The sequence below is a fragment of the Silene latifolia genome, chromosome 9 (genome assembly GCF_048544455.1).
Source record: "Silene latifolia isolate original U9 population chromosome 9, ASM4854445v1, whole genome shotgun sequence".
NCBI classification, from domain to species: Eukaryota; Viridiplantae; Streptophyta; class Magnoliopsida; order Caryophyllales; family Caryophyllaceae; genus Silene; species Silene latifolia.
The window spans coordinates 2517512-2589600 of NC_133534.1; the positions used below are offsets into that span (position 1 = coordinate 2517512).

Here is a 72089-nt window from a genome sequence, read left to right on the forward strand (position 1 = left end):
ATTAGGGGAAAACGCCTCTAATTAGCCTACTACCCCCCCTCCTGGGCTCATAGTAGGATACTAGTCATCCCAATCTACCTCCCGACCGAGCTCGTAAGTCGGATTCCCCAATACAACACTCAAATACTCGAGAACACGCGCTATTCTCCAAGTACCCAAGTATTGGTCAAGGACATTAAGTCTACGATAGATCCCGGTCATCCCAACCCTTCTCCCAAAGGTAAACTTCAAACCGGTAATTAAAAGGCACCTCCCCGAGTTCTCCCTCCCGGGTTCAACTCGAGTCGGCAAATGGACCAAAATGGGTAGTCAAGTCTTGACCTAATCAATTCCCGTTGATGAACAAGGGTCAAGACTCAACTATGGCCCAATTAGAGCATTAACAAATCAATTCCTTTAACTAACCCTAAGTCCCAAACCAATCCCCCTATACAACCAACCAAGTAGAATTAATTAAACAAATTACTCATGTTGGGGTCCAATCGCACCCTAATGAAGGGACTACTCACTACTCGTGTTAATTAAAACTAGACAATTGATAAACATTGAAACTTTAAAATTAAACATAGTGAAGTTGGAGTTTCTACTAATTAACATGCAATTAACAAAGTAAAGATAATGGAGTACTAATTAAACTAAATTCTAACATCAACTAAGCATAAAAGAGGAACTTTATGAAGAACCAAACAAATATTCAACCTTTGAACTAACTACTATGTAAACAAATGACAAAAAGGAAAGAAAGCGAAAGGAAAATAAGTAAGAACAATGAACAAAAAGGATGGAAGAAAGCTTAAATCTTTGTAATTAATGAAGAATTGGTCACAAATTACAAAGAGGAAATGTATTTCTCTTACTAAAATGTTGTTGTATGAAGGTAGATAAAGTAAATCTATGGAGTTTATGCTTATATAGTAGGTTACAAAACACGTAAAACGAATAAAACAAAGTCGTTTAAGCTAGTAGAAGATGCTCGCAAAACTAGAGTTGAACAATGTTGAGATGAGCAAGGCACGGTTGGGAAGGCACAGTCACACCTTCCCTGATGACGGTGCGCACCAGTGACATGAGGAAGGCACGGTGAGATTGGCACGGTTCCTTATTCCCTCAATGAGATGCGCACTTTGCTTCCAAGATCCACGTTAGACTTTGTTTTTCTGCATTTTGGGTCTTTATTCCTTCATTTGTTGGGTCACGGGTCATGTGGTTTGCTTGTAGGCCTCTCCTAAGTTGGTGTAATGTTGGCTAGGCCTCCATACTTCCTTCAAAGGCAACCAAAACAAGTAAAACCGAACCAAATACCTAACTGGCGGGTTTTGAGCATTAAGTGCGAGTAAAACATGAATATGCACATAATATGCATACAAGCGAGCTATAAGTGAAGGGTTTTAGGCATGGGAAGCACGTAAATAACGTAGTTATCATGAATCTTAGGCCTTATTGTGTGAATCACTTTTAAAACTTATTCCTATGTCCACCTAATAATCGTGTATTTCTCTTTTTCTTATTTTGTTAAACTTGGGCCTTGTTTGCGTAAATCATATTGCTTATACCGTGAAATTTTAGAGTGACTTCAGACCGATTCACCTATTTGACATAAAAGTGTATAAGCAATCTTTCAACCATCTATATGTTGAAAGGTATTCAGATTTTCCCCAAGTGTATAAACTACATGTACCAGTTTAGCAAAATGTCATTTTATTAAAAGTTTATTCTACACCTATTTGACATAGTTAAGTCTATCAAATTAAACAATTGGAGAAATACGTATATATAATAGAGAGTGAGTGATACCTTAAGCAGCGCCAACGGAAAACTAACAAATAAGAGAGGGCTCACCAAAACCAAAAACGTTATGCGAATATGAGGTAAATCTTTCCCACAAACTTGCTCAACAATTAACATAGTTAGGGGATTGAATTTTACAATCCAATAAAGCTACAACATTGAGGTTATAAACCAAATTGAAATTTATATCATGTTCATAAAATGGCAATTTTACATATACTTTACCAAAGCATTAAGGTTAAATTAAGTTTTAAGTATAGGGAGCAAATCATTTTCTAGACCAAGAAAATATAGTACTTAAAGTGTACCTTTCAGCGATTTTAAACCGGAAATATGAGCTTCAGACTCTATCAAGACTTAGTTTAAGACCTGGATAGACTTAGTCTAAAATCCCAATGATAAGGAGGTGAAGAGGTGATTGTAGTGGAAGAGTTAAAGACGAAGATAGTTACACTACTTCTTTTCCATGTAGTAATTTTATAGTAAATGAAGGATTTTCATATTTATTGTTTTTATTTATTGGATGAAGGCTATGTATCTAGATTTCTAATAAGGTGAATATCATGACTCTCGTAAGGGCATTAGCAATAGATGAATCTTTAAGAGATTTTTTCTCATGCCACATTAGATAATATACAAACAATTTTTACCTACAAACCTTCTACCAACAACAAATAAACCTCTTCAAAGTTCATATCATGGCCAACTAAACTTTTTCTTTTCTCACATTCTCTATCCACAAACATGTATAGTAATTTATAACCCCTCTCATCTATAAATTTCAACACTTACATCAACAATAGAAGGTAAGTGCATGCAACAGTCATATATTACTACAGTTAATTAAGGGGGTGTTTGGTTGGATGGATTGGAATGGATTCAAGCCATTCCAATGTTTGGTTGGAGCATTTTGGAATGGAGTTAGATACCTGATGGATTCTAACTCCATTCCAACCCCTTGGAATCTCATATCCATCTTTCTCCCCAAGGTTCCAACTCCATTCCACCCAACACATTATTATTCTCATTCCCGGATTGAACCAAACAACTTTAAACATGTATGGGGTTCTAACTCCATACCTCCTTTGAGTTAGAATCCATTCCATTCCATACTTAATGTTTGAACCAAACGCCCCCTAAGAGTTAGAGGTTGTATAGGCTATATTTCTGGTTCAACTCACAATTAAGCCTAAAGGAGAAATTTCCGGTGGGGAAAATATTCCGATAAACAAACTCTTGTTTCAAACAGACACTTTTCGTCTTATTTTTCAGACGGGCATATGTGACAATTTTATAATTAAATGTAACCACAATGGTATAGGCAGCGTTACAACTTATGCTAACTGGTTTTTCAATAGTGGTTACATTTAATTGTAAAATGGTTACAAAATCCCGTCTTATTATTTCAGACCAAAAAGGCCCGTCTAAAACAAGATACACTAATTCCGATATTGGGGTGCTTTCTCAATTGGTCCCACTCAATTTGGGTTTATGATTGGGGGATCGTAGTTCACTGGCCACTTTGTTAACCATTTTTGTGTCGATACTCATTATCTCCTACTCATTTCGCCTTCTAATTTAATTCACTAACTCGATTAATGCATATATTAAGAATTTATTCCTTTTTTGGTTTCTTAAATACAACCCAGTGGGTTGTATGTAAGCATTAAATAGCTTCTAATTTGGGTATTAATTTAGAAATTAAGAACTAAATTACACATTAACCAATACAATTAATGCATATATTAAGAATTTATTTCCTTTTTTGGCTTCTTAAATACAATCCTCTGGGTTGTATTTATCATTACCCTAATCTTAATTACCTTTCTCTGGTTATAAATTATAATACTCCTATTTGTGATTACGATGCAAAACGAGTTGAAGTTAAAGCAATAGAGCCAAAGCCATTATGTTGATTTAAAGCTTCAAGGTTAGCGTCTACAATCTTAGGTCAGGTTTGGTTATGTCCAACCATTTGTTGATTATTGTTTCTTTATTTTTGGTCATTGCATTCCTGGTGATTATTTCTTAATTTAATTACGTAAAAGAACGAATACGATTAGATGGGAACAATGGATGAATTAAAATTATGGGAATTAAGACATATTCTCCAAGGTCGTTCTTATATTATCCATGCACACGTTAATGTTTGTGCGGGATCATTTGATAAAAGATCAAGATGCATAAGGACATAGCCATGATATCACCTGTTTGAGGTGTAGAAGAAAGAGTAAAGAGTAATAAGGGTATTGCATTATCTATCCTTTGTTTTGAATATGTTGTTTTGCCAGGTGGCGGAAAGGTTTGAACTTAGGGGCGAAAAAAAATTTTAGGAAAAAAACGACTAATTTCATAAGGCACCCCGAAAAAATTTCAAAAAATTTAACTAAAAACTTCGAAAATTTCATCCGCCAGGGGGGTGACCGCACCTGCTAGCTCCCCCTAGCTCCACCACTGGGCACTGGTTCTTGCCTATTTCTATTTTAGGAAGGGCATTCGACTCTATTTATGATCAAAGTTTATTTCGTATTCCTGCCATTCATTCACTTTCATAATCGACATGGCACATGGGTTATGACGAAGACGGGATCACATGTAACGATCTCATTAGGAAACTCCTATTTCATAGATTTAGGTAAGCCCCCTTGCCGGACTCTTGTAGTTGGTCTTCTAAAAAAAAGAGGGATATGTGGGTTTAGCTTGGCTTGTTTAGTAATAAACTAGCTCGGTGTTGTCTTAAGCTGCCTAACTTAGTTATGTGTAAGGTACTCCCTTGTCTTAAGCTGCCAAGCGACCATGTATAGTTTTTGCATGTAAATAAACACTGACCAATCTCGTTTAATGGCCTCCTTTTAGTATTATGTTATCAATAGTGTACGCTTTTGAAAAAATGCCAACGACGGTGTCGTTGCATACTTGCATGGCCGTGGGATCATAGCCATCGCCAATGCGTGTAATTTAAATGATGTTTTGCGAAGAAACACCAAAGAATGTGGTATTTTAGGGGTTCTACTAACTTCGACTTTTCTCTTTTACGCCGTTATGTCAATTTAGATTTTTTGTTGTCAGTAATTATCTTAAGTTTATTTTCGATTCTCATATGGTTTACTTGCTTAGAAAATTAAAATTCAGTTTTTGTTTGTGTTGTAGCTAGTCTCTTACTTTTATTTAAGGGTTTACATTTGTTTTTACTGCGATTTTTCTTTTTTTGAGAAAAAACCCGAAGGTTAACTTATATTAATAACGAATCAAAACGGATAGCATCGGATGCAATCGGAGGTAGTTGGTCCGACCACACACACCTACCAAAGACTCGAGGCTCCACGTGCGCAAGAGCGTGTGCCACAGAATTATTAATCCTACGCGTAAACGACCATATGACAGTATTCAAATTACAACAAAGAGCTAAAATATCGTCTAAGACTTGGTGGAAGATGCTCCGTCCTTTTTTCTTCATCTTCAGTGCCTCGATGACATGAATGCAATCACTCTCGATGAGAACATTTGCGTGCCCTCTATTCTTCGCTTCCTCTAGCCCATCATGAACAGCCACTGCCTCTGCAATATGAGGTTCCCACGTTTGTTGTCTCATCCACGACAGACCTCATAACACCCGTCCCTCCTCATGCATTATGTTAAGCAAATTAGCCAAAATATATATATATAAAGAATCTATTTCTATTAAACATGAAAAAACAGAAATACATAAATAATCTATTGAATAGAAGGGAGTATTAAAGTTTATCAGGTTTGGTTATAAAATAGGCATTTGTAGTGTTGGCTTTATCCATTTCATACTTTCATTGCCTTTGTATGACCTAATATGACATGGATACCATCTAAATAGTTTCGACAAATTTTGCTTAATGTTTCTTTATTTAGCACTATTTTAAAAAGAAAAATCTCTTTCTCTCTCGAGAGCTTTGGCTAAAAGCTCACGAGTATGGAAATGAGTTCATTTTGTTCAAACCTGGGTACAAGCTCGAATTTTATTTCATGATCACAAGTTGGGAAAGGCCAAGATCTTGGTTAACTCGGCTTCTTATAACCCCTAGTCATGCTAAACTTCTATATATAGCTCGAAATTTTTTCAAATGCTCGGATAAATGTCGTTAAATGAATTTTAAGACGTGGTATGATGTAGGGTGTGGTCAAACATTCAGGTAGGCCCGACTACCTGAGAGTGGGCCCAAAACCAGCCCGGTGCAAGAGGGGGTCAACACGGGTCGGACCGGGCCCGCGAAGGTGAATTTGGAACCGTCCCGGACCGGGTCGAGGGCGGGTTTTGGCGGATGGGTTGGGTGGTTAAGTTAATTTCGAACTAATATCAAATTATGGTGGGTTTAGGGCGGTCCAGGTTAGATTTGTTGGGCCATGTCCGTACTAAATTATTATGGGTCGGACATGGATTTAAGTCTTTAACGTGTCACACAAACCGGATTAAAATGGATCCGCGGGGCTGGATTGGGCGGTCCGAAAGTTTGACCACCCCTTGACTCCTTGAGGTTCCTGCTCTCCTAGAGTCCTTGGGCACAAAAATTTCAGTTGGGTGCATGAAAGTATGAAACGGTCACTTTGGACTGGGGATCGTACTTCAACCATCATAAATTTATTCCCGCGCTTTTTTTTAAAATCGTGAGATTTCTTCCCCAATTTCTAGCTAACCTAATTTCTGGTACGTTTTTTTAATCTTTAGTTTTAACTTTTGTTAAATTCAACAACGGGCCTGGGCCGCACCCAAACGGAGGAGAAAGAGTCCACAACGTAGGCCTAAGAGGGTTTCACTCTAAAACCAATTGGCATAGAGGGAGTAGCCCCTTGCCTCAGGCCCACTTTTTTGAGCAACTAACTTTGGCACATAACCATGGGCTCTGATACCATAATAAACACGAGATGGAGTGCACCGCTACGCGGTGGAGAGAAGTCTAACTCATGCCAAAAACGCTCTTTCTTATCTCCCAAAACCAATTGGCTAGGCCTTATAAGATAGACAATCTCTCTCTTTTTCACGGATGTGGTACTCACAAGTGGATTTATACTCCAACAACTTTCATTCTTATGCATAATAAGGTAAATTCTGTGTTTGATTTGTATTTTTGTTATTGATTTTGGTTTAGATTGAGATTGGGGGTTAGGGTTAGGGTTAGGGTTAGGGTTAGGCTTTTGTGAATTTTTGTTGATTTATATGTTTGATTGGATGATTTTTAGGGTTTAATGAGCTGATAATGTTGATTGTTGAATAATATGGTGATGAGGATCAATTATGAAAGTTTATGTGCGAAAATTTTGAGTTTGATTTGTTAGTTTTATGATTAATTTTGTTTGAATTGAGATTGGGGGTTAGGGTTAGGGTTGGGATTTTGTGGATTCGTGTTCGTGTTTATGTTTGATTTAGGATTTAATGAGCTGATGTTCGAGAATTATGAATTATGTAGTTTATATACGAGAATCGTAATGATTAATGAGCTGATAGTTTAGAATGTTATTCAGTGTGAATAATTCGAATGTTCAATTTTATGATCATCTAAGCTTGAATGCTTGATTTCTATTTCATTGAAATTCTTGCTATATTTTCCCGTAAGCTCAATGGATAAGCTTCTTAGGCTGTGGCAGAACCGCAGAACCAGGATTTGTATTTAGTGGCGGGAAAATTTTAGGGGCGGACTAGGAATGTAATAAGTTAAATTTTAAGTCTGCACACTTGATATGGTTTCATTAATTAAATTGATAAGCCTCCTGATTCTGCAATGTTGATGATTTCATTTTGCAGGTCACAGGACGCGAATATCTGAAAGATGTTTGCTCAGAAACCTGAAATGAGGGTGCCAAAGGATACTCCACTCGTATCAAGTCCCATTTCCAGCGTAAATAAGTTTGCTAATGATGATAATTTTGTTAGCAAGGTCATGATGCAGCAAAATGAAGTTGAATGTAGCGCCCAAGATGTGGTGAATTGCGAAGAAACCCAGAAGGCAGACTGGGGCTTGACGGTGGAGAAATCCAGCGACCGTGAGCAACCTTTGAGCGCTAATCAGATTGCAGCAAAGGCTATGCAACTGCGATTGAAAGGCAAACATGAGGAGGCCGATCGACTATTGGTGAGATATTTTCGCTCTCTTATCTTTTCTTATACAGCATCTGTCTTTTCTTATATAGCATCTGCTACTTAGCCGCCTGTCCCTAAGAGAATCCCCAAAGAAATTTTGTAGACTGTTGTATTTATCTTCCCAAACAAGATGCACCCAAACTTATATGATTTATACTGCTACTATCCTGATTAGGCCGTAAATTTTGAGTGTTTGATGTTCCTTGATGAGAAAAGTATAAGCGATTATTTTGGGACACGCCAAATAGCCGAGGAAGCTTTTGCATTGATTATTATTTAGTTTAAAGGTAGCAGAAGGACCTCATCTGGGTGTTAATGCTTTAGTAAAACTTTACCGGAATTATATAAACATAGACATAGGTATCATCATATCATTGCTTTTCAATATTTTCACTAACTTGAGCTTTCTTCTCCAGAAAGAAGCCGAAAACATTAAAGTCAACCAAAATGCGTGTGAGAGAATGGCAAAGCTTAGAAATGACGTCAGTTCTAGCAGGTATTTTCGCAATTTTCTACTCTCTATTCTCTGCTTTTACTTATTTACCATCCCCATTCTAATGGAATGTGGTGCCTGAACGCCTTGTGGTGATTGTAGTCATCCTCAAATTGTAATAAGTCATACTGCCTGTTCATGAACAGGTTGACATGTGTGACGTTCCCTCGCCCCTGAGCATACTCCTCATGATCACTACATTATTGTTTAATCTTTCAGATATGCTGCACAAGATAAAAGTTTGCAGCAAAAGGGGAAGGAAGATGATAGTGACATTCACTTGGCTCAAGCTATAATGAAGAATAAGCATTATAGTATGTCTACTCAAGCTGATGACGAATACGAGTATGATGGAGAATCATGCAAGAAGAAGAGGAAACAAGGTGATGGGAAGACTCCGGGGAAGAGCATAGTTACCCAGCAGGATCGATGTCATTTCTGTTTTGAGAACCGTCAGCGATCTGAACATCTCGTTGTCGCTATAGCTAACTTGACTTACCTCATGCTACCACAATTCACACCAGTTGCCCCTGGCCATTGCTGTATAGTGACAATGCAGGTAACTCTCTATATTACTTTCTTATGTTAGATTTTCCTTTTACTTGGGTTATTATTCTCTGGGCAGTAAGCCAGCCACTTTCCTATGGGACAATCTCAGCATGAAACCGGATTGCTTCTATTCTGACTTGATTTTTATAATTAGGACTACCATTTATAAGTCTAAGATAAGTCACAAGACTCACAACTTAAATATGTTCCATCATCGTAGATCAGGTTTCAAAATAAAACTACATGTATGAGACATTTTATCGGACTTTTACAGTTATATGTCCTCTATGACAATTTGTGTACTTGGTCTTTGGGTATCTCTCAATCTCATTACTAAGAACTTGGCAGCCTCAAATGTCCACTATTCTTTCTCAAATTTGTGAGGTCGCTTACACAAACTCGAGAAATCGTCCTTGTCATTTACAAACACTTTTGTTCCCAGACCCTGAAATCCCGAAAACTATACACTTCAATTTGAGCCGTTCGTGAGGCCGTACCGGTTTGTGTTTCTTTTTCTCCCGGTTTTCCAACCACGTGTTAGGGGTTGATTCAGTAGTTACCCCATTTGATTTCAGCCCCAAATAACAGGTATTAAAACATTTTTAACGAATTTCTGATTTCCGCCCAAGACTGATTTATCGCGCACCGACAACCTCAAATAGTGAGAAGTGGCAATGTGGTATCATTTGGTCCTCTTTAAGTACTGTGTTTCTGATACCTTAATTGTTTAAAAATAGCTATTGCCTATTTGACTAAGACTTTTAACGTCATCTTATGTTCATATCAACAGCATGAACTGGCGACTAGAATGGTGGATGATTACGTTTGGGAAGAACTTCGCAACTTCAAGAAATGCCTCATTATGATGTTTGCAAAGCAAGGCAAAGAAATGATATTTTTAGAAACAGTTCTGAGGTTGTCCCAACAACGCCGCCACTGTTTGATTGAATGCATTCCTTTGCCACAGGATATTGCAAAAGACGGACCTCTGTATTTTAAAAAGGTCAGTTTTCTGCTATTACTGGAATTGTATTCTATGAATAGTTGATCTTAGTTCTCACTTCTCTCTCAGTGGCTAAATCATTGGGGGAGTTAGCCTGTAAATGAAATATTCCATGCCAATTAGTTTTTTGCAAGACGGTTTCATGCAGTATATACCTATAAACCCCACTAACTCAATACCCTTCGGAGGAGTGTCGTATAAGCCCGTCTCATGGTTATATTTGATGGAAAATGAGCTAGCTCCACTGGGTGGTACGGAGTCTCGAGTTTCAGTACCCTCCCTCACATACATGTAGGGTATCATTGTCTTGGTTTAGTAAGACCGTCTCTTAATTATATTCTGCTGAAGCTCAATTCTTGAAAGATTTTCATACTGCTTATTCTTTCTGATATCTTTAATTTTGGTTAAAAAACCATATTTTTTATCCAACCCATATTTCTCCTGTGATTTTTTCTCAATCATGCCATATTTTTATTCATCCAGGCAATTGACGAGGCAGAATCAGAATGGAGCCAGCACAATGCCAAGAAACTAATCGACACAAGCCAGAAGGGACTGCGTGTTTCAATCCCCAAAGACTTCCCTTATTTCCATGTCGAGTTTGGACTGGACAAGGGATTTGTCCATGTGATCGACGATGAAACACAATTCAAGAGTAGTTTTGGTCTCGATGTTATTAGGGGCATGCTTCCGTCACTAGCTGAAGATATGTATCGTCGCAGGAGGTATGAATCAACGGAGATTCAAAAACAAACAGTTGCCGAGTTTTCTAAGGATTGGGGACCGTTTGATTGGACGAATCAACTCAGACCGAGTTCAACAAGTCCTGTAATTTGAGGCTTACCCAGTAAGTAGCCACATTTTGTTTCATACTCCCTCCCAGTCACTATAATGTTCCCTCTTTCCCAAAACGGATTATTCAAGTAATGTTCCCCTTTCTATTTTTAGAAACTTTTACTCTTATTTTATTCATTTCTCTCTCCTATCACCAAACCCCACACAACTCTTTTACTCCTATTTTATTACTTTCCTTTATGTTTTGGCCCCACAATTCTTTATTTAACTACTAATAATTCATCCCTCTCTCCTACCACTAATCCCACACAACTCTTTTACTAATATTTTAATACTTTTCCTTAAGTATCGTGTCCATATCAAAGGGGAACATTATAACGACTGGGAGGGAGTATCTTGTTAAGCTGTAAATAATATTCCTATTGTTGAATCATTGAAGAAAGTTCATTTGTATAACTTTCTTGTTTGAGAGTATTCATGTTAAACTGTTAGGCTATGGAGTCATGGGACCGAGACATGCGCTTTGGAAATTCATCGACGTGACTAGATTGTAATTTTAAGTTTAACCATGTCACTCAAATCCCTCGAATTGAAGTTATAATTATTGTCAACGAATAATTTATCGGCTAACTTAATTGACATTTGTTCTTGACTTCTCGACGAATTTGTTGAGAGGTCGACTTGTATTATTGCCTTATTGGGGAGTTGTGATGTCTCAATCTCATATGAGAGAGTGGCCAGTGTGAGTTGCAGACTTGCAGTGCCCACATTTTTTGTTTCTTGAGTGTCATCTTTTAGTATTTGTATTATTTTTACGGCTGCCAAAAAAAAAAAATCGTTTAGTATTTGTTGTGCTACCAAAAATGTCATAAAGTGATTTCTATTTTTCTAGGGAAGCAACATTGAAATCTTACCATAATCTGTTAGTTTTTCGCATGAAATACGTTTAATACTCGTATCCCTTTACTTGTAAGTTATAACCGTTGATATGCACCGGTATAACTTAAGAGATGTTAAAGAGACCAATGAATAATTCGATACTCCATATATCAAATATATTAAGATGATTTATAATTCCACGCACTTTTATCGGTCTTTATGCATTACTTCGTATTTTCTCCAATTCTATTCTCGAAAAATTTCCATACTAATGGTATTTTAAGTTGCTGCTTTTAAAATTACTCTAAATATGTGCCCTAAGAGGATCTGTTAGAAAAATCGTTTTTACATCGTAAACCGTAACTTTCTCATCTTATACACGAATACCAATGCCCAATAATCACTGATTTCTTGAGTCAATGCATGAGGCTCTAGAAAAAGAAGATCGAATAGGTCAATGCATTCATCAATTCATGTGGTATATAGTATGTGATTCATTATGATATTTTTGAGGAGGTATCTTTAAGACAAATATATTCGTTTTAATATTAAATGGGATAAATAATCCCGCTAACATAGATGTGACAAGTTTTTTATTAATGTCAATCACTGCATTCTGTTTTTGTTCTATCTATTTTAGCTGACCCATTTTAATTTTAAAATGAATATCTACGTCTTAATCACAAAGCTGGGGATATCTTTCAAGTAGTATGAAGTTCATTCATTGTTGTGGCTTTTGATGGGTCAAACTTTAGTGTACGAATTAATGCTAGTAAGCTGAAAAGATGTTGTAATGACATACTGGTGTAGATTTATTTCATCATTTTTTGCAATAGCTTAAATGATGAAAAGGTGCATTTAATTCATCACAACTGTAATTTAATGTCCCCTTCATTTAATTAATTTTATACTATACCTAATTTCATCATAAGATTTTATTAATATTAGCCAATCATGTGTACTACAAAGGAAATTTTGTAATTTTTATGACACATTCATTTACTATATCAATTTTTATTTTTTTAGGTGAAAATTTACTATATCAAATTTTCTACTTATTAAAATACATTTATAAAGGTTTAATAAACATTAGGAGGGTCTATGTCTTGTCCACCCTAAACCGGCTTTTCGGAGGGTCTATGGCTTGCCGGGTCTGAGTCTAGTCTAATTCTTTTTGGTTTTAGCGAGTCAAGTGGCGGGTCAGGCTAGGGATCTTGGACCTAAATCCGGCTTGGATGTCTGTGCGCATATCAGGTTTCAAGCGAGCCAGCTCTGTTTTGCTTTCGACGACCTGAAAGGCGGGTTGGTCTCAGTCACTCTCATTCCCGTGCAATTGACCACATCTACTCAAACATATCCAAATATATCTGATGGGGCATATTCTGCACCGCTGACCAAGTCAACACACTGAGCAAGGTCAAAGATATCCACAGCAAGTCAACGACTTAGATAGCCTAGCCGATGCATCCCATCGGCCTGCCACCTTGGTCTCGGCGTGACAACTTTGCCAAATAGGGACACACATCCGCGTACTCATATCCAAGACCCCTCGGCGGCGAGTCAATATTGTCCGCCGGCTGCCATAGGTCCCTCGGCCGAGGGGTAGATCGGTCTTTCCACTGCTTAGCCAGCCACTTGGCCACTTGGCCACTTGGCCACTACGTGACAAAAGGTGAAAGTCTATAAATACTCCTCAACCTTCATTGAGGAGAGCATCTCACAATTATAACCTAAATACACTATTCATCTGGTAATATCTCCCTTATCTCTCTACAATACGCATCTAGCCAAGTAACACAGCTTAATCCTTTAAGTTTACTGACTTGAGCGTCGGAGTGAGTACGCTTGCACACACCCAAGCCCTCGGTTCGTTCATTGTTGCAGGAGAGGCCGAGTGGGACGATAGGAGCAAGAAGGATTCAGCTCAAGACATTATTCAACAAGTCAAGGGTGGTAACTAATAACTGCTCCGGAAATTATACCCGGAACAATTGGCGCCGTCTGTGGGAAATATTCATGGCAAACTGACGGCCAACTGGGAAGGTCCCTACAAAGTGATCGAAGAAATAAGGCCGGGTACATACCGGCTGACAGACATGGGAGGTGTGCCTCTGATGAGCCATTGGAACACCGATAACTTGAGAAAATACTTTGTGTAGCGGCGGAGGTGTCCGAACACATTGTGGACACCCCAACGCACGATGATAACAAGCAAGTGAATCGCCCAAGTTCTCCATCAATGTCTGTCCCCTCCACGGTTTGCCACTAGACAGAAACTCGAAGGGAAAAATCGCTCGAGCCGCAACCCCGATTACCTCGGCCAAAACCGAGAGCGACGGGGAACACGTCGGCCGATACGCTAAAAAGAAACGTATACTCGGTCAATTGAGACGCCAATCTAGCGGTCAATGTGCCTACACGATTGCGATTGCTATCGAAGCCGCAACCCCGATTACCTCGGCCAAAACCGAGAGCGACGGGAACACGCGGCCGATACGCTAAAAAGAAACGTATACTCAGTGCAATTGAGACGCCAATCTAGCGGTCAATGTGCCTACACGCGATTGCGATTGCTATCGAAGCCGCAACCCCGATTACCTCGGCCAAAACCGAGAGCGACGGGGAACACGTCGGCCGATACGCTGAAAAGAAACGTATACTCGGTGCAATTGAGACGCCAATCTAGCGGTCAATGTGCCTACACGATTGCGATTGCTATCGAAGCCGCAACCCCGATTACCTCGGCCAAAACCGAGAGCGACGGGGAACACGTCGGCCGATACGCTAAAAAGAAATGTATACTCGGTCACAATTGAGACGCCAATCTAGCGGTCAATGTGCCTACACGATTCGCGATTGCTATCGAAGCCGCAACCCCGATTACCTCGGCCAAAACCGAGAGCGACGGGGAACACGTCGGCCGATACGCTAAAAAGAAACGTATACACAGTGCAATTGAGACGCCAATCTAGCGGTCAATATGTCTACACGGTTAAGACGTACATTCAAATCGCCTCAGTCAATGACACAAGAAGACAAGTAAAGGATCGTAATCGAGTCCGCCAAGCCGAGGACCAAAAAGATAAAACCTTGTTAAAATGACTGCAAGAAGAGTACAAACGACGGCCGTCCCCATAAGGATTGCCTAAACTCTACCTACCGAGCTTTACAAAAAGCAAGGAAACGAAAAAACAAAAGGTACAGACTTGGAAATTGAAGCGCCAAAAGGATGGCAGGGAGAGAAGGCTCAATAATTGGCCCCCGAACAGCTAAAGCTATCCGAGATGCCGGGTGAGTCCGGTGACGACCGCCCGTCTCCCTATGCTCGATGCTCCCCTGCGTCGCAGTACAAGCATCATCGGTGGCGGCTTTGTTGAAGGCGAGCATCTTCAAGCAACTTCAGCCTCTCATCCTCCTTCACTTTCGCATCATAAGCCGCCTTAGCCTCAGCTATCTGAGCCGCCTTCGCCGCCTCAGCCTTCTCCGTAGCCGCGGTCTCCTCGGCTTGACCATTTCATCCAAAAGAGTATCAAATTTATCCCATGGAAAGGAGCCCTCGGGGACGAGTCTTCTTATCGCCTCCCCTGTCGCCTTCTCGGCCTGGTCCCGAACGGACGCACATTTTAGGAAGGACCTCATCCTGAAGCATTTCAATATCCTTCTCTTTCGAGCAAGGATAGCTGCGTGCCCCGAGCACCTCTCCGCTTGCTTCGAAACCGATCCTCCCACTCGTCCCTCTTGGCAACCACAGAGTCGTAGGCGCCCTTGTACCTGTCCCGTTCCTCCATCATCTTAGCCGTGGCGCCATCAGATCCTCAACTTTGGCCCTCTCGGCCCTCGGCGCTTCTCGGCTTCTTCCGCACGCCCCTCGGCGGCACGGAGATCCGGCTTAGCCTTCCCGGCTTCCCCCCTCGCAGCAAGAAGATCAAACTTGAGCTTTGCAATCGGCCCAGGGAGTTGGGCCGTGGTCTTTTCTTGCTCCATGATGAGGGAAGCGACAGCGGTCCATCTCCCCAACTTCTTGTATATTTCCTCACCCTCCGCCACGAGTTTGGTAGGGGTAAGCTTCTGGGGTGAGGAGTCCACGGTGACACTTTGGTCACCCGTTTTCTCAACCGCCTTCTCGTGCTTCCCGCTTGCCGTTCGGCGAGGACGGCGGTCTCCGACGATGGAACGCAAAAAGTTCTGAGAGCATCCATGTCACCGTGCATTGACACGTCGAAAGCTGTCACCAGGAATGCCCAACGAGCCGGCTAAATCCGAACCACAAGTTAAATCCGCACCGTTCGAACCCTCTTAGGCAAGGGTCAAGCGAAGGTGCTCCTCCACGGCAACGGTGGAAGCGGACGGTGGGTCTTTCCTCTTCTTCGGAGAAGGGACCTTAGCAACGGTCACCTCCCCCTCAGAAATGTTGATCACCTCCACACGATCCTTTTCGATCACCGGGGTCGAAGAGGGAGTTGCCATTGATGCAGCCGCCGACTTGGACGTCGCCTTCTTTGGTCTTCTCGGCACGTTGCCAAGAACCCGTGCTTGTGCCGTCTCTCTCGATCCAACGCCTTTGTCTGTCTTTCCATGACTTCGTTAGGAGACAGTCGGCGATCACGTGCTTCAGCCGTAGGATGGCGGGTGAGAACCTTTCCGTCCTTATCAAGCCCAAGCCTCTCCAAGTCCTTCTCTGACAGATCCTGACCAAATCGATCTGCAAGGAATCAAACAAGAGTTATATGAAAGAAGTAAGAAAGCTCCAAACAGGAACATAACAAGTAGAGGTGGGCCTCACACCGACCCTACTCACCACTACGGCCGAGGGCGGTATGAGGCCGACGCGGCGAGCATCTCGTCTGAAGAATAATGCTGGTGGGGCGCCCATCCCTCCTCGGATCAAATAGCCGCATTGCCCGCTTCTCATCCGCCGTAAGGGGGACAAAAGAAGCGTCCATCTTAACCTTGCTACCCCGGGAGACGTACTTCTTATACTCTTCCCGGGTCTCACACCGCAAATGAACGGGGCCCTGGAAAGACCTCGGCAACAGGTAGTCCTCCGGCACTGGACGTACACCCATCGCCCCCGCCAATCTTTGCGGGAAGTAAGCTTGTTTACGGAGACATATCCGGGGCTCCGTCCGGACGCTGTACCACCCCACCTTTCGGGAGATCGACGGCCGAAGACTATGAAGTCGGCGGAATAGGTTGACCGTAGGGACCTCCCCTTTAAAAAGGCAGAGCCACACAAAGCCGATTATCGTCCTCATGGCCAACGGATGTAGTTGGGCCACGGCAAGGTTCATAGCTCTGATGATGGCCACAACATGCTCATTTAAAGGAAACCGGAGCCCGTACTCCAAATGCTTAAGGTACACGCCGATATGGCCCGGGGGAGGGCAACAGACCACTCGACCCTCCTCCGGGACAACAATTTTATACCCCTCACCGAAGGAGAAATGATCTCCGAACAGGGTCCCTCCGGAACTACTAGCGAATTTATTCGTCCAAACACGGTCGAGGCCGGTCGTGCGAGCCTCGCCATGACTTCGAACAGTCATCCTCCCACCATCGACGGAGCCCCATCACGGTGATCAACATCATCCTCATCCTCCAACTCCCCCAGGAGGGGCAGGTCATCTACGGGAGAAGGAGGCCTAGGACCCCCTAACCTTAGCGGGATGGCCTCTAAAATCTCCTCCTCGTCAAGACGCGACGGGGAACCCCGGCTTGCGGAAGTGCTAACCCCGACATCGGCGACATGTTCACAACAAATTACTAGCAAAGAAAAGAAAAATTCGTTTGTTTACCTTAAAAGGAAAAAGTGCTAGCCGGATCAAAGACTCTGAAGATTGGAAGAAAGAGGAAGCCCTTGAGTTTAGCAAGATGAAATTTTGAAGAAAATTTGAGAAAATGAAATTAGTGACCAAAATCGCGGAAAAACTGCCCTATTTATAGGGAAAAAGCCCATAATAAAGGGCCAATCAAAGCACAGCCCATGAAGCAACAGCCAATCAACGAGCAAACACGTGTCGAGCATGCAACCACGGAATGTCAATCGTCGCAACAGTTAAACGTCAATCAATGCAACAGTGACCAAGCGTCTTCAACACGTCCGTTCACATCCCTTCAACTATTCATTTTCCTCAACAAATTCCTAGGTATCCGGTCTCCGCCGCCACCGATCAACCAAGCTAGGAAGCACGGGCCGGGGCAATCAAAATCAACCTAAGACTCTCGGCCTTGGTCACGGCCAGCGTCACATTCTTTTCCACATCGAGTGCCCTTTACGCATCCATGTGGAGGGGGGATATGGTATACGGCACGGCCTAGCAAGAGCCACGCCGATGCACAAGAAGAAGCCGATCTGAAAAATTTCTAAAAATCACTTGTGCAGAATACATGCTCAACGTACATCGGAGCCCATACCACGGCATAGACTACGCTGGGGGCAAATTGATGGGGCATATTCGCACCAATGACCAAGTCAACACACCGAGCAAGGTCAAAGATATCCACAACAAGTCAACGACTTAGATAGCCTAGCCGATGCATCCCATCGGCTGCCACACGGGTCTCGGCGTGACAACCTGCCCGGACACACATCCGCGTACTCATATCCAAGACCCCTCGGCGGCGAGTCAATATTGTCCGCTAGGCACATATAGGTCCCTCGGCGAGGGTAGATCGATCTTTCCACTGCTAGCCACTTGGCCACTTGGCCACTACGTGACAAAAGGTGAAAGTCTATAAATACTCCTCAACCTTCATTGAGGAGAGCATCTCACAATTATAACCTAAATACACTATTCATCCTGTAATATCTCCTTATCTCTCTACAATACGCATCTAGCCAAGTAACACGGCTTAATCCTTTAAGTTTCGACTTGAGCGTCGGAGTGAGTACGCTGGCACACCCAAGCCCTCGATTCGTTCATTGTTGCGGGAGAGGCCGAGTGGGACGATAGGAGCGAAGGATTCAAATTTCAAGACATTATTCAACAAGTCAAGGGTGGTAACTAATAACTGCTCCGGAAATTATACCCGGAACAATATCTAAAATACACACTTGTCATTCAAATATATCTAATCGGTATTAACAATATCAACTCTGATATTCAGACTGAACCTTATCCGTTAATACTTAATACCCTCTACTTATCATGAGACTTACCAGACGAAGATATATACTAAATTTAGGGCCCGTCGAAGTCCGGTATACGTCAAGAATACACTTCATTGGATGTTAACGTCTGTATAGAAAGATCCAATTATGGAAGCCATTCGTGTGGTGATGCAGTAATCTTGTAGCCCTAGTTTTGTAGAGTTGTAGGCGTCACTTTGTTATTTAACTTATTATTATTATAATGGCCCATGTTTTTTGGCTTTTAAACAAAGTTTTGCAACAGCTTTTTGCTCAGTCTCACTATAATGATTGTTGTATGTAGCATGTTGTTTGTATAGATACCCCTGTATTTTTGTCTCATTTTACTATTTTTGATTGCGAGAATGTTTGTATTGTCACTGCTTGATCCGGTAATATTTTGTCCGTCTTAATTTATATTTAATTAATGGATAATGATAAATACTCCCTCCTATTCATTCATTTTGTCCCCCTTCTATTTTGCACAAGAATTAAGAAAATGATTTTGGACCACACAAAACACTCTATTCCACTCTACCCCACATGTAATTAAATTTAGACCACACAAAAGTTACCAAAAAAGGAAAGAGGGACAAAAATCCGACTAGCTTCGATAAGGAAAGAGGGACAAAATGAATGAATAGGAGGGAGTATAACCCATTGAGTTGTATTTAAATAATTAAAAGAGGAAATAAATAGTTAACTTATGCATTAATTACATTGATTTATGTGTAATTTACTCTCTAATTAATATACATTTTTACAAAGAACTAGTAGAAATAAGACAAATAATTGAGACGATGTCGCGATAGATAGAGCGAGCTAGCAAGTAGTATTCCCTGCATATAAAAACATACATAGATTATAATCGTAAGTTTTATATTAGAAAAAAAAAAGATAAATATCAATCATAATTCCAGCACTAAATAACATAGTGCAATATTAATTACCTTGGTCTTTATATAAAAACATGCATGGATTATGATAATAAGTTTTATGGGTTTTTCTAACCTATGCCCACCGGGCATAGGGTAAGAAAGCCAAAAAAAGAAAGAATTTAATGATATCTTTATGGGAAATTGTAATATACAATTACTTTTATTTTTTTTCCCAAGAAAAATATTTAAATATTTCTATTTTTGCTTTCTTAACCTATGCCCAGTGGGCATAGGATAGAAAACCCGAAGTTTTATATATTAGAAAAAAAGATAAATTATCAATCGGAATTCATAGTACTGCGTTGTGCAATGTTACCTTGGCTTCTAAAGCAAGGTTATCTATCGTCCTTTTTTTTTTCTATTGCGAGTATGAAACCTTTTTTCATGTCAAGATGGGAAGTGGTAAATGAAAGCCTATAAAAATGGCTACCATTCTTTGTTAGTGTACTTGTCATGATTTTGGAGATACTTTCAAGTTTCAAACATATTGATATAAATAGTTAGACAATGTCTTAACGCAAGAGCGATGATGAGAAGTTGAACGACTTATTTTAGAGAATGACATGAACTTCAAAATAGCAAGTCATATGAAATCTGGCTTGACTTCTTCACCAAAAGGTCATGAACTACAAAATATAATCAATTATCGGGTAACAACCAAGTCAAACCCTCCCTTAAACTTAATGTTCGATTGTAACCCCATTCGCTCTAACCTTAATCTACCGACATTTATATAAATTAAATAACTTAAAATAATTTGATGCTCGTAAATATCTTAGTTCAAAACAATATACAAACGTAGGAGTATACGTCGTAAAAAGATATGAACCTAATATATATACTCTTAAGTCTTAATCACAATATAATAATATCATAACACATGCTCATGTCATAATTTCAACTAATGTGTCTTAATCAATAATATGTCAATGTGTCTTATTTAAGATGATAATATCATTTTAAACTTAAAACAATCAAATATGGTATACGAGACAAAAAATGATGTATAAGAAATAATAAAAAAAATTATCCTTTATATACAAGTAGGGATATATTTAACTCATTTTAATCTTTAGACAGATACTCCCGTCTTAAGAGAAGAGAGATTTACCCTCTTATATGGGTAAAACGTAGACCTGGCAAAAGTAGTCCGACCCGAAAAAATTGACCGGAGACCCGAAGTGTCCTGAAAACCCGAATTGACCCGACCCGACCATGACCCGTGCTTTCTTGACTTTACTGACCCGGCCCGAAAATGACTCGATCCGAAACCACCAAACCCAAAAATGACCCAACAAAATATTACTCTAATTGAATCGAAAAGACTTGAAACGGCTATTTCTCTATTTTTCATTGACCCGAAACAATCCGACCCGTTTGATCCGTATCAGACCCGACCAAGAAACCCGAAACAGACCCTTCTCTACCCGAATTAACCCGAAATCAATGAGAGATTCGAATTAACCCGACTCGAACTCAACCCGTTGTCCGCTTTGCCCGGTCTAGTAAAACGTAAGAGACATGAATACAAGATGTACGAAAAATTCAGGTTGCAGGTCATCAACTTGATTACTTGAATAAGCAAACCAAATGCATACGCAACAATAAAATCAAAGAAAACAACACAAAGAAACTCCCAAGAGTAAAAACCAAGACAAATGTAACAAGACAAGAAATAACATGATCATTATTAGCATCCACATTTTTTTCAGTGAAATCTCTGAAACCAACACCAACAACTCAGTGCCAATAATCAATATCCCACTCAGACTCAATCCCTAATATCCACACTTTTTTTTTTTTTTTTAAGTCGGGTTATTTCGAATATTTACATATTGAGATGATATAGGTTTTGGCCGAATTAGGATTCATGTATTGTAGATTTGTAGTGTTATTTTGATTTGAGTGTATTATTGTTGAGCTGTGGTGCGGTTAGGGAAGGTTAGTACAGTAGGTGGATTATACATCTGATATATTACCTTCAGTTTATTAGTTTTTGAGCATTATAACAAAAATTTTGAGTTTTGTTTTAAAAATTCTAAGTTTTACTATAAAATTTCTAAGTTTATTCATTTAAACATTAAACTCTAGAAAATTACAATAAACTCAAAAACATTACATATAAATTTAGTAAAATTTGAGTTTTGAAGGAAAAAAATTAAAATCTAACTTAAAAATTTTAATAAGCTCAAAGAAAATATACATATGCTCAAAAACAAATAAAGTTTGAGGTAATAAGGTCAAAAAATATACATATATGCTCAAAACAAAAAGGTTGGAGGTAGTACATCCGATGTATGTTCCTTTTTCTCGAAGTTAGTAGGGACACGACACTCTTCTTCGTTAAAGGGTAAAATTTTCGATCATTCAAATTTTCACTTTTTTGAGATTCTGCTCCCTGAGTTTAAATCATTACGTCTGCTACTATTATCGAGTTACTTTTGTATATGTACATACACAAGTTTCTTCTTGGAGTCAACAACATTTTGGCTCAACCGAATTGAATGCTTATGTTATCAAGGCATAATATAAAATTATAAATAAAATAAAATTAATCTCAAGTTTAAATTCGAGTTAAACACATCAAGGTATCGGATCGTGTGAATTTGTTTAAATATAGTTTGAGAATAACTATTTACCTTCTCTTCTACCTTGTCCTCTCATAACTGATTAAAATATCATATATTTTGCTCTCTCCACTTGCCTTCCGACCTCACACAATATATACTAATTTAATCTATATATTTTGAGAGTTGAAAAATAGAAGGTTGAAAGAAGAAGGTGATAACCGCCTTCGTATAGTTTATATACTCAATATGTGTCAATTATTTATGCACATTTCTATTCTTATGAAACTATTTTAGATAGACAAATGATTGAATAGAGAAAATATCGAGTCTAATTATTCACGCCGGTTCATCAAGTTATAGGTAATTCATGTTGGGTTATCTGTCGAGTAATATATTACTCAATCTGTTTCAATTATTTAATTTTTTTAAAATTATTTTAGATAAATAAATGATTGAATCGAGAAAATATCGAGTCTAATTATTCGTGTTGGGTCATCAGTCGAGTAATATTATAGGTCTATAGAGGGCCACCCCTCACCAACCCACCACCCACACGGTTTTGTGAAAATATTAGCCACGTGTCATCATATAGTTCACACTATTATACGCATTTGTTTACGGCATTAAGCACCTTGACTTGACCCAATCGAAAGCACATTTTATTTCGTCTTTGAAAATAGTAGCAAGTGTCTTGTAAGAATATCTCACCGATTCAAGCCGGGTAGGATTATTAGTCGGTAAAATCTCCTTAAATTTTAAAGACTACTATATTTTTAGGGCTTGAATCCATGACTTTTGATTGAGGTACAACAACCCTTATCAGTTGATCTAATTACTCATTTTTAAAAATTAAAGTGACATATTTCAAATCATTCACAAAAACTCAAGAGAAACGGTCTCTCAATAGCGTTATTGAGAGACCTCTCACATGATGGAGCGATGGACCCACTGAATTTCTTTTTTCCTTATTATGTCTCCCACTAAATTTGTGAAAGACGGTTTCTCATAAGACCTACTGTCATTTGATGGTTCTCATTTCAATTAGTCTTCATATTAATTTCCGGTTCATTGTTGATAATTGTTCTATTATTTTGATTGTTGATTTGTGTTTTGTATAATGTATTCGTCCATTTTGATCATTTATGTACGCTTGTTTCGATGCAAAGACTAAGGATAAATGATAGTTTATATATACTTTTAACATCAGGAAAATTACGTACATAACTAAAACGAAAACCTTAATAAATGAGCGAGACACTTAGTAAGTAAAAGAATTATAAAACTGTCTTATAAAAAGATTAACGTTATTAAAATCGAACCGTCTTATTTCAGTCGGCCTTACACAAATATAATATAAAACAAATTTCGTGAAGTAATAGGAGTACTTTTTAATATCCATACTCCATATAGCATGTTATATGAGTACAATTTTAATGTATAATCGTTTCACAAAAGACTAGATACGCGATAAAAAGTATCTATTCGAATTCCAAAGTCAACTTACACCCAAATACTAATGTGAAAATATACACTAGTAGTAGTATAAAATTTGTTCATTAATAAGTTTGTTAGATCTTTTCACATGATACACCTTAAAGTCATTCCAATTTTGTCAAAAATATCACTATCAATTCACCTCAAATTCACAAAAAATAACACTCACCATAAAATCTCCCAAATAATCAACATTCAACCATCATCAATCAACCATGATATGATACTTTAACTACTAGTATAAAGCACCATTAAAAGAAGTAGTTAGTTGTTCTACTCATATACTTTACTCTACTTATTATATATACTCTAGTTATTATCATCAATTACACAAAAAAAGTTTGAATTTTTCCTTCAATAAATTCACTAAATTAAAGCAATTACTAATATTTAACAACACAAATATTCGTGAAAGGCGATCTTACACAAGAATTTGTTGTAAAACGGGTTTTTAATAACCACCTTATTTTCTGTAACCATACTTTTGGTCCTGGGTTCGTTTTACGAGATTATAGTGTAAAAACGTCTTACAGAAGACCAATTATTTTACTCTATAATAATTATTTGTGTAAAACGGGCTTTTAGCAATAACTTTTCTTTATTTTCGGTCCCATATTCTTGGTCTCCTGATCGAATTTTATAAAACCGTCTTTATAAAACCGTCTTACAGAAGACTTAATTATTTAAATAATTTAATCATAAATTAATACTCTAGTTATTATCCTTCACCTACACTTCCTCTTCGTCTTCCTTCAAATTCACTTCATCGACTTCTTCTTCATCATCTCTCTTCAATTGCATTTATTCATCAATTCAATTCAATTAAATTCCAATTCTTTATTTATGGTACATATATAAATCTCATTTTTTCCACAAAACCCATATTTTAATTTCTCCCAATTTTGATGAACAACAATTCAATTTAATCAAAAACCCCTCAAAAAAAAAAACCCCAATTTTTGTGAGGTAAATTAAAGATGGGAGCTTGTGTATCAACTCCAAAATCATGTATAAGTAAAAATTCAAAGAGATCAAAGAAAAAATCTCATCATGTTCATCATAATAACAATAATAATATTGATAATAATGCTAATAATAATGTAATTAGTAGTAATAATCGTAAGAGAAGAAGAGTTCTTAAGAAACGTGCTTCTTCTAGATTATTTGAACGTTCAATTGATGGTTTTAACCCTAATCACAATAATAATCATAGTGTTAATGTCCCAGATCGTTCTTTTACTAATCCCACCTTCCAAGGTTACATTTTTCTCTCTTTTAGTTTTCAAATTATAGAATAAGACGGTTTCACGCTGTGAGACGGTTTTTTTATTGGTTAAATGTTATTGGGTTTTGTTTTTTAAGTGTTTTTTTATTTTGTGAATTTGTGATTTGATTGTATGGAGCTGTTTTTTTATTTTTTTTTATTTTTATATTAGTTGTTATTATTGGAGAAAAAGTGTAGTTTTTGATGATGTTGGATTGATTTTGCAGCTGAAATTTAGTAGCTGAACAACTTGTACTCCCTCCCGATTCTTTGGAATTGCCCCATTTTTGATAAAGTGTAGTTTTTGATGATGTTGGATTGATTTTGTAGCTGAAATTTAGTACCTGAACAACTTGTACTCCCTCCCGATTCTTTGGAATTGCCCCATTTTTGAAAATTTACGCGAAGGGAGGGTTTTGAACCAATGGGGCGATTCCAAAGAATCGGAGAGAGTATTAGAAATCGAATGTGTTCATATTTGGTTCATTTGTTAATTGGGTGTTGTGTTAGAACAAAAAAAGAGTGGCATATGCAATTGAATTTGTTGTATTTTGATGCTTTTCTCTATATTCAAGTTGATACCAAAGGTGGGATTATGATTGTGATTGTTCTTTGGATTTTTTTATGTTTTGATACCTTTGTTTGGTGAATTAGAGATGCTTGTTGTAAGAAAAGTTTGTTGGTGTTAAAGGTTGAATTTTTGTTGTGGGCTTTGGATGATCAAATGTCGGTATGTCTTATGAATCGGAATTGAAAAGAATAACTTGTTAAGTGGGTAGAGTGTGGACTATGTAGCTAGAGAGCAATCGAGCATTCAAACTTGGGTTTGTGTTCGATTATGGTGGCTTATATGCTATTTGATGATGATTCAGCTAGTTCAGAATGTGACTAAGAAATAAGAATGCCTAACCTCGAGTTATGTGTTGCTAAGAATGCCCGACCTTTGGTTAATACAATTAGGAAAGTTGTATGATGGGGAGGTGATCTAGAACAGTAGAACACGGAAGCTCAAAAGGGATGATTTATGAATGTAGTAAGTTTCTGTAGAAACTTGAATGATTGATAAGTCAGATGTGAGTGCCAGTCGAGTGGTCGACTGATATGTTGTGCTTTCCTATTGTGCATTTCTAGTGATCTTGGTCGTGCAATGTTATTTACGAAGATTAATGTTTGCTCTTTCCTTTGTGAGTGTGTGAGTTGATGAAATCATGAATTAAGTCGTGACGTTTCCTAGGGTTTGCTATGTTGATTTTTGTTTGGAGCTAATATTTGTTTCACAAGGACAGCTTTCGTGGTTTCACATTGATTTTGTTTGATGATCTTATGGTTCTTCTCTCTTACTATTTCACTTATCATGGTCTGACCAGGCAATAATGAGGAGGCATGGTATGATTCAATTACGATTTTTGTTGAGTCTGATGGTGACGAAGATTTCCAAAGTGTTCAGGATGGTATGCATTTTTATCCATCATAGTTTGACTGAGATAATGCTATTTTCTTTTCCCATATATGAGAATATGATTTTCATGGTGTAGATCTATTATCCCAAAATGGGCTCGAACGAACGTCACTGGGTAGAAATTCACAGGAAGTAAATTCTGCTCGAACTTCTATGAGTGATCTCGGTCGAAATTCATCTGAAACAAGACACCCTGTATTCCTTGATGAAATATCCTCCTCTTTAGATGATAGCTCTGGCAAGGACGACGGATTATTTGATAATTGTGGCATTCTTCCGCACAATTGTTTACCTTGTCTCAATACAACTACTGTACCCTCAATTGAAAAGAGGACATCAATTAGCTCCCCAACTAGTGCAAAGAAGAAAGCAGCCTTAAAACTTTCCTTCAAGTGGAAGGACGGAGTCCCTCCCAATTCAAGATGTATGTCTTTGTACAACTGTTCGTTTACAAAATGGTTTTTTGAAACAGATAATTGATTATATATAGTGTTTTTCTGATTTCTCCTCAGTGTCTTCAAAGTCGCTCTTGCAAAGACCGATTGCAGGAACCCAAGTGCCTTTCTGTCGAGTAGACAAGAGAATCATGGACAGTTGGTCGCCAATTGAACCAAATACTTTTAAAGTTCGTGGTCCGAACTTTTTTAGGTAATGTCCTTTGCAAGTTCTCTAAACTAACCTTTTAATTCATGAATATTTTTATCTAAATCACATGTTTAACATTCTCGCTACTTGTTTGACCCTAAAATTTTTATGTCTCTATGGCAGGGATAAGAAGAAAGATTTCGCTCCTGGCTCCTCGGCATATTATCCTTTCGGTGTTGATTGTTTTTTATCTCCACGTAAAATTGAACATATTGCTCGTTATGTGGAACTTCCTGCAGTAAACTCTATTGCTGGTTTCCCTCCGATTCTTGTTGTGAATGCACAGGTAAAGAACCTTTCTTGTTCTTCTTTACATTAAAGACTAAGACACTGGATAAGTAGATAATACTCGTATTATAATATCTCTATAGTACTTGCTTAATCTTATAAAATATTCTTATTATGTTGCCTTTCTGTTTTTCTCGTGCCTTTTCTTTTAACCATCCAAGTCTCCGGTTTTCCAGTGGATCCAAATATCCAATGACACTTTCTTTGATTTGGAATATGCCGAACTAAAGTAAATGGCTAGTCTTTAGACCTTAGTTGACACAATTTTAATCACAGGTCATGCGCGAAAAGCCTGTCTGTATTTTTGACAGTACCTTAGGGCTGCATACATGTCTCTTTGTCTAGCCATAGACGGTATCCATTGAGGAACTGGCGTTGTTGTAGACATTAAGTATTTATGTTGTCACTACTTACTTCACAATGTTGGTTGGTTCTTATTGGGTCTCTAAATACGCTGAGAACTTGTTACATTGATATGATATACTAGTGTCTAATTTTCGAATTAATAGAAAAATACTTGCCTGGTCTCCTTCCTCTTAACGACTCGGGTATCTTTTTTGATCGACTTGGATTCCTTTTCTATGTGCAGGTGCCATTATATCCGGCCGCTTTATTCCAGAATGAGGCTGATGGAGAAGGAATTAATATAGTCATGTATTATAAAATTAACGAGAATTTTTTGAAGGAAATCCCATCAATACATCAGGAGAGTATGCGGGTAAGACATGGCATGCCAATGTAAATCTACATCTAGGCCTGGCAATCGAGTCAGATAGTTTCGAGTTCAGGGATTCAGGTCGGGTGGTTTTGACTTATGGGTCAGGTCGGGTCTGGTTATTTCGGGTTGTGAGTATTAATGTTTTTGGTTTGAAATTAGTCATTACGGCTCCCTTGGGGTGTTTTGGGTTATTCGGTGGTGGGTATACTCGGGATTGTACTCTTTGGGACTGGGCTGGGTGCGTCAATCTCGATGTGTAGTCTGTATAGTAATGGAACTATCTTCTGACTATTACTTTCTTTACCCTGTCTTGTTTACACAGAAGTTGATGCACGATGAGGTGGAAAAAGTGAAAAGTTTCCCAATGGACACGATTGCACCTTTCCGTGAACGGTTGAAGATTCTTGGTCGTCTTGCCAATGTGGACGACCTTCATTTAAGCGCAGCGGAGAAGAAGCTTATCAATGCTTATAACGAGAAGCCTGTTTTATCTCGTCCTCAACACGAATTCTTTTCAGTAAGTTGTATTCTACAAATTCAGCCTTTTTATGTACCGTCAAAATATAAGCATATGGTATGTCTTGTACATTAGAGGCAAGTAGGCAACCATTGGTCCTTAAAGTGCTACCGAAGTGACGAGCACAGTTGGCTTATGGTTTCTGTCTGTATCATAAATATGACACTCCACTGCTTTAAATCAGAATCACTTATTGTACCGCGTTTGGTGCCGTGGTGGTAACAAGAAAGAGTTCCTGTCCTATTTGCCAGGATTAGTAATCTCATTCTTTAATTTCAACCTTGCGTAACCTAATCTTATCTACTGTATTATTTGTCGAATCACATAGTCATTTGTCTGGTCCCGAGTAATCCAACTCATTTTCATTAACCGAACCCAAAGTGATCCAATAACAGCCAGACCAGAACCCCTGGCGCCAGTCACCCGATGTCAGGTCCAATTGCCATTACTATAAAAATACTCTGGTAATGTTCGTTGAATAGGATTTTCACAAGGACATTTGGAGGTTTCAGTTCTCTTACACTCGTTTCTGCTGCTAATTTTTTGTGTGCAGGGCGAGAATTATTTTGAGATCGACTTGGATATGCACAGATTCGGTTATATTTCAAGGAAAGGATTTGAAGCATTCTTGGACAGATTAAAAATGTGTGTCATTGATTTCGGACTCACTATACAGGCAAGTATTTTCTGATACTATAATTCAAATAATTTTACAAAATTCAACTAAACTTGTGAAATTTCCCACCGATTAAAAAACTTTGGATGTCGAAGAATTCGTAGTAGTCAACCTTTGAAGTACTCCATATCATCATTTAACTAATAAACCGTCGCTTCTGCATTTGTAAAGCAGGGAAATAAAGCCGAGGAATTACCGGAGCAAATATTGTGTTGTTTACGACTGAACGGACTTGACTACATGAACTACCAGCAATTAGGGATGGAACAACAACCCCTATGACATTAAATTTGCTGGAATATTGTATCAATAATTTATGTGAAATAATAATAAAAAGAAGCTAATTTTGACAAAAGAACATCTTCTGTTTTTCTGTGTATTTTCTGACAGTCACTTCTGGAGTTCCTATAATGAAAGTTGCTGCTGAATGCTTGGTCTGATGCACATGCAAATGATGCAATTATGCATTGTATGTTGCATCACAGGCTAATTCACATGCATATATCTTCTAATTTTGGAGCATATGGACTAATGGATATATATTTTAGACATAGTGGACTGATTTTTCCTGTCCTGATATTATGACCACCTTTTGGTGATTATTAGCTTTTGGAAGAAATCTCGGGTGTTAAATCTCGATTCCCTTCTTAATCTCCGAATTGATTGTCGCTGTCAAATTTTGGTCATTGGCTCACAAATGTTGCTGATGTTGTCTCGAGATATAATCCGAGAAGCTTGAGAGCCTTTACATTTTTGGGCCGGATGTATGCTGGAGTCGACGTGGATTGTTTGGCCTACTAACAATTGGCTACCAGGCTCGGGATGGACAATTGATGCCCACATCTATGTAAGTTTTCGGAAATGGGTTGTTCATAACCATGGATTATTGAGCCTTGGGTGTTAAATCTTGATTTCCATCTTAATCTCGGAATTGATTATCGGTGTCCAAGTTTGGTCATTGGCTCACAAATGTGGCTGATAGGCCTGATACTGTCTCAAAGTATAGTCCAACAAGTGAGAACCTTCACATTTTTGAGCCGGATTATTTACCGGATGTATGCTGGAGTCGACATGGATTTTATGGGCCTACTAGCTATCAGGCTCGGGATGGACTACTGACGCCCGTTCCTATGTAAGTTTTCGGAAATGCGTTGTTCATATCCATTTCTTTTTCCGACCGGACGGGTTGTTCTAATGGAATGCCCCACCCATGAACATCATGTGCTGGTCAAGTTGTATTTAATAAAGCTGGAAAGTTTTGAGCCATTTATTTTGGTTTCAGTTTGTTTAAATTAGTGCTCATGTTTTCTGTTCTTTTCAATTTTGTACATATTGCTTTACCTTAGTTGGTTTCTGAGTTGGTTGATGAATTGACCTGCATGCAAAAAGGTGGGACTAGTTTTGTCCTAACTAAAGTTATTATCATTCTATGTTGGCCCATACTCCATTATCCACCAATAATGTGTGCTCTTATTAAGGTCTTAGGCCCTGTTCTTTTGGACAGTAACTGATCTGAACTGAATTTATAGGATCTGAAATGAACTTAACTTAACTTATAGGATTTGAACTGAACTGAACTTATAGGATCTGAACTAACTTAACTTATAGGATCTGAACTGAACTGAACTTATACAATTTGAACTGAACTTAAATTAAGTGACGTATAAGATCTGAACTGAACTGAACTTATACAATCTGAACTGAACTTAAATTAAGTGACGTATAGGATCTGAACTGAACTTATAGGATCTGAATTGAACTGAACTGAACTTATAGGATCTGAACTGAACTGAAATTATAGGATTTGAACTTATAAGATCTGAACTGAACTTAAATTAAGTGATTTTAAGTCTAAAAGAACAGGGCTTTAGCCTCTTGGTTAAGACGGAAATTATATCGATATTCAAAATTTGGTGAATTCCGCAACTCAGTCTCTTATTTTGAGTCAGTCACTCAAGTCTTTCTGATATTGGATATGGTTATCCTTACGGGTCATTAAGCGATAACTACATTCAACGTCGACTATAGGCAAAAAGGAAGACGGAAGCCTTTCGACGACTGAGATAATGCCATTGTTTTATTAAGTAATTGCTATGACAAGCATTCTGTCAATCAAACCTTACAAGAAGGCAGAGGTTTTCCACATAAACCTTTATTTCCTGAATAAGAACTCACAGGAAAACTGCTAAATGGTTCACCATCAGGAATCTTTCCTGCTAAAAGATTGTCTGATAAATCCAATTCATTCAGTTTACTAAGCTTCAAATAATCCGTTGGTATTTCGCCTGTCAAATTATTATTCCGCATCTTCAATACCTCTAAGGAACTTGCGCCCGCCAATGAGGTTGGTAATGTGGACTCGAACTCATTGTAGCTGAAATCCAAGGTCTCCAATGATTGTAACTTCCCTATAGAATCCGGCAAGCTTTTTCCGAGTGAGTTATGAGATACATTTAGATGCTGTATACCTATCTGTGGTCCTATACCAATGTTCTCGTGACCAGCGGAAAATTTGTTGTCTGAGAGGTCAATATGTGTAAGAGAGCCTCCTTGAAACCCGGTCCCCATCTCGAAAACCACCTGTACTGATCCTGTCAGGTTATTTGAATGAAGATCCAAAATTCCCATGTTCTGCAGACTTGTGATTGTTTTCGGGATATCTGAACTGAGAGAGTTTCTCGATAAGTTCAGGAGATACAGCGTTGTGTGTTTTTCTATCCATGCCGGTATGCTGCCTGTCAAACTGTTGGATGATAAGTCCAACTCGAGTAATGAGCCTTGAGTTGAATTTAAGGATATAGGAAACTCGCCTTTGATTCCGCAGTCTGCTAAGTAAATCCGAGAAATAGATGGCATCTCTGCAAGCCAATCCGGTATTGTGTCTAGTTCTAGACGATTGAATGACAGATCAATCGTTTCTAGGTTATTAATCGATGAAATTTCTCGAGGAAGAGGGTTTTCGATCATGTTTCTCGAGGCAGTGAAGTCCATCAATCGAGTTAGATTACCAAATGATTTCGGAATGCTACCAGATAAGTTATTCCCATCAATATACAGTTCCTGCAATTGCGACAGTTTGCCAAAACTTTCAGGAATCGGACCCTCCAGTTTATTATCTGAAAGGGATACCCTCTGAAGGGAAGACAGGAACCCGAAAGACAAAGGTATACTTCCTGTAAGACTGTTATTTTGCAGCCTTAAGAAACCAAGTGAGGGCATATCAGTAGGGTTAACAGGAAATGGGATTTCTCCCTCTAAATAATTGCTGTCGAAATATGCAACTGAAATCGCGGTTAAATTACTAACCGAAGCCGGGATTTCTCCTGTCAGTTGATTATCTGAAAGATCAAGATTTGTCAGAGATTTCAATTCCCCTATATTCTCAGGAACAGAACCATTCAGGAAATTCTGATGCAGGTCTAATCCCACTAACCTTGTTAAACCAGAAACTGATTCCGGGATTGACCCGGATAATTTATTGCTATAAAGATTCAATCTTTGAAGGTTTTTCAATGACCCAATACTATTTGGGATCGACCCATCAAACCGATTCTCCTGAAGTTGAATTTCTTCAAGATTCGACAAATTTCCTATACTTTCCGGTATTCTGCCAGTCATGTTATTTCCATACAGATGCAATTTTCTGAGTTTTGTAAGGTTACCTATAAATTCAGGAATGTTCCCTGAAAGACTGATCTGCCCTCCAAGATTAAGCACTTCTAACGACGAAAGCAGCGTGATTGAAGGCGAAACTTCTCCTTTCATCTGTGTTTGCAGGGGAGTTTGTTCAGTTGAAATTGAACCAGGAAGATTAATTTCTGTAACTCTTCCTGTTGCATTATCACAGGTAATACCTTCCCATATACAACAGTTTTTACCACTCCATTTTTCTAACCTACCTGAAGTATCAAGGTAAATTCCATCTTTGAATTTACTGAGGGCAATTTGGTCATTTGTGTTGCATGGTAAAACATTGCTTTTTGTAAGTGTTATGCATGAAATTAACACTATGAAGAAAAATTGATAAGACATGTTTTTTCGGAAGATGATACACTTACACCTCGTGTATGAGATTTTGGGTATGTTAGATTTTTCGGAAGGTGAATGAATGAATGAATGAATGAAGGTTGAATTATGAAATTAAAATTTGTATTTAAGTTGATAAAGTATAAAGGAAAAGATCTTTAAGCTTTTTAAATTGATTATGATGTCTTTATTGTCATAATTGTAACGTTACATGAAACTTTCTGGAATAAAATATGAAGTGATTAGGTTATAATATGGAAATTTTCTATATCATGTATGATTCGTAATCTGACGTGGAGAAGCGACAATATGCCTAATTATGATTTTTATAAGGGCACACATTAAAAAGAATTAAAAGGGAAAATTTAATATAATAAATATTGGTTGGAAAAAAGAAAAGTGACGCGGAGTATTATACTATAATTTTCCGTGTGCCCTAAGGTTAAGGTAAATATTATGAAAACCAGACTACAGAATTAATGAATTGATTTCGAGTACGAAGTATTATACTAAAATTTTCCGTGATTTATTCTTAGAACTTTTCATTTAAATATTGGATCTAAGGCTAAGGCAAATATTTTCCGCGGTATTATAAAAATCAGACTACATAATTAATGAATTGATTTCACAAGTAAGACCGTCTAAAAGTTATTGTAAAATACAAGTAGCTTTTAAGAAATTTATGTTGCTAACTTTAATGGTTTTAAAAATTATTGATGTTGCTTATCTATCTCTTCTGTAATGTCCAATAAAGTCCAAAACATAATTTTCTTTCCAATTGGTCTCCCTTGTGACGGGTTACCATTTGTGGCGGATATTTTGTGAGTTAAAATGGTAACAAAATGGGTTAGTGGAGAAAGGGGACCACATGAATAGTGTTGCAGAGAGAGAAAAAGTGGGTACTTTATGAGGTAAAATGGTATCCGTCACTCAAAAGTGACGGATATGTGCCGTCACAAATGAGATTTTGTGTTTTCAAAGAACCTGGCAAATCCAGTGCCAGATTTTAAAGGCAATGCTTTTGTATATAATTAAGTTTCAGTTCAGGTAACACTTTAGTCTCTCCGCATTCCGGTTTATAGTTTACATTTGTTTTATTTTCCCCTCACAAAATAAAGTAAATCTAAATTATCCAATGAAATAGAGGGAGGAAGAGTTAATCAAGCAAGCATTTAACAAACGCAAATTCTTATTTCAGACGTTCTGATAACATGTTTTCCCGTCTGAAATAAGACCGATAAAATGTTGTCATTTTTTAAGAAAATATAACTATTTAATTTACAAAATGTTATCATTAGAGGTGTTATTTTTTACCCTGAAAATAATGTGAAAAATAAGGGTAACATGTTATCGGAAAATAACAATATTTTATTGTAAAATGACAACACATTTTTTTTTTTTTTTGGTGACGAGGGGTTGAATCTTCCCGGACACATGCAATACCCTGCAAACCACATGTGCCATGTAAGACATCCTTTAGGATGACAGGTAACCGCAGCACTCCCGTGTAGGGAGTCGAACCCGGGACCTCTCAATTCGTTGCCACTGCAACGCTTTGAGGCACTCCCGCGCTCCACTACACTCAAGTCACTTATAGCCGTTTGAAGCAAGACGCGCTGTTTAACAAAATGATGATTAAGAAACTAATAATGCAATTTGCATAGACACTAGACAGTGAGAACAGTACTCTGATAAAGTGGGGGTAAAAATCAAATGGTCAATATTTAGCTTGAAAGTCCTATATTCGATACTCTATTCTAGTCGATATAACACTTTGACAGTTCATTTTACACGTAGCCGATAACTTAAGTCGAGTTGGAGTAACATTGATCCGAAGTATTACAACTTATTATTAGCTTTACAGACTTGAGGAAATTGGAAAAAGGATCAAATTAATTTCGGGGGCTGATTTATATCGACGACGTTTTAGTAAATATCGACGACGTTTTTCATAAAAAAGACGATGACTGCCCTTTTGACTTTCTCTCTCTAAAAAAATTTCTCTCAAACTCAACTAAATTAAAAACAAAAAACAACAACAACAATTAACAATATGTCAGCCTAATTAGTTCATGACATTAATTTTGTAAATAACATATTGTTAATTGTTTGCGTAAATCTGAAATTTTTACCCCCAAGATTGAACCATGGACCAAACTTTGAGATCTAACGTTCAACCATGGACCAAACGTTGGAAATCAACGTTTGCCGTTGTCCAAACGTGGGAAACCAACGTTGGCCGTGGTCCAAACGTTGGAATCCCACGTTTGGCCACGGAGAAATTTTTTTTTTTTTTTTTTTTTTAAAAAAAAAAAAAAAAATTTAAAAAAAAAAAAAAAAAAAATTCTCCGTGGCCAAACAACCAATTCCCACGTTCAGCCACGGATGAACGTTGCATTCCAACGTTACACCCACGGCCAACAACCATTTCCAACGTTTGGCCGCGTTTTACCTAAAAACCGTACAAATTCACTCCCAATCCAATTAACAACAACAAATTTCGACTCAAAAATCAATCTCAATCAACTATATTTAAAAACAATATATAACAATACCAAAATTTACATAATAACAACTAATTAACATGAATTTTAATCGAAAAACTAACAAATTCTACACTAATTCAATTAATTTAAATAAAAAGTTAACACATAACCTAATTTACTAACTAATTCAATTCTAAAACAAAATCCAATCAATTTAATCAATCAACAATAACAATAAAGGAAATAAAACTATTTAATTTCATAGTTTAATTCAATTAGTTTCAATTTCTAAACTAATTTAACAAAAAAAAAAAAAAAACACACTTACTTGGCAACGTGGGAGGCAGCAGTGTGGTGGCGGTGGAGGCGGCAAGGTCAGCGTGGTGGTGGCAGCAGTGTGGTGGCGGTGTGGTTGTGGTGGTGGTGTTGAGTGTTGGTGGAAGTTGGAGGTTGAGTAGAGAGAATAGAGATAATAGGGAGAATGGCTAGTGAGAGATGAGGGGCAGTGATCGTCTTTTTTATGAAAAACGTCGTCGACGTTTACTAAAACGTCGTCGATATTAACGAATCCGGTTAATTAATCTTGGGCATCTTACAGAATTGAGGAACAAGTTCAGTTTACAGCATTAGATTACTATTTACTACAGTAAAGTATCCTAGATGCAGACATGCAGTCAAATTTACTCTTTTGAGGAGTATATATAATTTACTTTAGATAAAGTATTACTCCCTCCTATTCTCTAACATCTTCCACATTTCCTAAAACAACAAATTCACTAAAATCTTCCACTTTCCTTATTTGTCTATAATTTGTGGTTCTTATAACTTGTGACCCCACCTTTTCTCCTTTACTTTCATTTTCCTCCATTTTCCTCCACATATTCACTCCTCTTAAAAACACCTCAAAAAGCAATGTGGAAGAAGATAAAGAATAGGAGGGAGTAGTATACTGTATGATAGACTTGTCAAGGCTGTAGTCTGACTACACCAAGCTCTATCTTCTGGCACCAAAATTTGAGTATAATTTTGAATATAATTCTGTTGCTTTTGCTTTTATAAAGAGTAATTTAGAAAAATTACGAAAATCGTGTTGATAGGTTCGTTATAAAATAAGTTTTTACGAGAGCTGATCAATTTTTTTGGGCATAGATAAGTGTAATGGAAGAATAAGATCTTGTTTTTCCAGCTTACGTCAACTTAGCTCCATTCTATTCAATTTAATAATCTTTTCTCCTATATTATCTTTCAAATCTCAATACATATGAGCACATGGTAATATGTGATTTACCCACATTTAAATTCTTCACATTGATCAAATGAGGAAAGAGTTCACAACTTTATGAACCAAAAGAACACCTCCTTTTTCTATCTAGTTTCATAATGAAGTTTTCTTAGGACTTATGAAGTCGATTATCTTTCATTTTTATGAATGTGACTCCAGCCTTCTTCATAAATTTAATATGTTATCGGCGCCTATGACTATGATCTGATATGATGATTTAAAACTAGACCTTATTTACCAACTAGATACAACTTTGCTTGTATTTCTTTACCAGGTACAATCTCCGCTTTCTAAAAAAACTCACCTGTCACCGAAAACAAGTATCAAAAGACTCCTTGTATAATTGTATATGGTTTACCCTCAGGTAACATGAAACGTTCTTTCATTTATGAAGTGTAGACCAAACCCTTCTCATGAATTTAACAAATGCAATCCTAAATTTTACATGAGAAATCCTCTTTAAATCTATCAAGTCTTTCATATTTACACATGAGCACTTAGATCTACTCATCAGAGGTCATTAGAAGTTTCGTATTTGAGCCCTATAAATACAATAATGTTAAAACTCAAGGAGACATTTACCGCCCTATCTTGCCCAGCTCGAATCCAACAAAAGTCACTAGACTTGCAAAAGCAACTCGACCCGACCCGAGATCTGAAAACCCCAATTGACTCGACCCAACTCGACCCGAACATGACCCGAGCTTTTTTGGCCCGTAACTGACGCGATCCAAAAATAACCTGATCCGAAACCACCAAACCCGAAAATGACTCGACAAAATATAACTCTAATTGAATCGAAAAGGCTTGAAATGTCTTTTTATCTCTTATTTATTGACCTGAAAATGACCCGACCCGAAACAACCTATCCCGCTTGACCCGAAACAGAACCGGCCAACTAACTCGAAACCCAAAATGACTCGGCCCGACCTGAATTAACCCGAAATCAATGAGAGTCCTAAACTGACCCGACTCAAACTGGCCCGACCTAAACCTGACCCGAATAATCCTCGATTAACCCATTTGTCAGGTCTAAGGCTCTGTTTGGTAAAATTAACTGAAAAGGTAGCTGAAACTGAAAAGGTAACTGAAACATGAAAATGTAGTAGAAAAATTCTTGGGTACACCGGGTGTACAAGATTATCGTACACCTTAACCAATGATAAACCTTTAATCATATTCCACATGGATTTTGTCATTATTTATGGAGAGTTTGGGTAGTTCTAGTTATATTATTGGCTAGGGTGTACGATGACGTGGTACACCTAGTGTACCCAAGAATTTTTCAGCTGATAAGGTAGCTGGAAATTAGGAGTTGATAAGCTATTTGATTATATAAAAATGTGTTTGACAAAATAGCTGATTTTGGTAAAAATGACGTAAAAAGATATGATCATTATTTAATGTTATAAATTAAAGGGTAAAAGATGGAAAATATTTCATTTCAGGTACCTTATTTCTCAAATGCTACCCGAGGTAGCATTTCATTTCAGGTAGCCTATTTGGTCAAATAAGCCACTTACCAAACACTTGCAAAAAAATCAGATAACTAAAATTTTGGTCAAATAAGCTACCTGAAGTGTCTGACCAAACGGAGCTTAGCGAAAGCACACCAAAAAATTCATATCAGGGTTTGAAATCCATAATCGACGACATTTTAGTAAATATCGATGACGTTTTTAAAAAAAAAAGACGATAACTGCCCTTCCACTCATCCAACACTTTCTCTCTCTAAAAAATTTTCTCTCAACTTCAACTAAATTAAAAAAAACAACACCACGACGGATCTCGAATCACCGGTACTTAAACAACTTAATCGCTTCATTATTTGGTTACATTTTTTTTTGCGCACCGTTAAATCTATTCGATAATTGATTTACGTCACGTATTGACTTAGTAATAACAAACGTTGCAATTTTTCGGCGTAAATCTGAAATTTGTATCCCCAAGCTTGAACCATGGACCAAACTTTGAGATCTAACGTTCAGCCTTGGACCAAACGTTGGAAACCAACGTTTGCCGTGGTCCAAACGTGGGAAACCAACGTTGGCCGTGGTCCAAACGTTGGAATCCCACATTTGGACGACGGCCAACGTTGGTTTCCCACGTTTGGACCATGGTCGATTGTTGAATCTCAACATTTAGTCCATGAGCTATTTCATTTTTTTTTTTAAAAAAAACGTGTTTAATACGTTTATCTGCCGATTTTTTAAATTTATTTAAGTTTTCTAGTCGATGTGCGTTAATTTCTAACATCTTTTTTAATTAGTTTAATGCGATGAGAGATCGAAATGTAGTTGGTTTTTAGTAGAATTTGAGAGAAAATTGTTTAGAGAGAGAAAATAGTGTAATTATGCAAAGGGCATTATCGTCTTTTGGAATGAAAACGTCGACGATATTTACTAAAACGTCGACGATATTTACAAATCGGGTTTTTCTTCTATTTGTCTTTCGACCAGTCCAGTTACTAAATTGGGCCTAACCATAATCCTACAACAGCCCATATTCTTGTGTGGCTTATACTTTGTTGGTCCAAATCATATCCGCATACAAATTCATACTCATCATTTTAATTTGTTTATTTTTTTTTTAAAACAAAAAAAGCCAGAGGCGTATTTTAGCACACTCGTTCGTTAAACTGCGCTCTTCTACCGGCAGAACACTCGCCTGAATGTCGCCGGCTGTCTCTCACTTAGGTATTCTTCGTTTATTCATTTTCCGATAATTATTTCAATTGCATTTTAATTTAATTTAATTGATTGATTAATTGATTTGATTATTTTAGGTTTAAGTAATTTTGATTAATTTGATTAATTAGGTTTAGGTATTTCGGCGTAGTTTCTATGTAATTGCTGATTGTGGCGGTATTCGTATTCGTATTCGTAGTCGTAGTAGTAATTGTTGTACTCAATAGCGGAACTAAGGGGAGCTAGTAGCGGCGCTCGCTTTCGTTGGACAATGAGAAATTTAGATTAAAATAGTTTGACAACGAATAAAAACGGTAAACAAATGATTGAGACGGAAAGAATACTCCCTTTGACTCAATAATTTGTTTACCTTTTTTATTCTTTGTGGAGGTGATTTAATCAAAATATTACAAATGATTGGAACGGAAGGAGTATAAATCTTGGTTACGCCAGTATGCCTCTGGTTGTACTTGTACTATGAAACTGTTGGATATGGTGGCGGTTGTACGAGTGGTGGTTGAGAAGGAAAAAAGTGCATGTGAAAGGAGAAAGTAGGATGGCTGCCATTGTTGGGTTGTGAGGTGAGGAAAAGGGATGGAAAAGAGTAACCGAGTTCTTAGTTTTAAGAAGGGCGAGGCTCATCAAGGTGGAGGGGCAAAGCGATGAGGCAAAGGCGGACGGATAATAAAAAGGTGGCACATTGTTGTTGCAAAATATTAGTTTTACCCCTTATCCATATTATACATATTGTGCTTGTTGACATCAGGAAAAAGTAATGTTGGACAATTCTTTTGTAATATAAATACAATTTTGTTTGTAATTATAGGGTGCATCATGTGCATGATGTGTGCGGCTTTGTTTCTGACCTCTCGTGGTTACGCCCTAGGGCCAGGGGCCATAGTTACCTTGGCGCGCCTTGCGTCGCCTGAAACTAGAATGCTAGACGTGCTTTGCGGAGTAATGGGATGGATAAATCAGACTTAAAAATGATATATGTGCTAAGAGTTTTATTTGTATGAGGACAAATGTGAGCTCGATTGAATCAAGTTTAATTTAGTGCTGATTGCTGAATGCTGACTACATAATCTAGTTTGCTAGATGATTCTTAATCTATGGAAGACACAGTGACATTTCGGTATCATTAAGATAGCAATCTGATTTGGTGTTTTTTTGGTTATAGTAGTTTTCAGAATATAAGATGATTGGTTTCTTTTGTCTATGCTTGCTGTTTGCTTATTAAAATGATTTGCAGGCAATCCGGTGATGGCTACCATTCTATCTCCGTGAGCCTAGATGGCTTGGAGTTGTCACTTCATTAATCAGAGTTTCTATGTATCGTCTTCCATGGGTCTCTCTCATAGAAATGAGGAGATGTGCCTTCTCCTTGTCCAGTGGCTGTTATCAACTTGTTTATCGAAGTCCTTACTTGGGTCAGAAAACGTGGAAGTTGTCCAAGAATAGATATTTGGGAGAAATTTTTTGCTCTTTTTACTCAACTTCTACTAGACCATTCCCAAGTTACTCGCCAAGAAAACCTAATGTAAGGGACTCAGAATTTGTCCAGTACATTTTTGGCACATTAAAGCAACGTCGAACTGAGCCACTAAGGCATGTTCTAAAGCCCTTTGAGTCAAATTTCAGGTCTGACCACCTCATTTGGGTTTTAATGAAAATCAAGAACGATTACCAACTGGTGTTGGACTTCTATGAGTGGGCTTGTATGTTCAGAGAGCCATCACTGGAAGTTCGGAGCATTATCATTCATGTTTCTATAGCTTCAGAAGATATAAAGACAACTCACAGTCTCATTTATGATTTTTGGTCTAAACCAAATCTAGATTACAATCATTCTTTTTCCTGTTTTGTTGAAAGATTGATCTACACTTACAAGTATTGGGGTTCAGACCCCCGTGTTTTCTATCTATTTTTTGAGGTTCTTGTTGAGGTTGGTTTGCTTATAGAGGCCAGAGCTTTTTTCGAGAAGATGGTGAATTATGGTTTAGTGATCTCAGTTGACTCCTGCAACTTGCTTCTTTCTAGTATTTCTGACGATTCAGACAAAAATAGGCAAACAGTTAAGGTTTTCCAGGAATTTCTTGCAGCAGGGGTTAACTGGGGTACTGGATCTTATAACACAGTTATCCACATTTTCTGTCAATTCCGAAGATTTAAAGAAGCTCATCATCTACTATTGCAAATGGAGTTAAGAGGCCATATGCCTGATGTTGTAAGCTATAGCAATGTTATTCACGGGTACTGTGATGCCGGTGAACTAGAAAAGGCATTAAGGCTCGTCAATGAAATGCGGTTGAAGGGTTTGGTACCCAATGCGTTTACGTTTAACAGCATCATTCTTCTAATGTGCAAGTTGGGAAATGTATCTGATGCCAAGAGAGTACTGAGAGAAATGATTAGCCTGAAAATACCTCCAGATGCTGTAGTTTACACAACTGTCATTGATGGTTTCTGTAAATCTGGTAGCGTTGATGCTGCCATCAAGCTCTTTGAAGAGATGCAAAAAGCTAAAATATTTCCTGATCTTATCACATATACCGCTCTTATATGTGGGCTTTGTCGAAGTGGAAACTTGTTAGAAGCAGATAAGCTCTTCCATAAAATGCTTGACAGTGGATTGCTACCAGACGTAATTACTTATACAGCCCTTATAGATGGTTATTGCAAGGCTGGAAAGCTGAAAGAAGCCTTCCGTTGGCACAATCAAATGGTAGACCATGGGTTGACCCCTAATGTTGTCACGTATACCGCACTTGCTGATGGTCTCTGTAAACAAGGGGAGGTCGAGACTGCAAATGAACTTTTGCATGAAATGTCTGCAAAAGGCCTAGAACTAAATTTGTGCACGTACAATGTACTAATTAATGGTCTTTGTAAAGCGGGAAACATAGAGCAAGCTGTAAAGCTAATGGAGGACATGGAAGTGGGCAATTTAGGTCCGGATACCATTACATACACTACTTTGATGGATGCTTATTGCAAGTCGGGAGAAATTACCAAGGCCCATGAACTCCTGAAAAGAATGTTGGATCGAGGACTGGTTCCGACTGTGGTTACTTTTAATGTGTTGATGAATGGCTTCTGCATCTCGGGAATGCTGGAAGATGGTGAAAGGCTTCTCAGATGGATGTTAGAGAAGGGTATAATGCCAAATTCTGCAACTTATAATGCACTTATGAAGCAGTACAGCATTAGAAGCAACTTGCGAGTCACAACTAAACTTTACAAAGAGATGCGTGCTCATAATTTAATGCCGGATAGCAACACGTATAATATACTAATTACGGGGCATAGTAAAGCAAGGAATTTAAAAGAAGCATGGTACTTGTATAAAGAAATGGTAGCAAAAGGTTATGATCTTTCCTTGAGCTCTTATTCAGCTTTTATCAAGGGGCTTTTGAAAAGAAAAAAGTATACGGAAGCACGTGAAGTCTTCAATGAGATGAGGAGTAGGGGGTTAAGTGTAGATCAAGAAATAGCTTGCTATTTCCTTGATAATAGCTTTGATGAAGGAGATTTTGGATCAATTGAGAGAGGCCTTACTGACGATGTGAAAGCCGAGAGTAATCGTTGATGAACAATCAAATTCTCATGGGAGTGACTTCATATCGCTACGGTTGTGCTATTCTTTGCTTCTGTGCTGCCTATGCTGGCGACAAGGTAATATTCCCTATAAATTAGGAGTGATATTGACATATGTTTTGGTCAGTTCAACTTATCTTATATGCTAATTAGATGTTTTCCATGTTCTTCTTTTGACTCCGTTCAACTGTTATTACTTGGGTCCATTAAATTATCGTTTGTTACAGGGGATTTTTTAAAATCATCTTGTTTAAAAGGGATCTATATCTTAATTAGTTTGACCTGCTATCAAAGATACCTTAATAGTAATCGAGCATTTTGCTGGTTGCTATTGGACATATCAGATTAAGGCTGCAATGTTAAAGCTTATGAGGTATAGAGTATAGACTATAGCTCTTCGCCCTTGTGATTCAACGTTGTTCAGATCCCAGACGAAATGAACAATGCAAAAGAAAAAAAGTGAGCTTAATTGTTAGTTACACAACAACCTTGAGCGAATAAATACCACTGAAATATACCCGTGTTGACATTCTTCAAAAAAAAAATTCTTTGATGCTTCAGCTAGAGGTCTCATATGGCAAATATGTTGAGAATTGCTGACACTCATAAGCATTTGTTTTGTAGTAACTATTTTTTTGAAAGGGCTCTGTTATTTTGGTAGTCCTGTATCAATTGGTTTTGTGTTAGACTGATGTATGGTATAGTATATTCCGTATTTATTATTATCATCATCATAAATGGAATGAGGTGCGTATTGCGTAATATGGGATGACAATCTTTTTTGTATTTCCGTGTTCATCAAAATATGCATAGAATCTAACTTTCAGAGTTTTCCGGATGTGTTTGTAGGCCATTTGGTTTATTGAGTGGCAGCTTGATGGATCTATATAATGGGCCGTAGCAAGTACTACAAAGCTTTCTGCATCTAACAACTTCTAAGTTTGAGGATCAGGTTAGAATTTGGCGCCTCTATTTTTCTCATTCGGTTTCAAACGTTGGTAGCTCCCGGTAACTCTCTTCCTTTATTCATTACTGACTTGCTGAACTGTTTCGCAGTACAGTCTGAGGCAAATGATTGAGAAGAAGCTGAAGCTAATGCAGATGGGACTCCGTTGTATGTCACTTTTCCTTACATGTGTCTTTGTGTCTCTCAAGAGCAACTTTAATGGTAGGCTAAATCTGTGTTGGTCGGAGAAGGTCAAGGCGTCAAGCCTATTCCAAGTAAAATGTCCCCTAATGGCAAGTAATGGTAAGCTTACTTGAGGGACATGCTTACTCGCAAGCTAATACAGTGTAAACCTTATCTGCCATTAAAGTTGCTGTGAGAGTTTCGTCATAATTTGGTGGTATAGTTTCTTAGATTTCAGAAGTTCAGTCAAATACTAGCGTTGGCGCTCAATTGATACTCTGTCTTCCATTTGTTTACGTTTGATTTTAGATCAGCGTCAAATGATGACCGTCTTTTAAACATAAACAGCATATGGGTGACACTCAGGGAAGTCTTGTTCAGCTACCTGAAGCTTCATATGACAGTTGTTTTATTAGCAGTGGTCGAGACTCGAGAGATGACGTAATGCAACCGCAGCTGAGAAGACTATTTATTTTGAGAATATCTCAATCAGGTAACCAATTTGTTGGAATTGTTGACCATTAGATTATACTCCGTAACAATTTACACATGTATTGTACAATTACATTTATCACAAATTGAGGGGCATCACATGAACATGTTACAGCTTTGTATTGGTTTAGATCAAAGATCCAATCCCATGTATACACATCATAATATAGTGTTGAATTCCGAAAATAATTGTATATTTGTATTCCAAAAATAAAATCTTTTTTTCTTTTTATATATTAACCATGTCGAATTTTATACTCTACTACTCCCTCATATTCACTATATTCCTCCCCTTTCCTTTTTGCACAAGGAATAAGAAACCGATTTTGGACCACACAAAACACACTACCCCACATGTAATTTAATTTGGACCACACAAATCAACCCAAAAAAGGAAATAGGGAAGAAAACCCGAATAATCCAAATAAGGAAATAGGGAAGAAAATGGTGAATAGGAGGGAGTATATATCTATGGATACCTTCCTATTTCCTCCGATAAACAATAATAAATCATTATTTTCTCTGCATCCATTTATCAATTGACCATTAGATCGTTCTGAAACAAAATTTGGACTACGATGCTTGGTATGTGCTTTGAGCTTGTAAAAAGAATACCAGAATTTGGATTCATCTAAATCCAAATGCATATTTTTCTTCATTTTCTCACCACTCAATAATGGTCCCAACTCTCAAGTCCTATGATCCAAACATGCACCAATTTCTTCTTTCTAAAAATATTGCCATCATTAAATTCATGACATACAATTGGCCATTAAAACATTCATGACAAAGCTCTTCTAAAACCTAATCAAATGCCCAATCTAACAATGTACTCCAAATGAAACAAAAGTGATGATTATCATAATCATAATTAATGTACAAAATACAACACCAAATGGCATCAAATATCTTCAATAGTTCAATGATCCATCTTTTGGGATGATCTCCCTATCATCACAAATAGTTAGAAAACAATTCATGATTAAACCTTTCAACCCCACCAACCAAACATCAACATTGTACAAATATTGACTAACAAAGCATACATATCCCCACAATCCACATCTCTAAACATTGCTTTAGCGCCTAGTCTTGTTTAAGACCGTCTTAACTTACGACATCTCACATAACCAATTACAATCCACATCTCTAAACATTGCTTTAGCCTTTAGCCATCTTGACTCTTTATACACACCCTCATGTTATTGTCTCATCCCCGGCCGGGACCACAACCACATTAGCATTGGATCCACGGACCCCACGTGTCCGACTCCAAACCCGTCTCAACTCCGCCACCACCTCCTTAGCGTCTGGCCTGTCGTCTTTATCAGCTGCCAAGCACTGGAACGCCAATTCAGCCACCGCAGCCACACTTTCCTCGACTACTGTCCCCTCGGCTGCCAATGCCGGGTCCACAACCTGATCTAACAACCCCAATTGTATCTTAGCCACAACCATATCAACCAACGCCATCTCTCGTTTCTCCCTCTTTTGATCAACCGCTTTCAACCCGGTTATCAACTCTAACAGAACAACTCCAAAGCTATAGACATCACTCTTTTCGGTCAGCCGAAACGACTTATGATAATCCGGGTCTAAATACCCTGGAGTACCCTGTGGACCGGTCCATATACAACCAGAAGACGAACCAGACAACTCCCCAGACGAATTCCTATACTCCGAATAAACCAACAATCTCGACAACCCGAAATCCCCAACCCGAACCCTCATACTCTCATCCACAAAAATATTACACGTAGTAATATCCCTATGAACCACAGGCGGTTCAACCGTAAAATGTAAATACTCAACCGCTATAGCAACCTGTAACGCAATATCAACCCGGGTTTGCCACCCTAATGAACCGGAAACCTTTTTTTTCGGACCGTGTAAATGATCCGCTAATGTTCCATTTGAGATGTAATCATACACCAACAGTAACCCTCTCGGGTCACTACAATACCCATGTAATTTCACCAAATTCGGATGCTCAATCGACGAAAGAATCAATATCTCATTACAAAACGATTTCGAAGAAACCGTAATCCCCCCAACCCCAACCGCGGTCTGGTGGTTACGATGGAGGTATTTAACCGCAACAACTCGGCCATCATTAAGTTTCCCTAAAAAAACCGAACCAAACCCTCCATCCCCAATTTTCCTTTTCGGGTCAAACCGGTTCGTCGACGCTTCCAGCTCATCGTAGGTAAAAACCGGCGGTAATAACGCCGCGCAACGATGCCGATACAAAAACGTCGTCGTTGGGTCTTCCAAATCCTCTGCTAAACGTCGTATTCGTATCCGTCTACTTTGTACAACAATGTAGACCAAAACAAACAATGATAATAAACAAACAATGAATAATCCCAACGAAACGAGCTTAACTCGCTCTTTATGGTGTCGAATCCACTCAAACGACGACGTATTAGACGACTTACATTTCCGACAAAGCGAAAAATAGTCGTCATTATTCGGATCAAATTCGACATCAAACCCGAGTTTAAGGACATTATTCAAGTACCCAAGTACATCACTTTGGCAACCTTGTTCGCTAATTCCATTACTAGCTCCACCCGTTTCGCAGACGGTTTCGACGAGGCGAAACGGGTGTTTAACCAATGTGCAATCCCATGGACAAAGGGAGCAATTGGGTAAAGAGAGTGTTGGATTTGGACATGGTTTGAGTAAGGAGAGTCTTGAGCAAGAGGAGGAGGAGAGTGTGAAGGGTGTGTTGGTGAAGTTGAGGGGTATTTTGGGAATATAGGGGAAATTTGAGGGGCATTTTGGGGATTTTTGTTGGGGTTGGGGTGGGGAGGGATGGGGGGAGAGGGTGAGGGTGGAGGAGGTGGGGTCGTAGTTGAGGAGAGAGAAAGTGAGGTTGTTGATGACTAGGAGAGAGAGTGATGAGGTGGTGGTGAGGTGGCAGGTGAGGTGGAATGATGGGTGGGCACAGTTTTGGAGGGTTGAGAATGGGTATGGGAATGGTGGGCAGGGGGTTTGGGCTTGGGTTGGGGGTTTGCAAGTTGGGGAAGCGGAGGCGGAGACGGAGACGGAAACGGAGATGGAAGCGAAAGCGAGAAGGGTGGTGAGGAGAAGGAGAGGCATTGTGGTGTGTGGTGTGTGGTGGAAGTGATGGAGATGGAGATCTGAATGTTTGGTTAAGAGAGGGGAGTGAAGGAGAATGTGAGGGGTCACGTGGGGAGGAAGAGTGATGACAAAAGGATTGATTGGAAAGGAGGATAATTTATGTTCTAGATTTACAAGCTGAGATTTACAGCTGAGATATTGAGAGAATGAGTGGTAGGTTTGTTAGTCGGAATTGTGTAAGACAGTTTTATACAAGTATCTGATATAAAGAATTGTTATTTGCCTTCTCTTTTCTACCTTCTCCTCTAATAACCGGTTAAAATATACTGTAGTATATTTAGTCTTATTTACATATTAACTTAATCGATTGTGAGAGGGCAAAGAGAGGAGATGAAAGAGAAGGTAGAAGGGAGAAGATAGATAACAATACTCGTATAACCAATATTGGATAGTGGTGATGAGGGATGACAGTAGGGAGATTGTATGTTGTTTTGGTTTTATGGTAGAAGATCTAAATTACTAGTAGTAATATATTTCTTGTGATTTCTTCTCTTATACTCCCTCCTATTCTCCATATTCTTCCCCTTTGTTGGGGGCACAAGAATTAAGGAGGGGAATAAAATATGAATTGTGAGTTGGGTGGGGTTTGGTGATAGGAGAGAGAAATGAATAATTAGGAATTAAATAAGGAATTGTGAGTTGGATGGGGTTTGGTGATAGGAGAGAGAAATGAATAAAATAAGATTAAAAGTTTCCAAAAAAGGAAAGGAGAAGAAAACCTGAATAATCCGTTTTAGGAAAGAGGGAAGAAAATGGAGAATATGAGGGAGTATTCCCTTGATTTTCTTCATCTCGGTTGTCTGAACCGAAAGGGTTTGTGGGTATTGTTTATTGGATGAAAAGTGAATTAAATTTATATGAATAGATGAAATTATCTATTAAAAGCATGCTGAAAAGAAAACGGTAAATAAATGACAGCAAAAATATAATAAGTAAAGAAATGATGGAGCAGAGGGAGTATGAATTGAAAATTTAGGGAGGAATGTCCACCTTTTTCAGAGAACGTAAATAAGCAATTCTTGTGATTAATAGAGTAGTAAATCAAACAAGCTGTGTTGAGTTGGATGCTGCATTTTATTTTATTTTTGGGTTTGGTGTTGCTTTCTTTGATTTTTGTAATTAATTCATTTTAAAGTGATATCATGCTATACTAGGTTGACAAATTTTGACATTCCAATACTCCTTTAGGCCTAACCACTTTGCTAGGAAACATCTCGTCGTCGTAAATTACAACGAAATAAATGTCATTATTTTATAATTAAAATGACTATTTTATGGTAAAAAAAAGTCATTAAAATACCATTTTTCTAATAATAAGCTGGTGATATATTGGTCGTCACTTTTCATCTATTATAAATTACAACCGTCGTAAAGAAGACCAACTGAATCGATTCTGCAAATACACCCTTGTGGGGTTGTTAGATAAGTTGAATGAAGACAGTGAATTTGGTTAGTCAAAGAAACTGAGTTAGGCATGGACGCAAGGTTGCTATCAAGCGCACCAAAATTGTGCTTTATTGACATTGAGCTTGTACGGATTTTTAAGAATTTGATTCACATTTCCATTGCTCTCAAAACTTCACTTTATTCGATCATGTAGTGCTCTTTGTTCTAATTACAAATTCAGACTTGTTTAGTTGTTTACTCTAAAACATATACAATTATTCGAAGATTAATAACGATAATTAGTCGTCGTTAAAGATAGGCGAGAGTGAACAAGTGAAACAAATACAGAGTATCTTATAAGACTTACTTCCTCCATTCAACTTCACTCTACCTATTTCACTTTTGTACACTATTCACAATTGTGTATTCAATTTCGATTTTCTCTCGATACGTAAGTAGAAATATATTCATGTGGGATCTTGTTTGATTCGTCTTTACGAATACATTAAAAATATCTAACTTTTATAATTTTTGCAAATACGTAACTAACGATATTTAGCGCGTAAAACACGCGTTGACAAACGTGAAAAAGAAAAGTGGTAGAGTGTAGTTGAATGGAGAAAGTATGTTGGTAAGAGAAAATGTAATAAATTAGTGGGATCAAATTGAATTAGTGAAATAAACGTTGTGTAACAAGTAATGAAAAAAAGAGTTGAACCTAGATATTCAAGAACCGTACTTTTCGTTGAGAATTCAAGTTAAATTTTAATCAATAGAACTCAGTTCACTCTTACGGCTTCATTTCCGTACAATTGTTTGAAATACGTGTGAATAATTTTGTACTGATGTATGAAAATAACCTGAATAAGTACATAATTAAAGCAGTTATTGAGAGCAAGTCCTTATCCAAGCTTAGCCTTAATTTATACAAGTATTCAACAATATTACTCTAACGCCTCCCAAAATTATAATGGTAATAATACTCCGTATAAAATTTGTTAGATATTCTATTTTAACAAAATCAAAACATTTGCTCGAGGGATTGATGTCCTTGAGGCCTTGGTGGAGTGTCAACACCATTAGTCGACCACCAATAAAACACAAGTTACGAGCAATGAATAATTGAATATAATGAAAATTAATTAATCTTAAAATTTCTATTTAAGCCGACTGAAGCATTTGTATTTTGTACTAATAAAAAGGTTAAAAAGTCTGACAAGGAAATGAGCTAGAGACCCACGCCCAACCTCGCAGCTTTAAAGTCCTTCGTTGGACCCATTTGGGTGACCAACCTAATTGAGACTCGTGCTACTCAAGCTCAACCAACCATGTTTCATTATTAACGAGGGTTATATAGATCTGGCAAAATTAACTCGGTTTAAATGGTCTAATTTGATATCTAAATAGCATTAAGTCTTGCTTAAGACGGTACTATCCGTCTTAAGTTTAAGACGGATCAAATACATACTATCAAATTACCCACTTATTGTCTAGAAAATACCAAAACTTTTGTCTTTACTAGCACCAAGTGGGGTGATTTCTGATTTGGTATGTATTTGACCCGTCTTAAGCTTAAGACGGATAACGACGGTCTTAAAAAAAATTTCTGTCTAAACAGTTCGATTCATAGCCAACTTGACATTTAAATTGAGGATTTGAGATTGACGTTGTAACTTGAACTGGACAGATTAAATATGTCTCAACCCGAATATTTTTTTTTAATTATTATACAGAGTTCATTATTCCTAAATAACTTGAAAGACTTAAAAAAAAAACACAAATCTAAAATAAACCGACCCAGACCATTCAGGCCTACTCGATCCAAACCTGGCCCGGTTGACTCATTTAGCATGTCCAAAGCTAGTGTGTTTACTGTCGACTACAACGAATACACTTTTTTTTTTAGCATGGGTGCATTTTGAAGAAATAGATATCAGGTCAATAAGTTTGCTTCATTCTCATGGAAAATAGCCTAGCGATCAAATGTGATCAATTTGAAAACTACTTAGAAAATAAATTGCATTATAAACCTCACATGTTCTTTTGCTAGACATTCACATGCAAATACTTGTTTAAGGTGGTCTTATATAAGTTTACTGAACGATTTTTCTGTATAATTATTTTCACTTTATAAAAAGGTTGTGATTGACACTACATTACTACATTATGATTGTTTTACACGAACCTATCTAACTTAAACTAATCTGGGTTAGTAATAAAATTTACTCCGTTTTAAATGAATACTCCGTATTAACTTTTATGATTGAATATTTTTATGATTGAGCATGTTTGACGTCATGTTTTGGTGTAATCCACTTGACATTTTCAATATGAGGTGAGTAATTGACGAAAATCGAAATATCGAACTCCTCAAAATATCAACGAAATCACTTTTGAAACTAGGAGTTGCGGAGATCCCACGTCTAAGATACGGATACTAATACAAATAATCTAAACGATTAGTCTCACTATTGAGTATAGACAGATATATATCCGTCTATACTTATAGACATGTCAAATATGATTAAAATTGTGATATTTTTAGGCCCTACCATGCAACTTTTTTGCTTGTCTTATGCTTAAAGTGAATGAATATTTAGCCCGTCTATAACTATAGACGGATATCTTCCGTCTAAAATGAGAATTTGTGTAATTTAAATTCCATATGGTAAACACAAATCGCTTAAGAATCTGATATTTTGATCACCCATGTTAAGCTTTAAAACCAATATCTTACGTGACTATCTTTTATGCTATATATTAGAAGTTGTATCAAAAAAAAATCTCACTTAATAGTACCCAAAAGACAAATGTATAAAATAAAATGGAATGGAAAAAGTATGATTTAAAATACTTTATTATGAAAACCGTTTTATATACTCCCTCTCATTCACTATAATGATTCCTCTTTTCCGAAACGGATTATTCAAATAATGTTCCACTTTTTTTTTTTGTAACTTTTACTCTTATTTTATTCATCCCTCTCTCCTATCACCAAACCCCACACAACTCTTTTACTCTTATTTTATTACTTTCCTTAATGTTTTGGCCCACAGTTCTTTATTTAACTCTTAATTATTCATCACTCTCTTCTACCATCAAACCCCACACAACCTTTTTTTTTTTTTTTAGTTTTCCTAAAGTATTGTGCCCATATGATATAGGAACATTATAGTGAATGAGAGGAAGTAAGATTTAGGCCACGTTCTTTTGGACTTAAAGTCACTTAATTTAAATTCACTTCAGATTCTACAAGTTAAGTTCAGATCCTATAAATTTAGTTCAGATCCAATAAGTTCATTTCAGTTCAGATCCTATAAGTTCGATTCGATTCGATCATATAAGTTCGATTCGATTCGATTCGATCCTAGAAATTGGTTCCCATTCGAGATCCTATAAGTTGATTCGAGATCATATAAGTTCAGATCTTATAAATTCAGTTCATAAACGTTTTATACGGAGTATTATTTTTAAAACCGATGCAAAAACATTTGATATTAATCATTCAATACATATATACATTATTATTTTTCAAAAAAAATTTATCACTCATCTCATTATTTTTTATTGTAATATAATAGTAGCATCCCCCTTAAACTAAAAGAATAAGAAAACTGAAAATTTTCGCGCCTAAATGCTTTTAACAAGAAATTGGGCCTAACTTTATCTAGATATGTATTGGACCTAATATATGGTCTTTATGTGTCAAAGTATCTTATCAAACACCGCAGCTTTCACTACTACAGATACAGCCTTTAACAACGGGTAAAAACCGTTGTAAAATAAAAAAGCGGACGTTGTTAAAGCGGCCGTTGTAGAAGGTATTTACAACGGTTTGCTTATTTAGTGAAACCGTTGTCTAAAGTATTCACCACGGTTAAAAGCCGTTGTTGTTGGGTGTTCTCCGTTGTGGAAAGTGTTTCAAAATTTTGGAGGGAATAAAATAACAACGGTTGTCGTATGTATAACCGTTGTTGTAACTTTCCCTCCAAAATTATGAAGTCTTTTGACAACGGGTTTATGTTACATACTCGTTGTTGAAATTATTAGTAACAACGGTTCTTTGTTTAATACCCGTTGTTGTAATTTTACCTCCAAAATTGTGAATACTTTTAACAACGGTTCTTTGATTAAAACCTGTTGTTGAATATTATGCGCGGGTATTTGTAAATGTCATTCACAACGGTGTTAGTTTTATTAACCGTTGTGAAAGGTATTCACAACGGTTTTTTTTAGTAACCGTTTTTATTACGTACACCTAATGTTACGAAAAATTAAATTTGTTTCATGCCATTCAAAAACCTCGCATATATCGCAGAACCATATACCAAAGACTAAAGATAAATCATAGTTTGGGTTCATCGTAACTCAATAGATTCAATTCAACCACATACAACAAAGACATCATATATATATATATATAATTACAAGGAGTTGAATTTACATGAACTAATTAATCATTCCCTAACTTCAACAAAAAAATTTCTATCTATATATATTCTAAGACGTAGTTGCCCCACATGTCTCTTACCTCGTCTATATCTATACTTGAGTATTGCTCAATCTGTTGTGACTGGTTGATTACATACCGCGGAAAAAACAAAGAGAAGACATTATGGTATATATAGAAGCAAGCAAGACAACATTAGCAACATCATGGTATATATAACAAAGAATTGCAAGACAAACATTAGCTCTAATTTAAAAAAAAGTAATAAACACATGTTTAAATTATTACTAACCCTTTCTAGAATAACGAGATATCTTCGCCTAATAATCTCCAACATGAACCGACAAGCGTAGTATCCACATTGTATGCTATCTGGCTGGCGAGGGGCCTATTATTACATAAAAAAAACAGACGAGAGAAGGCTCACATCAGAATCTTGAACTTTAGGTATTGTATTAGTATTAAACACAGATTTTGCACTTAATGTTATTGTATTTGAGCACGTACCCCTGTTATCGTAAAAAAATCGGGGCCAACATCGAATCGTTCGTGGGTTGATCCTCCTCGTTTGCTCTTTTCTTCTTAAAGGCCCTTTTTTAAAAAATAAAAAGGAGGCGTAAACTAATTTTTTTAGGGGCAAAAATATGAACGAGCTTTTTTCTATAAATAAAAATTGAAAATGTTATTATAAATAAATCAAAAGATTATAAACTTACATTTTAATCAAGTGCTTAAAAGTCTCGCTTGGTTGATTATGTAAAGAGTCCAACCAGAAAACTTTTTTCTTTGTCGGCATGATGGCTGCTAGCACCCAATGAGTCCTACATCAAGAGACATCATCATTATTAACAAGTACATATATTAGTTATGAAAATGCAATTGTAGGGGGAAACGTAATATTAATTTGTTTATTACCCTTTTTCATTATAAACGCCAAAAATCGACTTCTTGGTTGTCGCCAATTCTTTGAGCAATATAATCTACCCGTTGTTCGAACGAGAAATCCGCAATAAATAAAGATAAAACATAGGGGCACAAGAATCCGTATTGATCAGATGGAATATTCTTCTCGGGGATCACTCTGGTTTGCAATATCCTACATTATTACGGTATTAATTCCGGTATTTAAAACACTATCTACCTAGTAGTCAAAATATTAGACTATGAAATTATTTATTAAGAAACTTACTTCATCCAAACAAATATGTGTTGGACATCAATCTGGTCTAGTCCAGCCCATACGGCTAGCAGATCCCATGATATGCATACTTGGCGCTCAAATTTCCTAGAATATCCTCCTCGAGCGGAATAATTATCGCTTGCTCGGAGGCTATGCGATGGCCAACCTCCTCATACAGTCTCATCATCGTCCCCGTTCTTACTTTTTGCATGTAATCCTTCCCTTTATATTTTGTGGAGTTTATACTCCTAACTTTCACGGCCGGGAAAGAATGAGTCTTTGATGTGGTGCTACTACCACCAGCCTACACATGTAGTATAGATAATTAAAATAATAAAAAATCCAAAGGTAACATATCCTAGTTGGAGTAATAAAAATAAAAGCGTACTTAATTAAATACCTCGTCAACCTGCTCTTTCAATGATGAGGTAGTAGTAGCAGTGTAAGACCGGGGACTTAGGCTTATCGGTCTTTTTTGTCCCCTACACAAAATTACCATGCTTTTTATAAATACGAGATAAAATATAAATAAAGGGGCGAGGTTAATTTTTTAAAAAATGGAGAAGTTAATTAAATACATACCTCATCAAGTTGTTGTGAAGTCGAGGTTGTTGGCATGTCTGTGGACTTAGGCTTATCCGCCAAAGCCGCCTTTTTTGTTCCCTACAAAAAAAAAAATAACATATAAATTTAACATATAAAAACATTCAACAATTAAAAATGTAACACATATATATATATATATATATAAAGGTATTTCTTCTAACCCCAATTTGCTTTCATTTGCTCAGGAGGCGGCGGAGATATCTTCGCCAAGTAGATGTGAGTATCGAGCCATTGGATGAAACTTCCAAGCGCATCTCCCGAAATGGTAATGTCGTCACGAATGGGACAGGCAATGGAAATTTTTCATGGCCTGGATTGATATGTAGTTATCTCTACTATTCTATGATTCGGCAAAAGTTTTTCGCCATGAACTACGCTTTCATTTCTGCATTTGTTTTCTACGAGACCCAACCAACACGCACAGGTGGCTTTTCGATTCTATTAGGGTCGAAGAATAACTCGGCCTCTTGTTTACGGCCTGAAGAATATACACATACATACATTATTATTATATCTTTGCAAAAACGCTTGAAGATTCAAAAGATTTTGCAACAACGCTTTCTGTCTCGGCCGATTTTTGCACAAACTTGAAGATTCATATAAATTTAACTAATTAAACACTTCATGCATACCTTCATCAAAACAGGAACCGACTTGAAGGGGATGTATCTTTGTTTTCCATCACCGTCTTCTCATCAAGTTGCATCTCCTTTTCAGACCCATTATTTACCTAATAAAATTAATCAATTCAATGGCACCATGTCGGTTGGCAAAGGTGAACACACCCCCGATCTTACCCAAAAAAAAAACAAAAGAAAAATAAGGAAGTATATTAGGTACCTGATCGGCTTTAGTTGTTACAACTTCAGAAGCATTATTAGGTACCTGATCTTTCTGAATCTCGTTGACCGATACTTCCTTCTCATGTATTGCCAAGGTAGTAGCGGCCTCTTCACCAATCTGTTGTACCTTATTATTATTACCCCCTTTAGAAATGACATCCTCCATCATCTTCACTTCTTCTTCGGAAAGCTTACCTCCGAAAGATTCACTTTAGTACTACGGATGACATTAATCAAGCGCTTGCCAAGAATGTAATGTGTCAGCAATTTTTATCCCAACAATAACATGTGAATTGAACTTAAATGAAAATAATAGAATAAATGTTACCATGTCAGTTTCTCGGACTTAGTCTTCCTTTTCTTCTTTATCTCAAGGGCGTTTTCCCATAATATTTCGTTACTCCAACCTGTAACGGGACGCCCCTCAAACGACCTGGATGTTCGGGTCGGCCGATCGCTCTAGCAAGAACGTCATTACGACCACTGGGAGTGAATTTCCCTTCTTCTACCTCTTTCAATACGTTATCCTATAATATATTAAATAAACTTCAAATTATATTTGTGACTAAAATAATAAAGTTAGTAATGAACTCGTCTTAATAAAATAATGCTTACTATGTTGGCCAAAACTTCCACATCGTATTTGTCATGCGACGACCGGGATCCTTTAGGCGTGTGCCCATGTTTATAAGTTACATGCCGATCCACCTCTTTCACTCCCTTTGCCACCTACACATTAACATGGTAACATTTATACACGTAAATGTGTATCAATGCAAGTCCAAGTGTGATTAAAAAAATAAAGTCTCACAGGGCAATAATGCATGCTACTTACGAGGTCCTCTTCTATCTTTCTGTAACCGCCTCGAGAACCATAGAATTTCCCCTTCTTGCATGAAATGTTAGCACGATTTCTTTTGCTAACGGCCTTCAAATAATTATATAAAAGCGCAAGTAGATGAGATAATAAAAACATTATATAAAGGACTCATTAATTAAAAAAATGATAGGTAAATCGTTAAAAGGCGAGAATATTTAACCCAAACTTCTCGTAGTTCTCATCTTTTGAAAAGATCCCATTCTTCCTGCTTGATGGTGGGACACTTGTTTTCCGGTGGGCTCTTACGCATCTCCCCGTTGCCTTGTCCACATACAACCAATCCCTAGCAACGCCACACTTCCACCGCCTATGGACCTCGGTGCCTTATGCATTAAATACTCATCATGACTTTCATCGGGTATAATAAAGCCTTCCTTTATACGAGCCAAGTATAACTCCGCCAATTTTGGATTCAAACTTTTAACATCCTCTAAATGGATAGGCACAAACTGTCTTGTGCAAGCACCAATCCAACTGGAGAAAAGACCCGCATTTGGACCAAGGGAAACCCTTCTCACTCCATGTTATTTCGAACTACATTTAGCGGCTATAGCTGCAAGGACTTTCTTGCACTTCGTAGCACCCCTCTCACCAGGCTTATTATCACCAGGCTCATTATTCTTTTGACTTCTTTTACGTTTTTCACCCATGATAATCCTAAAAACCAAATATGAATGATATAGCTGGATATGAACAACTTAACAACGTACATGCAGAGTATTATCTAAAACCCTAAACCCTAATAGGAATGAAAACTTAAAACAACAGATTGAGCTTCTAAAATCCTAAACCCTGATAAGAGGAGTAAAGTAGATGATGCGGGATGATAAAGATAACAAAGAAGACGAAAAACAAACAAATGCATGAAAAAAGAAACAAGATGATCGTCTTAAAACCCTAATGACGAAACACAAAATTAAAGTGAACATACCTGTTGATGATGATGATAAAGAGAACGAGCAGGATGATAAGGGAAGGCAACGGAATCTGGGCGTCGGAAACTGGGCGACGGCGACGAGAATGTAAAAAGCGAGGAAGAGAGAAGGATTAACACAGGATACCAACGGTTGGAGTAATAATGTTGTGTGTGTTAGTTTGTGTATGGCATGCTGGATGGGTTTCTATATTAGTTTTTTATTAAGACAAACTATTAACAACGGGTGCTCAAAGAAGAACCGTTGTTATATGTTAATAACAACGGGTCAATAAAAGTCAACCGTTGTCAAAAGTTTATTACAACGGGTAACATATACCCGTTGTAATATATTTTCACCAAATTTGCGCCAAAATGAAATACGTCAAAAAAATAATTGACAACGGGTAGAGGTACTACACCCGTTGTTGAAAGTATTAACAACGGGTAATTTAAATATAACCGTTGTTATTGTTGAACCTCTTTTTTTTTAAAATTAAATTCAGTAATTCCATTACGGTCAAACTCAGTAACAATACATTATTCAAAGAATTTCAACACCAAAGATCCACATCTAATAATAAGATCAAGAAAATAAGACAACTTACACCAAAGATGCATGCATATACTTGTATGTGTCCCGATGAACTATCTCAGGATCGGGGCGTTTCTTGGATGTCATAGTTTCTTCGTTAACCCAAATACCTTCACCATGGTCATCACGCATATAGATGCTTTAGGTGTCCTCATGATCAGTGTCAACATCGTCGAAATAAGATACGGTGGTAGACTGATCCATTCCCTCAAAAACGACATCCCGATCATCATCATCATTATCGGATGGACTACTCCTTCTTTTCCTTATAGACAGTACAACGGACCACTTCTTATCCATAGGATCGGTGACATAGAACACTTGTTTAGCTTGGGATGCCATTATGAAAGGATCATCCTTATTATTGCCAACCTTACCCAGATTGACCAACGTAAATCCCATCTTATCCTTTCGGACACAATGGATGTTGTTATCAACCCAATTACATCGAAACAAAGGCATTGTGAAATCAATGTAATCTAGTACCAATATTTCTTGAATAACACCATAATAAAGGCATTTTCCCCAAATAGGCTTTTTATCTTTTGAAGTAGCAAAGTGCATTGCCTCAAATTCAGAACTCACACCACTATTTTGCATTGTGCTCACCTCATCTTGCTCGCGGGTGTAAAAAGTATATCCATTAATGGCAAAACTGTTGTAAAAGGTGACCCTGGCATTTGGACCTAAACCAAGACGTAGTAACCTAGGAGAGATGTCATCACCAGTTTGATCGAGTACACTCGTAAGACAATATTCCTAAACCACTCTGGAAACGTCTTCGTATGCTCGTTCGCAATCCACTTCTCGGTCTTGTTTTGGTGATCGTATTTGAGCTCATCTTTGTGTTGTTGAATATAAGGTTGCACCTCATCTTCGTTGTTTAGCACATACATGTGTGCTAAATGCAACATTTCACGTGTCACAATTTTTTCAACCCGGCCCCTAATACCTTTTCCGGTCATCCAGTCACTATGACGATTCTTAGGAACGCCAATCAACTCCTCAGGGGAGAGATGAGCGTAACAATATGAAAGAGCTTCGTCTAAAATAGCGCGTTCAGCAATACAACCTTCCTGACGATACCGATTAGATGTATAGTCCTTGTAGACTTTCATCAATCTTTCGAAAGGATACTGGTATCTCAAGTACACGGGCCCAAGGTACAAAATCTCCCTAACCAAGTGAATGGTCAGATGAATCATGATAGTGAAGAAAGAGGGTGGAAAATACATTTCCAACCGACAAAGAGAGGTTACAACGAGGTCCCGCAATGAATCCGCGTCATCGGGATCGATGACTTTCTCGCATATGGACTGGAAGAAGAGACAGAATCTAGTTATAGCATATCTTACCTTTTGAGGTAAAATGGAACGAATAGCCACAGGTAGTAATTGTTGCATCAAAGTGTGACAATCATGTGACTTTAACCCGGTGAGTTTTAGGTCTTGCATCGACACTAGGCTTTTGATGTTCGACGAATAATCATGTGGCACTTTAATTCCATTCAAGCATGCACAGAACTCTTTTCTCTCATTCCGTGAAAGGGTAAAAGCTGCTGGCGGTAAAAATGTACGATTACCTCTCTTCTGTGGTGCCAACTCTAGCCTAATACCCATCATTTTCATATCTTCCCTAGCTGCGGCGTTATCCTTTGTTTTACCAGGAACATTCAGAAGGGTATTGATAATATTATCACAGACATTTTTCTCAATGTGCATGAAATCGAGGCAATGCCTGACCTCCAGGTCAGGCCAATATGGAAGTTTATCAAAAAATATGGATCTTTTCTTATACCCACGAGTAGACAATTTAGAGCCGCTCTTCTTCCCATAATCTATCTCAATATGCTTTACTTTCTGATAAACTTCATGCCCACTCAAAATTCTAGGAGGTTGACGAAGTTCTTGTCTTCCATTGAATGCTTTCTGCATCTTGCGATAACAATGGTCATGATACAAGAACCTCCTATTTCCCATATACACATACTTACGAGAAGACTTCAAGTATTCAGACTCGATATCCTCCCCACACAATGGACAAGCCTCTTTCCCATGAACTGTGTGCCCAGAAAGGTCGCCATAAGCCGGATAGTCAGTTATTGTACACAATAACATCGCTCTCAAATTGAAAGTTTCGTTCTTATATGCATCAAATACTTCTATCCCACTATCCCACAACAATCGCAAATCATCTAGAAGAGGTTCCAAATATACATCTATATCATTTCCAGGTTGTTTAGGGCCGGAAATTAACAACGACAACATCAAATACTTTCTTTTCATGCACACATATGGAGGTAAGTTATAAATAGCCAACACTACTGGCCAAGTACTATGTTGGCTACTCATGTTTCCGTGTGGGTTCATTCCATCAGTGGACAGCGCTAGACGTAAGTTTCTAGGTTCATTGCCGAACTCGGGATACTTAGCGTCGAACGATTTCCATTGCTTACCATCTGCCGGGTGTCTTAGCTTTCCATCATTTATTCTTCCTGTTTCATGCCAAGTTAACATTTTTGCATCATCGGGATTCGCATAAATCCTTATGACTCTTGGTATCAATGGAAAATACCACAACACCTTAGCCGGATCCCTTCCTTATCCTTATAACGCCACTCCAAACATTTAGGGCAATTGGTTAAGTTTTGATATAATTTCCGATACAATATGCAATCATTTGGACATGCATGTATTTTCTCATATTTCATACCCACTCCTCTTATTAGTTTTTTCGCCTCATATGTCTTAACAGGTAGAACATTACCATCAGGAAGCAACTCCTTTATCAAGGCTAAAAACTAGTGAAACACGTGTCACTCACCCCATTTGCCCCCTTGATATTATACAACTTCACCACAGCAGACATTTTTGTGAACTTACAACCAGGATAAAGAGGTGCTTCAGACTCACACAACTTCTCATACATGTTGTTAATAAGGTCATCCCAATTACTAGTGTCATCACCTACATCTTCAAAAGCAATGGAATCATCATCATTCTCTTCATTATCTATAGACCCAACATTCAACTTCTCTACTTCCAACTCTTCCAACTCAAAAAACTCGGCAAACTCAGGATCATCGGTTAGCCTTTCGTGTACCTCAACATCATCTTCTTCAGAGTTATTCTCTTCCTCTAATGATTCCCCATGAAAAATCCAAAGTGTATAGGATCGACTAAATCTCCACTTTTCTAGGTGTATTTTAACGTCCGGAAAAGCCATATAGCTAATATTACCGCATCTTTCACAAGGACATGCAATACTAGAAGAACCTTTCAAATTGTTCGAAACGAATTCATAAAATTCAGCTAAACCATCCTTGTAGGTGCGGTCACTCATATTTGCATCAATCATCCAAGTTCGAGTCATTATTCTACATTCGTAATAATAGGCAACTAATTTAGAAAATACAATAATAGGCAAACAAATAAACGAAATAAGCGTTGCTAAGAAACATATATATACGATTGATAAACACGCGCGATGAGGAGAGAAGACGTGACAACAAAGTGATGAGAGATGAAGACAGAGAGACGATCAGGGAGGAATGGAGGATGATATAGTAGCAGTATTAGCTTGTGTTTGTGTTTGTAGCGTATAGCAGAATAAAGCAATATGTTGTTCTTAAGATTTTCATAATATTAATAACAACGGTTATTGAGACTACAACCGTTGTTAAAACGTATTAAAAACGGGTTCTAATATAACCGTTGTGATTACTTTTCACTAATTTGGCGCCAAACCATTAACAACGGTTAAAATTTAACCGTTGTTATTAGTTTTTTTATTAACAACGGTTGTTTAAGTATGACCCGTTGTTAAAAGAAATAACAACGGTTAACAACGCATAACCGTTGTCATTAAGTTTGGTAAAATTCGCGGAAAAAATTCTACAACGTGTTTTGATGATTTTCGTGAATAAGCGTTGTTAAAGGGCCGTTGTGGTTGCCTGTTTTTGTAGTAGTGTTTTATAGTTTGGCCAAATTTATTTTTTTATTCATTATTATCTCATTAGTCAAATATATGTATTTCAAATGTCGTAAATTTTCTATTTAAAACATATGCAGATTTTACTCATATTATTAAAATCAGTGTGTGCTTTTCACTTTTTTATTCTTTAAATTTTTTACTCCGTTTAAATTGTTACTCCGTATATTGTAACAAAAATTACAAAATTAGTTATATGCTTCAAATGCGTAAAAATAAGCATAAGTTTTTGTAATTAAACTAACAATCTTCTTTTTTTAATCATAAACTTATTCCGAGTAAAAATGTAAAATTCGTTCTATTTTAATTCTTAGTATTTTTACACATTAACAATTGTAGATAATTACAAATAAAATTCAAAGTTCATTTATATATTATTATTGTTAGCTCTAATTGTTAAGTTCTCTCCACATGACATTCTAAAATACCGTGTATTCGCACGGGCTCTATACTAGTAATAAACTGAACTGAACTGAACTTAATAAAACTAAACTGAACTAAACTGAAGTTATTAGAATTGAAATTAAGTCTAAAAGAACATACCTTACTCTTAAGTCAAGTAAGTGAGTCCATGTTTATGGCTATGCTAAATCTCAAGGGTCAAGATACAAGAGTTGACAAGTGGACCCGATTATTTTATGGGCCTTCCTTTGTGGAGACCCACATTCGAATTGGCCCGCTTTGCACCTGGGCTTTTGTTTCACCCAAGAGACCATCATTTTATCCGCACACAATATACTTTCAAGTGTCCCAACTCTCAAGTGTTTAGCCTTTAGAATGTCCCACGTCAAAAAGAATACCGAGTACAAAATGAGAAACTTGAGTGGTTTTTATGGTTTCACCAATTCTTATTTCAGACCAAGGTATCCGTCTTATTAATAAGACGGATACCATATTCTCTCACAAAATACCCATTTAGGGTGAGTGGAGAAGCACATGGGGGGTCCCACCTTTGTCCCCTCTACCCATTTCCTCTCACACAACGACCCGTCTTAAAATCCGACCCGTTTTAAGCAAGACTTACTCTTATGGTTTAGATTTTTGGTCGACTGAAATTTTAACTTGTACTTTTGGATCCTTCCATTCTATGTTTTATCATAAATATCTCGTTTAATAACGAACAAGAGTTAAACTTAAGGGATATGAGTTTTCTTACCTAATGAGTAATCATGAGGTTGAAGGTTGATTTTTACTCGCAACATAATACGCCCACTTAAAGAAAATAAATATGTAAATAAAATTAATATTTGATTTAGTGGTAACTAGTTGAAAAGTCTGTGCGATGCACGGGGCTCTCATTAGGATCATCTGTATAAATATATTTTATAGTTGCTAAAAGAAGTTCAATTATGTTTAAATTATTGATAAACAAAAGTTTGTGATTGTATAGTTGATCAATGAACTATTAGTGCTTTTAGCATAAGAGTGTTGTCATTTAGTGGATATCATTTCAGTTGTAAAACATTAAGTAACATAGTAAGTGTATGTAATTAGTTTTGAGTTTTGATTTTCGCAATACGCATTTTACTCATCTCAGTACATTTGTGACCATATTACATTTGTGACCATATTACCTTTCACATTTTCCCTCCTATTTTCCCTCTCTAACCTTTCTCTAATGTTTTTCTCTCTAATGTCAATTCATTCATCTAAACTTACTAGATACAAATAAATACATACTGCGTTGATAAATTTCGTACTTTATTCATAAATTACACATAATGTATTCATAGATTTTGTATGTACTACATTAAAAACAAAACATTTGAGTAAAAAGAATAGAAAATACAAAGCAGTTGCAATACATACAGTACATTGATAAAAAAAATCCATTTGATAAAAAGAATAGAAAACACAAAGCAATTGCAATACAGTAGATTGAACACTGAAAAAAAATGGAGATTCAATTATGTCCAATGTTCCCAAACAACACCACTACTACAGTACTACGTACTGTCCATCACTTCGTCGGACACTACTTCGCCGGTAACCACTTCGACGTGACCCACTTTACCGGCCAACCGTAAAACACCCATCCATCACCGTAAAACCGCCCCTCCATCGAACAAACAATATGCTAAGCCCCTATCGAACAACTCCGCCGTTAATCACAGCCTCCGTCACCGTCGTTACTACCGTCGCTGGATGCCGTCCAACCATCATCGACCTACACCGGCAACGCAATATGCTAAAACACCAACAGCAAATCCGCCATACACTAACAATTTATCAATTTAGACATAAAAAAAAAAAGAGTCAATTAAATTATTTATATAGGATTAATGAATTAAATTCTTGCTCTTGATTCGAATAATCGTTTATAATTCAAGAATTTTATGGGGATTGAAGAAGGTTGGTTTTAACAATAGAGAGAGAAGGAGGTAGAGAGAAGGGAGAGAAAAATAGGGTTAGTGTGTTTTTTAGTAAGGGTATTAAATGGAAATTTTACGGTAAAATGTACTGAGACGAGTAAAAATTGTACTGCGAAAATAAATTCCGTTAGTTTTTCCATTATTGTTATATGTATCACTGGTTTTAATTAAATACAAAATATTATCTCCATAAATATAATGCATCTCACCAAATGAACCGCCCTTAATAACTGAGACAGACCTTTATGAGTTTTGCAAATTATTTTAACCTATAACAACTACGTAAAACTAAATGGTGTTACGTAAAGCAACAAGTATCATAATTATCTATATTTAGTGTGTTTAGAGAAATGTTAGATCTCCTATAGCAAAAGTTTACCTTGACTATCTACAATTAAGAGGGTTTTTTTCTCTTTATATACCTTTTCGCAAAGTCAAATCCATAACTAAATTCCAATAAAATTAGTAGTTTCTAAACAAAAGTACAAAAATATATGTGATTCTGTTACATAGAATGCATGATGCTCCCATTAGGATAATCTTTAACAATATGCATGTTGAATGTTCTAAGAATTTGTTGAACAACAGATTGCAAACGTTGGTTTACATTGTCATGGTTTGATAGTAGAAGTCAATTAAGTTGATAAAAAAAAGTCCAACTATCTTGAAAATCGGAACACAGAAAACTGTTGGGTTGATTATTGATGGATCATCAGTCCCTTTAACTTAAAAGCTACTCCTTTGGTATTGATTATATCAGTTGTATAGCATCCGAAGACACAGTTGTGTTATGTAATTACTTATTTTTATTGTTGTACGCACCATCGATTTTAGTTAATTTAAAACGTCATTCCCAAAAATGTGGTTTAATTCCATAAAATGAACACTGAGGCCGATTTTATAAGATTCACAAATTAGATTAACTTACAACATTTACGAATATTCCATTTTGTAAGCATACGACCGTGTAAATATTTTTAAGTTAACTAACGATCAAATTTTGCAAAGTTTGACCTGCAAAAAACAAAGTTTTGTGCTTAGATTTTTGACAATATTTATATTTGTAAGGAATTAGGATCTTTTTTTTTTTTTGGTTTCTCGCAAAGACTAATTATATGTTTATAAAATATATACAATTTTAACACTTTTATACGTTTATTATATGACTTTTTTTGCTTTATTTATAAATATTTCTAAAATAAATATTCTTTATAACATTCTTTTTCTATTATTATGTTAGTAAAAAATAATCAATGAATTATTAGATCCACTTCTATTAGTATTTTTTTTCTTATATTTACTTCTATTATGATTAGTTTCTCATAAATTATTTAATCTACTTTGATTAGGATAATTTTCTCATAAATTATTAAGAGAAAAAAGCTAGATCTACTCTTGTTAGGAATTCTAAAAAAGTTAGACTCTCTAATATATTCTAAAAAAGTTGGACTCTCTAATATCGCTCGAAAAGTTTCTGCTTTATATATATATACTAGATTTAATGCCCGTGCGATGCACATGCCACTTATAATATATTGTCTTATAAACCGCTGTTGAGCGTCAAGTTATAAAATAACTACTACAAAATTAAAGTCCTGCCAATTAGTAAAGAGAACTAATAAGGGCTCTATTTCTAATTCGCTAATAACGAAACTAATAGTTGCCATGAGTTAATAGTTAGGCCCTGTTCTTTTGTGTTGAATGAAATGAGCTGATTGAATTGAACTAAAGTGAGCTTAACTGAACTAAAATAAGCTGAACTGAATCAAAATTTGCTGAAATTGCTCACGATTTTTGTTAAGTGAACTATTGCCTTGGTTAAGGCATTTTATTACAATGCTATTTCAAATGTAACTTGGAATAATACATAAGATTATCTAATATTTCTCCAAATACGTTGACTTAGTTTGTAACATAAGGTAGGTTTTTTTTCACTCAATAAAAATCATAAGCTAAGTAGCATAATAAAATTATGTACAGGGGCGGAGCCAGGATTTGAATTTACATAGGGCTAAATTTTACTAAAAACCGACAAGCTTTTTTTTTTTTTTTTTTAGTTCCTACGCGGAGCAATTTTTTACATAAATATAAGGTATTTTCAGCTTATGAGCATGTTTTGTATCGTACATACGATCACTTATACGGAGTATATGCTACTTACAAAATATAAAATACCAAGAAAAACTAACTTCCCAACTTAACGATATATATTTGGGTTACTATGAAATAGAGTTTTACTTTAAACATGTTTAAGATTGACTAAAATATGATTCGAAATCTTATCTTCATAAATACAAGATCATTTAGAGAGTTTCTGTGCGTCCACGCCATCTCATACAATTTTTTCTTTTTTTTTTATAAAATTGTGAAATGCGGGACCCACATAAAAGTAAAGAAATTAATTTTTAAAAAAATTGTTGATGTTTTGTACGTAACTTTTTGTACGTAAATGATTACGTTTATGATTTTTTGGGAAAATTTTCCGGAAATATTTATTTATATTACATTTATGATTTATGATTTTAACGGAATAAATTAATCATAATTTAACGACTTAAATATTTATTAACAAATAAAGTTAAACTATTTATGAATAATGAATAGTTTATTATGAAATTATGAATTTTTTATATTATTATATTATATTACATTACATCAAATAACAATAAATTACATCAAGTTTATATTACACTAAATAACGATAAATTACAATTGATAAATAACAAAAAAAAAAATTATAATATTATCTTTATTAAAACACAAACATTTAAAGCCATGAGGTTAAACCACGTCACACATTTGCTTTTTTACACAATTGTTAACTTCCCATCATGGACAAACAAATCAAACAATTATCCACCGCCCTTTGTATTCTTTTCCTTTATTTCAGCCTTGCAATTAGTTTTTTTTCACTGTTTGTAAACTAAATCTTCACAACAGAACAAAAAAAAATTATCATCATTTTTACAACAATCGCCAACCTAACATAATACATTAACCAAAATTCATAAATTATTTAGATTTTTAAATTAAATAATTAATCACAAAATTCCGTTTTTTTTTAAAAGACGAAAATAATCAGTCTGAAACAAGGATTTGTGCTAGAATATAGGTTAGCGTGGTATCTATAGACAAAGAGAGATTGTCATACTGTAATAATATAATTGATATTGATATTTAGGTGAGTTGTGGTATTGTTGGGTCTCAATGTTATTTGTATTTGATCAATATATAACAGGCCAAAAATTAACATAAACTATACCGAGTAGATGGTTTTTATTATAGGGGTTGTTATAAACCGTTGACAAAATACTATACATAGTTATGCGTTTTTTTTCCCCACTTTCTTAAATTTTCCATTAATTTTAAAATCTTCTTTTTTTTTTTCTTTTGGGGGATTAATTTTAAAATCTTATTCCCCCTGTATCGGTCATTTATTTACTTTTTATATTTTTAAGGGATGTTTTAGTCAAACATAAACAAATGATAATTGAGATAGTGGATTACTTTTCATCTCATTTTCACTCTTCCAATAAAAAAAATTAAAATCAAATCAATTGAAAAAATTACAAATCTATACAGATTAAAACAAAATGAATAAATTCAACAAATGTCAATCGCATTGGCGATAATTCTAACATTTATAATATATAACAATGACTGGATGTGGGGGATCCACGTCTAAGAGTCTAAGACTGACTTGGATGCGAATCTCACATGTCCCTGGGTCGAAATGTGTGAGACCCATGTTTAGAAGCACATAACTATTTAAAAGAATTTAAAAGTTAGTTGTTTGAATTATCGTCATTGATACATGAAAGATGGAATGTTCGTAGAAATTGTATGGAGTACGGCTTGGTAGGAGCTTATTAATTTGTTTAAGGGAGTTAGGTTTTGGTCGTTGTTGGACCGCTTAAAAACTTTGGCCAATTTTCTAATTGTATGGCATACAGGTTAATAGAAGGGTTCTGTTTTACACATAAATTCAACCCAATTATATCGTTTATGTTTTGTTAATAACAATCAATTATACTACATTTTCCTAAAAACATACCCGTGCAATGTTGCACGGGTGTAAAACTAGTTTATTATAAAGCGTGAAAATAAAATATTAGCAGCCCAATGTAACCATACTTGCATTGTTACGTATTTAGGTCACCTTCACTACAATACAAAATATGGAGTATAAAAAAATCACAAAAATGTTGTAAGGGGGGTTTGAACGCACGCCCTCCTGAATTAACAAACTCCTGTGACACTCTAGAAAACTAATATTTTAACAAAGTAAATTCTACTTAACCAAAATTTATGTAGGGCTGAAGCCCATATAGCCCATTGCCTAGATCCGCCCCTGATTATGTACCACGTAATCCCCGCGTTCCAATCATATCATTTATAGACATGAGATTAACTATCTACCTTCTCCGTCTTTTAACCTTATGTTCTACTTTCTTCTTCACACCGATTAAAACATTGTATATTTTGCTTCATCCACTTACCTTGCGATACAACCCAATATATATTAGTCTAATAGCCGTAAGGGCTTGCCTGGAATGCATGAAATAATTAAGGGGTAAATTTTAATTGGGTGATAATTCCTGGGGAAGTTAATTACTTGGTAATGAGTTCGATGTTTTACTCCCTTAATCATTACCCGGGGGAGGGTGGGTAATGTATTACCCCTTCAAAAGGGTAATAGATTCGGGTAATATTAGCTCATTTATTATCCGTAGACCGTAGTACTACTACTCCCACTACACCTAGTGTAATCAAAGATAGATCGAGCTAGTAAGGTAGTACTTTTGTCCAAATAATGTAGGTTACCTTCTCCAATAGAATTATTTCAAGATTGTCCACACATGGATTAAACACAACCAATGTTAACACTCCCTAATATTGTACCTGAAATTTTCAAGCAAATCGCACAATTAGAATTCGCTAAAAAACAGCATGGATGTATGATACATAGCATAATAAACAAATAAGAAGTCACTTATCAAACAATATCATACACATCAATATCACAAACAAAGAGTTCATTCTACTCTTTAAGAAAAGAATTTAAAAAAAAAAAAGCTAAGAGAGAAGGATGAGAGACAGAGCGTACAACGGATTCGACTTTTTTGCAAGTTGGATATAATCTCTTTTATATGCAAGGCTAAATACATGTTTGAATTCATAAGAACTCATTTTCTTAATGTTATTAATAATTAATAATAAAAAGATAATATTTTGATTAGCTATACACTTATCATACATTTGGCTGGATATAGCTATATTTTCAGTAAAATTTATTTTATTTTGGGTATAAAAAGATAATATTTGATTAGCTATACAATTATCATACGGTTAAGATAATATTTGATTAGCTATACAATTAACATACAGTTGGCTTGATATAGCTATATTTTCACTAAAAAATATTTTAGGTAATTTAAAAAAGTTGGGGTCTCTGTAATCGCTCGAAAAAAGCTTCCTTTAATAATATAGATAGATAGATAGATATGTATTGATTGATTGATTATTATTTTCAATGAGCATGTCTTCTGAGAGACGACTTTACACTAGATTTATTATAAGACAATTTTACAATTGAAAGAACAAATGGTACTCTATCACACTCATATTTACTTTGAGTCATGAGAAATAATACTCGTAAAAGGGTCACAAAAAAATATAAAAAAGTATGTAAAATGGTCTCTCAATAATTTAGTGAGACAAAAATAGATGTCAACTAACTTGGTAAATCACTAAATCATAACCTTGATTCAAATTCATCAGTATCAAAATCCCGACAAGTCTTGTGTGATTTAGAATTTAAAACTTTGCACAAGACTTACCGATCATGTATTGCATTTCATATGGATCTCATCCTATTTCAAACACTCTTAACCAACAAAATATATCGTTCTAGAACTTAAGTTATGCTTGTACTTACTCACAAGTAGAGTTGGACATAAATACGGGCGAACCCGGCCCGCTTTAGTCCAACCGTTAAACGGACGCACTCCTCCTGCAGCCTGCCCACTCACCACTTGGCCAGTATGACCCATACCACCTACTTAGGTCGGGCTCGGGCTCGCTCCTTCCAAGCCCACCCGCCAGGCGCCAAGGCCTCTAGCTCAATAGCTAGCACAACTAGGAAGATCCAGGCCCTCCCACATCCCCAACCCCGCCGGCCCACCATTAGCCAATGGCGCAGGCTCGAGCCTTCTCCCCCTAGCCCGTCCCGGCCCACTGTTTAGGCCACTTACGAGTTTAACGGCCAAATGACCAAATTGGTGAAAAAAGTAGGGGTTAAGTGACAAATTGGTAAAAAAACTTAGCAAAGTGACATATTGGTAAAAAAAGTTGATGGCAAGCGACAAATTGGTAAAAAAACGTTTCCGAGCACAATTTGACGGAAAATTGGTAAAATAAACATTTCGGAGGACAATTTGACGAAAAATAAAACATTATTTAGACTAACTTATTACCGGATTGTTCCTACCATAAAACCGTCTTATAAAGCTTTCTGAATGGGTCCATCTCTTATTTCTTATTCTAATTCCTCCGTAAATTCCATTTCGCTAAATACTTAGGTTGATTTATAACCTCATTTTGACATTTTTTTTAAATTCTCTTTCGAATCAGATCAACTTTAGAGTTAACTTTCGGGTCATGTTTGCCTTTCCAAAGTCTAATAGTTTGTTTGGCTAGACAAAGAGGAAGTACATGG

At 36.7% G+C, this 72089-nt stretch overlaps 5 protein-coding genes across 14 annotated transcripts; 3 read left to right on the plus strand and 2 right to left on the minus strand.

Annotated features, from left to right (window-relative positions):
* Nucleotides 1–6316: 6316 nt before the first annotated feature.
* Nucleotides 6317–11373, plus strand: LOC141598680 (uncharacterized). 5 transcript variants are annotated; one of them, XM_074418407.1, is made up of 7 exons: nucleotides 6317–6463; nucleotides 7559–7886; nucleotides 8311–8390; nucleotides 8607–8946; nucleotides 9727–9939; nucleotides 10423–10786; nucleotides 11227–11373. In XM_074418407.1, the coding sequence occupies exons 2-6, from the start codon at nucleotides 7584–7586 to the stop codon at nucleotides 10774–10776; spliced, it is 1290 nt and encodes a 429-aa protein (XP_074274508.1). In that variant the 5' UTR covers nucleotides 6317–6463; nucleotides 7559–7583; the 3' UTR covers nucleotides 10777–10786; nucleotides 11227–11373. The 5 variants fall into 5 exon arrangements, with proteins under 5 accessions (XP_074274508.1, XP_074274506.1, XP_074274509.1 ...); XM_074418405.1 differs by having other exon boundaries at nucleotides 10423–11373; XM_074418408.1 differs by having other exon boundaries at nucleotides 7688–7886; nucleotides 10423–11373.
* Nucleotides 11374–23830: 12457 nt separating this feature from the next.
* On the plus strand, nucleotides 23831–29830 carry LOC141598681 (uncharacterized). Its single transcript, XM_074418410.1, has 9 exons — nucleotides 23831–25001; nucleotides 26376–26459; nucleotides 26544–26891; nucleotides 26980–27115; nucleotides 27236–27398; nucleotides 27990–28118; nucleotides 28441–28635; nucleotides 29189–29311; nucleotides 29486–29830. Exons 1-9 carry the CDS (start codon nucleotides 24722–24724, stop codon nucleotides 29591–29593), a joined length of 1566 nt encoding a protein of 521 aa, XP_074274511.1. The 5' UTR covers nucleotides 23831–24721; the 3' UTR covers nucleotides 29594–29830.
* Nucleotides 29831–31348: 1518 nt separating this feature from the next.
* On the minus strand, nucleotides 31349–33563 carry LOC141602337 (uncharacterized). Its single transcript, XM_074422635.1, has one exon. It carries the CDS (start codon nucleotides 33341–33343, stop codon nucleotides 31424–31426), a length of 1920 nt encoding a protein of 639 aa, XP_074278736.1. The 5' UTR covers nucleotides 33344–33563; the 3' UTR covers nucleotides 31349–31423.
* A 6089-nt stretch (nucleotides 33564–39652) lies between these two features.
* Nucleotides 39653–45242, plus strand: LOC141598682 (uncharacterized). Of its 6 annotated transcripts, none has more exons than XM_074418412.1 (5): nucleotides 39653–39801; nucleotides 41045–43467; nucleotides 44239–44341; nucleotides 44446–44610; nucleotides 44654–45242. In XM_074418412.1, exon 2 carries the CDS (start codon nucleotides 41123–41125, stop codon nucleotides 43379–43381), a length of 2259 nt encoding a protein of 752 aa, XP_074274513.1. In that variant the 5' UTR covers nucleotides 39653–39801; nucleotides 41045–41122; the 3' UTR covers nucleotides 43382–43467; nucleotides 44239–44341; nucleotides 44446–44610; nucleotides 44654–45242. The 6 variants fall into 6 exon arrangements, with proteins under 6 accessions (XP_074274513.1, XP_074274514.1, XP_074274517.1 ...); XM_074418413.1 differs by having other exon boundaries at nucleotides 44446–44503; nucleotides 44828–45242; XM_074418416.1 differs by having other exon boundaries at nucleotides 44451–44610.
* A 486-nt stretch (nucleotides 45243–45728) lies between these two features.
* On the minus strand, nucleotides 45729–48252 carry LOC141598684 (LEAF RUST 10 DISEASE-RESISTANCE LOCUS RECEPTOR-LIKE PROTEIN KINASE-like 1.5). The gene has a single exon (XM_074418417.1). The coding sequence runs from the start codon at nucleotides 48113–48115 to the stop codon at nucleotides 46208–46210; it is 1908 nt and encodes a 635-aa protein (XP_074274518.1). The 5' UTR covers nucleotides 48116–48252; the 3' UTR covers nucleotides 45729–46207.
* Between the last annotated feature and the right edge of the window lie 23837 nt (nucleotides 48253–72089).

What these genes read in the sequence shown, in the direction of transcription:
- LOC141598680 (XM_074418405.1), top strand. Translation starts at nt 7,584, where the DNA reads ATGTTTGCTCAGAAACCTGAAATGAGGGTGCCAAAGGATACTCCACTC. An exon ending in AGGAGGCCGATCGACTATTG is followed by an intron (nt 7,887 to 8,310) that starts GTGAGATATTTT and finishes TTTCTTCTCCAG; the next exon opens with AAAGAAGCCGAAAACATTAA. An exon ending in AATGACGTCAGTTCTAGCAG is followed by an intron (nt 8,391 to 8,606) that starts GTATTTTCGCAA and finishes TTAATCTTTCAG; the next exon opens with ATATGCTGCACAAGATAAAA.
- LOC141598681 (XM_074418410.1), top strand. Translation starts at nt 24,722, where the DNA reads ATGGGAGCTTGTGTATCAACTCCAAAATCATGTATAAGTAAAAATTCA. An exon ending in AGTCCCTCCCAATTCAAGAT is followed by an intron (nt 26,892 to 26,979) that starts GTATGTCTTTGT and finishes ATTTCTCCTCAG; the next exon opens with TGTCTTCAAAGTCGCTCTTG. An exon ending in CTCAACACGAATTCTTTTCA is followed by an intron (nt 28,636 to 29,188) that starts GTAAGTTGTATT and finishes TTTTGTGTGCAG; the next exon opens with GGCGAGAATTATTTTGAGAT.
- LOC141602337 (XM_074422635.1), bottom strand. Translation starts at nt 33,343, where the DNA reads ATGTCTTATCAATTTTTCTTCATAGTGTTAATTTCATGCATAACACTT.
- LOC141598682 (XM_074418411.1), top strand. Translation starts at nt 41,123, where the DNA reads ATGTATCGTCTTCCATGGGTCTCTCTCATAGAAATGAGGAGATGTGCC.
- LOC141598684 (XM_074418417.1), bottom strand. Translation starts at nt 48,115, where the DNA reads ATGCCTCTCCTTCTCCTCACCACCCTTCTCGCTTTCGCTTCCATCTCC.